Source organism: Pinus tabuliformis, chromosome 6 (genome assembly GCF_031772625.1).
Source record: "Pinus tabuliformis cultivar Carrire ecotype Pingquan chromosome 6, CPIR1, whole genome shotgun sequence".
Taxonomy (NCBI): domain Eukaryota; kingdom Viridiplantae; phylum Streptophyta; class Pinopsida; order Pinales; family Pinaceae; genus Pinus; species Pinus tabuliformis.
The window spans coordinates 411769388-411841476 of NC_142292.1; positions in this window are offsets into that span (position 1 = coordinate 411769388).

Here is a 72089-nt window from a genome sequence, read left to right on the forward strand (position 1 = left end):
ACAAAAATCATGGCAGAGTTGGTAAAAAAGTAAACACCAGGTTTTACTGCGGACATGGAGAATGTACCGCAACATCCAGAAATTTCAGGAATTAAACTTATTTGTCTGCCCCTCCATACCCTATTCTAATTTCTAGTCTTGTCATAAAAATTTTAAGTAGTTTTCTGTGTGTTGTTGAAATGTAATGCGCAGCAGCGCGAGCTCATATGAATGAAACTTTTATGCACAACAGTGCAGAGATTGAAATATAATGTTTTTGTTTGTTGAAGAAAATGAAAGGGAGCACGCAGCAGTGTGAATATAATGTTTGTTGTTGTCTGTTGAGAAATGTAAGTGAAGCGCAGCTGAGCGTGAATGAAAAAGAGGGCAAATTGCAACAGAGCGTGAATGTCCAGTTTTTTTGAAAACTTATTGGAATGGAAAAAAACTCGCAGCAGCGAATGTAAGAGGAATTTTTTAACAGGTTGAATGCAAAGATTACGCAGCAACGTAGAAGGGCGAATGTAAGTTTTTTTGTAATGTAATATGCAGCAGCATAAATGTAAGAAATTTTTACACACATCAGTGTAAAATTTCGAAACAGAGATAGGGTAATATTTTTTTGGAGCTGCCTCTGAAGCAGGCATGTTGTAATCCCTCTGTTAAGAGGAAGTTTTATTTTGTAACAGCAGTCTTGTTAATTAATACAAGTTTTTTTTTTTTGTGTTGCTGAAACTCCATCTTTAGCAAATAGTTTCTCGGCGTCAAAAACAGAGTGTTGCTGAAACTCCAGTTTCAGTGTTGCTGAAACACCGTTGCTAAAACTCAGTTGACGAAACTCTGTTGCTGAAACACCGTATCAAGTAAACAATTTTAGTTTCCGCTGTGTTAAAACAGAGCATCATTCTCTGTATGTCTATTCTGGAATAATCAGAAATTCCCAACAGAACATATTGTTACAAATTGAGGGTGGGGTTTGTTAACATATTTTGCCTTGTTAATATGATGAATATATTGCTACAAAGTTATTCAGCTTAAACGATACCAAAGAAAAGCGCGTTTTTAAACACAGATACAAAAGGTTTCTTTATAAGGTTCTCAATATGTGGTCAGATCTTTCAAAGAAAGGTGGTAGAAGAAAGTTGAAAGAATGTCGTTCTTATTAGAAGAATCAGGGCAAGTGGTGCAAACTCCTTGTACCCCGATCTATGCTTCCTTTACAGATAGAATCAATGCATAAGTTTTGTTTTTTTAAGTCAAAACCCACTTAAAACAACTTCAATGGTCAGCGTCAGTCACCAAAACCACCTTTCTTTCCAATCCCTTCTCCACATACGACGCACTTTATTTTTATTATTTTTTTTTCATAAAATTGAATTAATAAATGAGTGTTATTTTGTTTATTTTAAGAGATAAGGTGGTCTGTAGTTTTAATATTGAGAAATAGTAACATTTCCCATTAGTTTTATTTTTATTTTTCCTAAAATTGAATTAATAAATGAGTGTTAATTTATTTATTTTAAGAGATAAGGTGGTGTGTAGTTTTAATATTGAGAAATAGTTACATTTCCCATTAGTGGTAAAGGACATGTTTTGTATCCAAAAGTAATGAGTGCAGTTTATGCTTTAATTTGTGTGTTAATAGTTGGACATACTTGTGTTAGCCATACTACATTACTCTTTGAAGAATACTTAGATGATGGAGTTATTTAATTGTGCACAAACATTGCTATTGTTGTATAAATCAATATGGTGATAGTGAAAAGATTTGTCTTACATACTTAGGTTTATATATGGAGAATAGTTGATACTTAAATGGTTTTTTCGGTATATTTAATGTTGGTTTTGATTATTACTTTTGAAGATGTTAATATTGTGTTCGTATGGAATTCAAATTTGATAGATTATTTAACTTAAATGTATAAATTATAATAGTCCACACATTGTTATTTATTTTTGGGAAGTTCATATTATATAGGGTCATAAATCTTAAAAGGATACAAAATCATAATTTTTTAAAATTTTTGTTGTTTATGTCCAAAGAGATCATAAATCTAAAAAGTGATTTGAATTTATCAATCATAGTATTTAAAAATAAATTAAGGTCATATGAATTTTTCTTCAACTAACGTATACACATATGCAACTTCACCTTTAAAAAGTCACACATACTTTCAAAATGTCCTTAAAAATATATGTGTGTAAAAAATGGTGAGTTTTTATCTCGACTCGATCATTATATGTTTTTCATCCACCTGAATGCTTTCACAAAAGAAAAATTGGAGGAATGAGCTCATTGGATCATTTCTACTGAATTTGTGTATTTGGGGTATGAAATCATTTGGAAGTACATTGAGGTATAAAATGACATTTTTAGGGTTAGAGTTTGATCCTAAACCACTGAAACCCATAGAACTATTCTACATTGTCATACCTTTCCAATGCCACAAGAATTGCCATGATTGGAGTCTGTATTGAAAAATTATGTCACCGAGAACTTGAGTTTCCTATCTTGAAAACCATAATCATGTTCGCCCCTATTATTCATGCAATATGTGATTTCCATGTTATCATGATGAATAAGACTCTAAAAGTGTTAATATTGTAATTCTAGTTAAGAGTTGGAGTTAAACATAACTATTAGTAAGATATTGGGTTGTGTTATGTAGAATTTCCTATTGATTCACAAGCTCATACAATTTACTAAAGCACGAGACTAGAATGTACTTCTACTTTCAACCAGTGGAAGCCAATAGATTGAGGAAAAAAATATGAACAAGAAGAAGCCAAATCAATGGCACATAGCACAATAAGCTTTTCTCACGAAAGCCACTTCTCAAAACTCTACCTATCTATATTGCATTAAATAAAAAATATGAGTGAAGCTACTAAGCTTGTTCTCAAAATAACAATTATGCACAAGTATGCTCAACTATCTTCTTCACAAGCCCTCTCTTAGCCAACACTTAGCCAATTTACACTTCTTTCCAAGCCCCTATTTCCTTGCACAATTCCTAGGATGAATAACATTAATTTAAAAGGAATTCATGCTTCCAAAACTGTGAATCCAAACATAGGTCTTTTTGCGATTGCATGCATGTCATTTACAACTCAGTAAATCATACAATTTATTGTACATTATGCCTACACCCTAGTCTCAACTGGACCATTCTCTAAACTCACATGCATGAGTTTATCATGAGGGAAAATTTAGTTAATCGGAGTAACACTTGTGGATGCATGAGTGCACCAATTAACTGTTAGTCCTCTATTAGTTCCACAAACAGTTAGAACTAATTTAACTGACCATAACTAAGTAAATTGAGTTATCTAATTACAACTTAACTTAAACTCATACTGGACTCCTAAAATTTAGGGAGAACATATACATGACTTCCAAAAGACTTCCAACTCAAAATTCCTAGGTTAATTAAGTCAATTAAACTTAATTAACTATTTACAAGTTGTTATCAGAATATAATTCGATTTTAATTCTCAGTTTAATCCAAGGACAAATTAAAATGGAATTTCTTGTTGCCATTTCTCAACACTCCCTCTCAACAAGAAAGGGATTATCAGCTACCCCAATCCTCTCTTTGTGAAACTTGAATTTACATCTTGAAAATTCCTTTGTCAAAATGTCATCATCTTGCTCCTCCATGGGAATGTACTCTAACAACGTGATCTGCCTCAATACACAATCTCGAAGATGATGATATGAGATATCAATATGCTTGGACCTATCATGGAAACCTATATTTTTAGAGAGTTTGATACAACTCTGATTATCACAATAAATCAATGTTGCATCCATCTACTAACCAAACAGACCAAACATGATCTTCCTAATCTAGATGTGCTCACAATCTTCCTCACTTGCAACCATGTACTCACAATCCTCCTTGCAAGATTTGATGACATGTTCATCATCCGTTTGCATGAGATCATGAACATAAAGCACAATGATCAACAACTTACCTTCCGCCACTATGTGGTACAGGTTTGCATCCACTTCACTCTTCGTGAAGCCCAACCCGTCGAAGTAGTTGTCTATCCTGTTGTACCAAGCATAGGTTCTTTCTTCAACCGATACAACACTCTCTTGAGATGACACACATACGATTCATGGTCAAAGGTTTCAAAACCTTCAAGCTACTCAATGTACACCTATTCCTCAATTGAGGCACTAAGGAAGGTTGTCCTCACATCCATCTGATATATCTTCCAATTGATCTGCACTCATAGTGCTTATACATATTTGATCGATGAGTACGTTGCTATAGGAGCAAAATTCTCATCATAGTCAATCCCCTCTACCTGTGAAAAGATAGAGGCCAAAAATCCAGCCTTATGCTTCTCCACACTACCATCCTTAGCTTGTTTTACCTTGTAAGGAAAACCACAAACTTATCCATGGACTCGCGAAGGACATATCCTCGAGTCTCGGGACCACATCCAAAACACGTTACGAACTATGGAGTAATACTCCTCCACCATGGCATCAACCCAAACTAGATGCTACACTGCTTCCTCAAAGGAATATGGCTCTGTCACAACACATCTGCTCATAAGAGCCATGTATATAGTGTAGCTGTCACGTGACCTCCTCTGTGTGCGCTATGATGTGGGTGATCCCATATTCTCTATAGCATCAGACAACAATCTATTTGCCTCTCTTGTGTGCTTTCTCCCATCTCTGGAAGAATCTGCCTGAGTGGATGTCTTCACTCCTGGATCCTGTACATGTGGTTGATCCACATCAATCTGAGGCTCATGAATCTTAGGAGCTAAAATCTGCTCAACCCCATGTAGCTGAAGCTCCCTCTCAAGGGAAACTCGCATGGAATTCTCCTCATCGATTCTAACATCCTCGCAAACCAATGTCATCCAACTGGTCAACAAGTACACCCGATAGCTCTGAGATGTATCAATGCACCCCAAAAATATCCCCAACTCTATTTTCAGCTCAAGCTTATTTTGTGCATCTTTGGTCACATGGAAATATACCAATGACCCAAAACTCTTGAAGTGACCAACATCTGGCCTCTTTCTGGAATAAGCCTCCTCTTGTGTCTTCATCTCAAGAATCCTATGCAGGCTACAGTTCTAAACATTAAACGTTGTGTTGCATGCCTCAGCCCACTTGTGTACTGCGAGACCCTGATCATTTAACATCGCCCTCGTTGCCCCTAAAATTCTTCTATTATTCCTCTCAGCCACCCCATTCTAGTGAGTGTTATGGGGTGTCATCAACTCCGCTTTAATCCCTTCCGCTACACAGAAATTCTTAAACTCGTTTGCGACATACCCACCACTGTTATCACTCTGTAGACATTTAACCTTCTCTCCCTACTCTCTCTCAATGGAATTATCCCCCGGTCTCAGGACCACCTACAGAACAATGTTATGAGCTATTGAGTCATACTCCTCCACCATGGCATAAGTACTATTATTATTTTGAGAAATAATAACATATAGACTAGTTCCACTAGCTAGTGTCATGAAAGTACATTGGTTTCGATAGCATAGACACTAGGAGTAGGGGGTTTAGCACTCATACATCAAATAAACCAATAGAACTTACGTCCCTAACAAGACATTATGTAAAGAAGGAAAACTATAATATTTTTAAATATAAAATTAATTATCCAACAATTTTATATTGTTAGTAGTGTCTATGTAATTTAGTAGTAAACTTCTTAAGTAATTTTAATAAGTTCTAGCTATACATGTATATGTATATATATAAGCATATAAATATACATATACATATATACATATAAAAGATTGTTTCCCTTCAACAATATATATCAATCAATTTTCTTGACTTCAATATATCCCCGAAATAGATGTGAATAGAACATTAATGCAACAATCGATGTCATTGGTGTCACAGGAGCATTCATTTGAACATTTATTCTTATTTATAGAATCTTTAAAGTAAGGTTACTTCATAGAACAAATAGAATCAAGGAAAAAGTAGCTATGATCATCTTGTCAAATTCACATTGTCTGTATTGTCTTCCGGATACATCGCATTAGATTTTTTTCTGCGTTCAACGATGGTTCATCTTCAGGATCTGAGATAGATATTATTTGAAAGACTGTTCTCAATTTTTCTTTATATATATATGAGATGCTTAGAATTTATTTATTTATTTATTTTATTGTTATTATATTTATTTATTTATTTTTATTTTTTTTTAATCTGACTATTATGGTTATATAAATTTTATTTTAGGGTTATTTTTATTAATTTATTTTATTTATTTGATTTTAAATTGTTGTATTTCTTTTAAATTGTTATACTTGTCATATTAGTTTAAATTGTTGTTATTTAATTATTTTTATTTTAATTGCTTTTTAATTATTTACTTATTTTTTGATTATTTTTATTGTATTTATTTTAATTAATTAATTATTAATTTTAAGTGTTATAATTATTAATTTTAATCGTCATAAATATTAATTGTTATAATTATTCTATTAGTTTTCCTAAATATTGATTTTAATTGTTATAATTAGTTTTAATTGTTATAATTTAATTATTTTTATTTTAATAACTTTTAATTATTTATTTATTATTATTATTTTAATTAATTATTAATTATTCATGTTAAGTGTTATGTTTACTAATTTAAAATGTTATAAGTGTTATGTTTACTAATTTATAATGTTATAGTTGTCATATTAGTTTAAATTGTTATTATTTAACTATTTTTATTTTAATTACTTTTTAATTATTTTTTTTTTAATTTCTTAATTTTTATTTATTTATTTATTTCTTAAATTATTTTTATTGTATTTATTTCAATTAATTAATTATTAATTTTAAGTGTTATAATTATTAATTTTAATTGTCTTAAATATTAATTGTTATAATTATTCTATTAGTTTTACCTAAATATCGATTTAAATTGTTATAATTAGTTTTAATTGTTATAATTTAATTATTTTTATTTTAATTACTTTTAATTATTTAATTATTATTATTATTATTTTTAATTATTTATATAGTATTTATTTTAATTATCTAATTATTAATGTTAAGTGTTATATTTATTAATTTCAATTGTCATTGATATTAATTGTCATAATTGTTATATTAGTTTTACCTAATTATTGATTTTAATTGTTATAATTATATTTAAATCCATATTTATTTATGATTATGTTCATCGACGTTGAAATGAACTCGTCAAGAAACAACTGGGTTATTTGACAATGTGATTTCGAGTAAATTTTCTCCAACAAAAATCCAAGCCAGTACAACAAGTTCGATTAGCATGGATCCGAATGAAGGATTCCTCTTTCCCATGCACACAAAAAAAATTTCCAAAGGTAATTATCACAAAATAAATTGTATATAGAACTTGTTTCTTGATAGTTGTAGCGAGGTGACATTTTCTTGTGGTACCATGATACACAAATAGACAAAAGAGAAAATTGTTAGGATGACCTTTCTACCATGTTTTCTTCCACTTGTGCACCTCACTGCCACATTTTGCTTCTTAACTAGTCCACATGTCACTCTTTCTTAACCCACTTGGCCACCCAAAAATGCCAAATTATCATGCCACATGACACTTTCCTAGGCTTCCACGTCCTCTTATTCCACTAATGGAAATGAACCATCTCGTCTCATGTCATGTCATCAATATGAAGGAAGGGGGAAGTCCAAGCTTTAGTTTTTCAAATGTTTTCTTTATAAAATATTTTAAGATCAAGATATAAATTATTTGTTAAAATAAATTTATGAGACTAGGCATGAAAATTATCATCTTGTGGACCGTGGAACCATTAGACATCTCTTGGAAACTCCCACGGAAAAACTATTAGGACATAAATATATGATACAATAAAGAGAAGAATTTAATCAATAGGCACAAAATTTTTATGTGTCGCCAAATATTTCTTATGGATATCACTTAGAAACTCCTCCTGAAGCACTTTTGGGGTAATTTTTCCTACGGTGCCGCCTCACACAGTGTAGTTCCTTCAGAGCCTATTTCTCTTTCCATGTCACCTCTATAGGGTAGCTCACCCCACTGGTCCGTAGAAATGAAAGCTTTTGGTTAAAAACCTGAGGGATTATGTGCCTCAAGAAAGATCAGTGTAATATCTCTTGATATTATCGCGTTGTGCCATCAGTGCAATAATCGCCACCAATATGTTGCTTCGACTATCGATCCCATGTGACTAAACACTAAATTTGACCCTTAACTTGACGCAACTTTCACCAACCATATCTTTAGCTCCCAAGGCCCAAATTCAAAGTAAAGCATAGCATTAGTAATCTCTTTCCATAAACTATCCAAGTGCCACTCCCAGGAACATCACAACATATCTCTTGAGGTACAAATTACCTTAAAGCATGAGCCTCCCAACCATCATAGTTAGGAAATTTTATAGCTTTCTTTATTTAACTTGTTGTTATGATGGTTCTATAGAAGAGACTACAACTGCTATAACACCCCCCCCCATTTAACACTCCATGCATTTGTCATCCTTTCCGAGTTGACGTCAATACCAACATGATACCTAACATGCCTTGTGTTTTATTTCAATTCCTTCCTTCTCTAAGTTACTCATTATCAACTTTTTGGTTGGAGTTTCTATTGTGTTTTCCTCCTTGTGGGGGAATTCTTGAGAATAATGGTTTCCCTTTCAAATATTTCAAGGCAACTTTGAATTCCTTCTCTCTTTCTTGACCTTGTAATATTATTATTATTTTTTATAGTGTGTTCTCTAGAATTATAATTGTTATTTTAATATTGATGTTAATTAGCGCTAGGTTGTTTATGGTATCTTGGATTCATGGACTAAACTCAATGGATGCTAGAATATTAGGATGGGTGAGAGGAATTTTAAGAATATTATGGAGTTTTAGATGAGTTGTTATAAATCGATATTTATCCCATTTTTACCATCATCAAGTTAGTTGCGTAGTTGTCAACAAAAAATTATCACACTAATGGAATGATGGCTTGGCATAGGTTTCAAGAGGATTAATATTTGATCATGTAGCATTTGAAATATTATTATACAAGATCTTGGAGTAACAATGAAATCCAAACAACATAATTTTAAGTTGTCTTTATGGTCAATTATTACTTTTGATAGGGTCACATCTTTGGGAGTTTGAATAACATGAAACATGGAAGGTCATTACATGGTTTGAAGGGACTTATGTAGCATTTCCATAAAACTTATGGATATGTCATGGTTTGAAGGGACTTATGTAGAATTTCCCTAAAAAATATGTATATGTCATAGTTAATTAATTGATATGATAGGCCATGAAATATTATGGCTAGTAACCTCATTCATCAAATGGGATTACTGAGGAATACTGAAAACTAGATAGAGACCAAAAAATTAAGGTTGCAAGATGAATAACTTGTCATGAGATCATTTAACAAATCACTACTAGTGTTACTACTTGTGTATGTTTCCACCACTTGGGTTAGATATATATTGATTTTGTGGCCACTACTCAAAGAGAAACTCCCATGAAAACAAATACTTATGCTAGGCTTTTTTGTCTACATGTAGGGATTTTCAAAACAAAGGGTTGACCACTTCTCATCTGAAATCAAGACCTACAGATGTTTCCACCTTCAAATGAGTAATATGAAAGGGCACATTAGAGCCTTTCATTAATCTACCAATACTAAGAAAACCATAACAAGGGCACTTATATTGATGGAAGATATCTTAAACTAAGGCTTATTGTATTTTGAGAAGTAATAATGTATAGATTAGTTCTACTAGCTAGTGTCATGAGGATACAATGGTTCCCTAGAAAAGACATTAGGAGTAGGAGGGTTAGCACTCCTACACCCAATAAACCACTAACATATATATCTCTAATAAAATACTATGTAAAGGAGGAAAATTACAATATATTTAAATATAAAATTAATTATTTAACAATTGTATGTAGTTGAGAGTGTCACTCTAATTTCATATTAAATTACTTAGACAAGTTTCATACATGGTATCTATATATATATTTGTGGCTTCCCTACAATAATATATGTGAACCAAATTGCTTCACTTTAAGTAAATTATGGTTCCTTAATTGAGATGATAGGCCATGCAAGACTATAGCTAATCACGTCACTCATCAAATGGGATTAGTGAGAAATACTAAAAATAACAAAGTAATAGAGCCCAAAAATTCAGGTTGGGGAGATGAATAACCTAACATCATATCATTTATCACATCACTAATAGTGTAACTACTTGTATATGCTTCCCATGAAAACAAAGACCTATGCTAGGCATTTTTGTACTACATTCAGGGATACTCAAAACAAGTGGTTCGCCCATTTCTCATGTGAGACCAAGAGCTAGATATGTTTCCACCTTCAAAAGAGTAACCATGAAAGTCACATTAGATCTTTTGTTCAAAGGACCAATATTAAGAAAACCATTAAAAAGACACTTACATTGATGAACTATATCTTAAAATAAAAACTATTGTTATATTAAAAATAATAACATGTAGACTATTTCCACTATCTTGTATCATGAAAGTACAATAACTACCCTAGCAAAGACGTTAGGAGTAGGAGAGTTAGCACTCCTACACCCAGTAAACCACTAACATCTCTAACAAAACAATATGTAAGGAAGGAAAACTATAGTTTTATAGATGTAAAATTAAATTTTCAACAATTTTATATGTTTAAGAATGTCTATGTAATTTAGTATTGAACTCCTTAATCAATTTTAATACGTTTCAGCTGTGATATCATCCAAGTTGTGGATAGCCCCCCACATGAAATTAACCCATCCCTCCAATAATATATATCAATCAAATTGCTTCACTTCGGTATATCTCCGCAATAGATGTCAATAAAAGATTAATGCACCAATAGATGCCGTTGGTGTCAGCTGAGCATTCGTTTGAGCATTTCTTCCGATTTGTAGAATCTTCAAGCGTTCATTTGAGCATTTCTTCTGATTTGTAGAATCTTTACTTGATAGAACACCTGGAATCGAGGACAGGGGAGCTATGATAATCTTGTCTGATTCACGTTTTTCTCCGGATGCTGAAATGATTTCCTCAAGAAACGTTTGGGCTGTTGATCAGCAACACGATTTGGACTACATGTTTTCCGAGAACAGACGATCTGACAACAAGTCCAACTGGCATGGATCTGAATGGAGTACTCCTGTTTCCCATGCAGACACAGACGATCTTCCAAAGGTAACTATCTGTTTCTTTAGAGAAATTGTACATAGTTTCTTTGAGAACGTAGAGTTCAACCACTTAATCTAATTAAATGTTCTTCTCTGTTGTTTAGATTTTAGGGTTGACAGTGGACGAGTTGTTCTATCCTAAAGTGCCCAGGAGATTGAGTGGTAGCGGAGATTCTGGATTTCATTTATGTTATGGGGAGGTCAACAATGATTCCGGACTTCAAAGGGGATGCTCGGATGCGGAATTTGAAGATGTTGGATGGAGTGAAATTCCGGATGCTGAAATGATTTCGTCAAGAAACATCGGGGCTATTGATCAGCAACGCGATTTGGACTACTTGTTCTCCGAGAACAAACGACGTGACAAGTCCAACTGGCATGGATGGAGTGAAATTCCGGATGGTGAAATGATTTCGTCAAGAAACATTTGGGCTATTGATCAGCAACGCGATTTGGACTACATGTTCTCCGAGAACAGACGATGTGACAACAAGTCCAACAGCCATGGATGGAGTGCTCCGAATCTTTCCGATGCCGAGACGGAGGATCTTGCTAAGGTAACAACCGCAAAATAAATTGCACGTAGAAATGTGTTTCTTTATAGACGTAGAATCTGTTTCTTTATATAAATTGCACGCATCTTCTTTGAGACCATAGAATGCAGCGATTAAATCTAATTGACAGTTCTTCTCTGTTGTTTAGATACTAGGGTTGACAGAAGAGAACTTGTTCTATCTGCAAATGCCCAAGATATTGAGCGCTAGCAGAGATTGTGGATTTCATTTATGTCATTCTGGATTTCGAAGGAGCTGCTTGGATGGTGATTTTGAAGACCCTTTTGACGAGATTCAAGATCAGTTGAGTGGAACAAAAGCATGGGCAGAGCCATGCAGCGACTGTAACGACATTGAGCAAGAAATAGGTGATGGGCAGGAGTTTGAAGACACTGTCGAGTATGAAGATGATGCATCGGTCGAATTTGAAGATGCCCTCGATGAGTTTGAAGACGATGCCGGAGAGTTTCATGAGGATCACTATCAAGATTGTTACGAAGAATTTGACCGTGAGTCTGTTTAGGTTCAGAGAAACGTTAACATTGACGTGGAACAACGTCTGTTTATGTGAATTTATAATTTAGTTGGATCCGTTCGGTAATTCGTTTTAATATTTGTGACGATTATGAAATAAAAAATGTACGGGTGAATTTAGATTCAGAACCGCGATTTTAATTAATAGTGGGATGTCTTTTTAATTATCGAGAAGAACTCTTCAATTTTGATGAGAAAACGTGGGAGGTATTTCTCACAGACTATTTTAGTCTAGTTAAAATATTAATCATTCATTCATTTCATGTTTACGAGGATTGTGGAATAAAAAAATGTATGTATAAATTTAAATTCAGAACAATTTGAGAAATCTTTTTTATTATGCAACATAATAGCTCATCCTTGAGAAATGCATAACAAAAACTGATGGAGTTATATTGGATAAACAAAACCTTTACTGCACGGGTTGTTAAGTGGAAGAATAGACCACAGGCACATATTTTGCACAAACAAACTATCATGGACGAGAAGCTAGACAATATTTTCAGAGAAATCTTGCACATAAAGATTATGTTCAATAATCCAGTGGACTCATGAGTACAATTAATGAGTACTCATGACTAATGTTTCCTGTGTATTTCGTTCTAGTAGCAGGAGTGCTGTCCAAGGCTCCTCCATCCTCAACGGGATGTCCTTTCTTTTTTTGTCATTAGAATGTCTAGTTTCCCATATCAGTTTTAGTATTTAGATATACAACACTTACAATTATTATGACATATGAACTTAGGAAAACCTAATTTCCTACTTGGTAGGGCACTCTGCAGCATGTACTGTTTTTCTCCCATATTCGTGTATTCATATAAAGGTACCTAGCTTAAAAAATAAAAATAAAAACAAGTTTCGAATCACTTCGTCGCAAGCCACAATCAGTGTTGCTGGTACTTCCCCTTTTATAAGGGGAGAGTGGGGTTTGTTAACATATTTTGCGTTGTTAACATGATGATCATATTGTTACAAAGTTGACGGTGGGGTTTGTTAACATATTTTGCCTTGTTAATATGATGAATATATTGCTACAAAGTTATTCAGCTTAAACGATACCAAAGAAAAACGCGTTTTTAAACACGGATACAAAAGGTTTCTTTATAAGGTTCTCAATATATGTTCATGTCTTTCAAATAAAGGTGATAGAAGAAAGTTGAAAGAATGCCATTCTTATTAGAAGAATCATGGCGCGTGGTGCAAATTCCTTGTACCCCAATGTATGCTTCCTTTGCAGATAGGATCACTGCATAAGGTTTGTTTTTTTTTAAATCAAAACCCACTTAAAACAACTTCAATGGTCAGCGTCATTCACTAAAACCACTTTCCTTTCCAATCCCTTCTCCAAATACGGCTCACTTTATTTATTTATTTATTTTTCCTAAAATTGAATTAATAAATGAGTGTTAATTTATTTATTTTAAGAGATAAGGTGGTGTGTAGTTTTAATATTGAGAAGTAGTTACATTTCCCATACTTGTGTTAGCCATACTACATTACTCTTTGAAGATTACTTAGACGATGGAGTTATTTAATTGTGCACAAACATTGCTATTGTTGTATAAATCAATATGGTGATAGTGAAAAGATTTGTCTTACATACATAGGTTTATTTATGGAGAATAGTTGATACTTAAATGGTTTTTAGGTATGTTTAATGTTGGTTTTGATTATTACTTTTGAAGATGTTAATATTGTATTCGTATGGAATTCAAATTTGATAGATTATTTAACTTAAATGTATAAATTATAATAGTTCACACATTGTTATTTATCTTTGGGAAGTTCATATTATATAGGGTCATAAATCTTAAAAGGATACAAAATCATAATTTTTTAAAATTTTTGTTGTTTATGTCCAAAGGTATCATAAATCTAAAAAGTCATTTGAATTTATCAATCATGTTATTTAAAAATAAATTAAGGTCCTATGATTTTTTCTTAAACTAACGTATACACATATGCAACTTCACCTTTCAAAAGTCACACATAGCTTCAAAATGTCCTTAAAAATATAAATGTGTACAAAATGGTGAGTTTTTATCTCGACTCGATCATTATATTTTCTTCATCCACTTGAATGCTTTCACAAAAGAAAAATTAGAGGAACGAACTCATAGGATCATTTCTACTGAAATTTGTCTATTTGGGGTATGAAATCATTTGGAAGTACATGGAGGTATGAAATGACATTTTTAGGGTGAGGGTTTTCTCCTAAACCATTGCATCCCACAAAACTATTCTAAATTGTCATACCTTTCGAGTGCCACAAGAATCGCCATGACTGGAGTCTGTATTGAAAATTTATGTCACCTAGAAGTTGAGTTTCCTATCTTGAAAACCATAATCATGTTAGCCCCTATTATTCATGCAATATGTGATTTCCATGTTATCATGATGAATAAGACTCTAAAAGCGTTAATATTGTAATATTAGTTAAGAGTTGGAGTTAAACATAACTATTAGTAGGATATTGGGTTGTGTTATGTATAATTTCCTGTAGATTCACAAGCTCATACAATTTACTAAAGCACGCGACTAGAATGTACTTCTACTTTCAACCAGTGGAAACCAATAGATCGAGGAAATAAATATGAACAAGAACAAGACAAATCAATGGCACATAGGACAATAAGTTTTGCTCACGAAAGCCACTTCTCAAAACACTGCCTATGTATATTGCATTAAATAAAAAACATGAGTGAAGATACTAGGCTTTTTCTCAAAATAACAATTACACACAAGTATGCTCAACTATCTTCTTCACAAGCCCACTCTTAGGCAAACACTTAGCCAACTTACACTTCTTTCGAAAACTGTGAAAACAAACATAGGTCCTTTTGTGATTGCATGCATGAGATTTACAACTCAGTAAATCATACAATTTATTGTACATTATGCCTACACCCTTGTCTCAACTGGGTCTTTCTCTAAACTCACATGCATGAGTTTCTCATGAGGGAAAATTCAGTTAATCGGAGTAACACTTGTGGATGCACGAGTGCACCAATTAACTATTAGTCCTCTATTAGTTCCACGAACAATTAGAACTAATTTAACTAACCATAACTAAGTAAATTGACTTATCTAATTACAACTTAACTTAAACTCATATTTGACCCCTAAAATTTAGGGAGAACATGTACATGACATCCAAAAGACTTCCAACTCAAAATTCCTAAGCTAATTAACTCAATTAAACTCAATTAACTATTTACAAGTTGTTATGAGAATATAATTCGATTTTAATTCTCAGTTTAATCCAAGGACAAATTAAAATGGAATTTCTTGTTAGCATTTCTCAACACTCCCTCTCAACAAGAAAGGGATTATCAGCTACCCCAATCTTGTCTTTGTGATACTTCAATTTACATCTTGAAAATTCCTTTGTCAAAATGTCATTATCTTGCTCCTCCATGGGAATGTACTCTAACAACATGATCTGCCTCCATACACAATCTCTGAGATGATGATATCAGATATCAATATGCTTGGACCTATCATGGAAACCTAGATTTTTAGAGAGTTTGATACAACTTTGATTATCACAGTAAATCAATGTTGCATCCATCTACTAACCAAACAGATGAAACAAGATCTTCCTAATCTAGATGTGCTCACATGCTTCCTCACTCGCAACCATGTACTCGCAAACCTCCTTGCAAGATTTGATGAGATGTTCATCACCCGTTTCTATGAGATCATGGACATAAAGCACAATGATCAACAACTTACCTTCCACCACTATGTGGCACAGGTTTGGATCCACTTCACTCTTTGTGAAGCCCAACCCAGTGAAGTAGTTGTCTATACTGTTGTACCAAGCATATGTTCTTTCTTCAGCCAATACAATGGTCTCTTGAGATGACACACATGTGATTCATGGTCAAAGGTTTCAAAACCTTCAAGCTGCTCAATGTACACCTCTTCCTCAATTGAGGCATTAAGGAAGGTTGTCTTCACATCCATCTAATATATCTTCCAACTCATCTACGCTAATAATGCCTATGTAGATCTGATCGATGAGTACATTGCAATAGGAGCAAAGGTCTCATCATAGTTAGCCCCCTCTACCTGTGAAAAGACACGGGCCAAAAATCTAGCCTTATGCTTCTCCACACCACCATCTTCAGCTTTTTTTAGCTTGTAAAGAAAACCACAAACTTATGCATGGACTCACGAAGGAATTATCCTCGAGTCTTCAGACCACATCCAAAACAATGTTACGAACTATTGGGTAATACTCCTCTACCATTACATCAACCCAAACTGATTGCTGCACTGCTTCCTCAAAGGAATATGGCTTTGTCACAACACATCTGCTCATAAGAGCAATGTATATAGTGTACCTGTCACATGACCTCCTCTGTGTGCACTGTGATGTGGGTGATCCCATATTCTCTATAGCATCGGAGAACAATCTATTTGCCTCTTTGGTGTGCTCTCTCCCATCTTTAGAAGAATCTGCCTGAGTGGATGTCTTCACTCTTGGATCATGTACATGTAGTTGATCCACATCAATCTGAGGCTCTTGAACCTGAGGAGCTAAAAGCTCCTCAACCCCATGTAGTTGAAGCTCCCTCTCAAGGGAAACTTGCATGGACTTCTCCTCATTGATTCTGACATTCTTGCAAACCAATGTCATCCTACTGGTTGACAAGTACACTTGATAGCTTTGAGATGTATCAATGCACCCCAAAAATATCCCCAAATCCATTTTTAGCTCAAGCTTCTTTCGTGCATCTTTGGTCACATGGAACTATACCAATGACCCAAAAATCTTGAAGTGACCAACATCTGGCCTCCTTTTGGAATAAGCCTCCTCTAGTGCCTTCATCTCAAGAATCCTATGCACGATATAGTTCTGAACATAAAACATTGTGTTGCATGCCTCAGCCAACAATTTTAGTGTGAGACCCTGATCATTTAACATCACCCTCGTTGCCCCTAAAATTCTTCTATTATTCCTCTCAGCCACCCCATTCTAGTGAGCATTATGGGATGTTGTCAACTCCTCTCTAATCCCTTTTGCTGCATAGAAATTCTTAAATTTGTTTGCGACATATTCACCACTATTATCACTCCATAGACATTTAACCTTCTCTCCCTACTCTCTCTCCATGGAATTATCCTCTGGTCTTGAGACCACATACAAAACACTGTTATGAACTATGGATTCATACTCCTCGACCATGGCATCATCCCAAAACAGCTTCTACACTACTTCCTCAAAGGAAGATGGCTCTGTCATAACACATCCGCTCATAAGAGCCATGTATCTAGTGTACCCGTGCAGTGACCTCCTCTATCTACATTGTGATGTGGGTGCTCCCACATTCTCTCTAGCATCTGACAACAATCTATGCACCTCTCTCTTGTGCTTTCTCCTATTTCTAGAAGACTCTTCCTCAATGGATGTCTCCACCCTTGGATCATCTACATGTGGTTTTTGTACATTAGTTTGAGGCTTCTCAACCTTATGAGCTAAAATCTCCTCAACCACATGTAGCTAAAGCTCCCTCTCAAGGGAAACTCATATGGCCTTCTCCTCATCGAATCTAACATCCTTGCAAACCACTATTATCCTACTAGTCGGAAAGTACACTTAATAGTTGTGAGGTATATCAGTGTACCCCACAAATATCCCCAACTGTAATTTGGCCTCAAGCTTCTTTTATCCATCTTTGGTCACATGGAAATATATTTTTCACCTAAAAATCCTTAAGCCACCAACATTTAGCCTCTTTCTGGAATAAGCCTCCTCTAATATCTTCATCCCAAGAATCCTATGCGGGCTATGGTTCTAAAAATAAACCATTGGGTTTCATGGCTTAGTGCATAAGTTTTCTCAGAGACCCTGATAATGGAACATCGCCCTGGTTGTCCCTACTATGCTTCTGTTCTTTCTCTCGGCCACCCCATTCTGTTGAGGGTTATTGGGTGTCGTGAACTCCCGTTTAATCCCTTCCATTGTACAAAAGTTATTAGACTGATTTGCGACATACTCACCACCATTATCAACTCGAGAGAGATTTAACCTTCTTTCCCTACACTGTCTCCAGCAATGCTTTAAACTCACAAAACTTTATGAAGTTTTGATCCTTTTTCTCCATAAAAAATATCCAACATTTTCGAGAAAAGCTATCAACAGATATAACATAATACTTGTGTTTGGTCATGGATGTTGTCAAGAATGATCCACACACATCTGAATGGACTTCCTCTAAAATAATATCTCCTTAACTATCTCTGTCGTTCAAGTAAGACTTTGTGTATTTACCCAAAGTACACCACTTGCATGTATCAACCTTCTCTAGCATATCTTTGGGAAAAGTGGTGGAGATCTACTGCATTATCTTCAAAGCCCCATCATGAAAGTGGCACAATCATCTATGCCAAAACTCGCCAATGTCTTGTCTCTACACCATATATAATTTCGTGCTCAAGGAAGAACAACCCTCTACCTCCAACTCATAGAGATTCTTCACTTGAATCCCTCCCTTTTTTACTCGACCCATAGCTATGTGTCAAAGGAACACCTTTCCTTTTGAGAAGATCACATCATAGCCTCTATCCTCAAGCATGGTAATGGATACCAAGCTCTTCTTTAACCCGAGTGCATACATACCATTCTTCAATCTGAGTGGAGCCCCACACTCCCTCCACAAAATAACCATGCCCAATCCAATAACACTATACCTCTTGTCGTCACCCATCTCAATATGCATCTCAAGATCTTTCCCCTCCAAGTCGCTGAATAAATCCTTGTCACCAGTCATGTCGAATGAAGATCCACTTTCTAAGTACCATACACTTCCCATCACCAATGACATCATGCATGTAATGAGGGAAACGTACATTTCGAGTTGAGAAGCCAAAGCCTCAGCCTCCTTAGGACTCCATCTTGGAATTCTTGAGTGGACAATTTGTAGAAAAATGGCCCAGCTCATGACAATGCAAGCATTTCACTTTCTTCATGTCTTTCTTCTTCCCTCCATGACAATAATCCGATTTCGAATTGGAACCTTTCTCTTTCCCCTTATTTTCATTAATCTCTAAGGCACAATTCTCTACTTTTAGTATCAAACAGTGCATGAGAGTGTGTTTCCAAGGATAGAAGCAGCTAAGAGATCCAAAGAAGCATGGAAAACTCTCAAGATAGCCTATCAAGGCATGGAGAAAGTGAAGATAGCAAAACTAAGGTTACTGAGGAGAGATTTTGAGACTCTCTGCATGAAGGAGTCAGATAATATTGACTCATTCTTCACACATGTGATTGGTCTGGTCACACAGATAGGGTCTCATGGAGAGATTCTTGAAGAAATGAGGATTGTGGAGAAACTATTGAGGATCTTACCCTCAAGGTTTGATGTGATTGTCACCACCATAGAAGAGACAAAGGATCTCACAAACTTCTCAGTTGATGAACTACATGCATCATTGATAACACATGAGCATAGATTGAGTAGAAATGAAAACTAATCTCTAGAGCATGCCTTTAAGACCCAGATGTTCTTTGGAAGAGGAAGAGGTCAAGGCAGAGGAAACAAGAGTGAAAGAGGCAGAAGCCAAAACAAAGGTGGAAGAAACAGTCCAACAAATGCTCAAGGAAGAGGCAGCAATCCAAATCAGAACCAAGGCCAAGGAAGAAGCTAATAAAGTGGACAACATCATGCTCAAGGAAAAAGGTATGATAAATCCAATGTCCAATGTCACTATTGTAAAAAATATGGGCATTATGCAAATGAATGTAGGAAGAAGCAGCATGATATGAATAATAGAACTAGTGTAAATTTCACTAGAGAAAATATCAGCCAAGATAATTTGTTTTTAGCCTGTAATATGACTGAGGAAAAGAGTGAAGATGTATGGTTTCTAGACTCCGGTTGCAGTAACCATATGACAGGAAACACATCCCTGTTTTCTATGTTAGAGTAGAGTGTGAAGTCACAAGTCACACTAGGGACTGATAATAAAGTTTCTATTATGGGAAAAGGAGAAGTAAATGTCTTAACAAAGAAAGGTGAAAAGAAAACCATATCAGATGTTTATTATGTTCCTAGAATGAAATGTAACCTCTTAAGTATTGGACAACTTATTCAAAAGGGGTACAATGTTTTCTTTGTGGATGATGTATGCACCATCATGGATAAAACACCTAGCAAACAGTGTATTGCTGAAGTGAAGATGACAAGGAACAAGATGTTCCCTCTCAGAATGAAAGCAGATTTAAAAAATGGAGAAGAAATAGCAGCAGTGACACAAGAGGCTTTCCAAAGCGAACCAAAAGATGAAAATTGGTTGTGGCACTTGAGATTTGGACATCTCAACCTTGGAGGTCTTAACTTGTTGAATAGAAAAGGAATGGTAAGACGATTACCATTGATAGAGAAACCAGACAGCCTTTGTGAAGGTTGCATCTTGGGGAAACAACACAGAGAAAGCTTTCCATCTAGGAAAAGCATAAGGGCAAGAGCACCCTTAGATATTGTCCACTCAAATTTATGTGGACCGATGCAAACTCCATCACTTGCAGGCAGCCACTATATTAAAACATTTATTGATGATTTTACTAGAAAAACTTGGGTTTATTTCCTGAAGAACAAAAGTGAAGTGTTTGAAAGATTCTGTAATTTCAAAGCACTTGACGAAAACCAAAGCGGGCTGCATATAGAAGTTCTAAGAACTGATAGAGGAGGTGAGTATATCTCCAAAGAATTTCTACGTTTTTGTAGAGAAAATGGAATTCATAAGCAGTTTACCACTAGGTACACTCTGCAACAAAATGGAGTTGCCGAAAGGAAGAATAGGACAATCATGGATATGGCAAGGAATATGTTAAAGGCAAAGCATTTTCCAAATGATTATTGGGCTGAAGCTGTACACTGTGCAGCGTACATTTTGAATAGATGCCCTAAAAAAGCAGTCATGAACAGAGTGCCAGAAGAAGCATGGAGTGGGACAAAGCAAGGAGTCACCCACATGAAAGTTTTTGGATGTATGGCCTATGCACACATTCCAGATCAACTAAGGAAGAAGTTGGACAACAAAGAGGAGAAATGTATTTTCATTGGATACAGTGAGGAATCCAAAGCTTACAGGTTGTATAACCCATCCACCAAGAAGCTTCAGTTCATTGAGGAGGAAGCTTGGGATGGAAGCATAGAGAAAACAATGAATGTTAAAAACTCTTTGTCTCATGATGAAGATGATGAGGAGATGGTTGAAATACACCCCCAGATAGCAACACCAACATAAGGGTAGCAAAAGACACCCTTGAGGAGAAATGAAAGTGCTTCTCCAAGCACACCACAAGGAGGAAATTCAAGTGATTCTTCAAGCACTTCTACACCAAATGAAAGAGGTAAGAAGTTCATAAATTTAAGTGACATTTATGAACAAGAGGCAACACATGAAGGTATGAACTCTTTGTTTGCTTTATATTGTCATGTTGATGACCCTGTTCGTTTTGAAGAAGCAATTAAGGATAGAAATGGATAGAAGCTATCGATGAGGAGATCAATGCCATAGAAGGAAACAAGATATGGGATTTAGTTGAACTACCAAAAGGAAAGGAAGTCATTCGAGTTAAATGGGTCTACAAGACCAAGAGTAATGTTGAAGGAAAAATAGAAAGACACAAAGCAAGGCTGGTTGTCAAAGGATATAAGCAGTAGTATGGGAGAGACTATGAGGAAACTTTTGCACTGGTTGCTAGAATGGAAACAGTGAGAGAAATGCTGTCCATAGTAGCACAAAACAAGTAGAATGTTTACCGAATGGACGTGAAGTCAACATTCCTAAATTGAGTATAAATGGAAGAGGTTTACATTGAACAACCTCTAGGCTATGAAAAGAAAGGCCAAGAGCACAAATTGTGCAGATTGAAGAAAGCTCTTTATGGGCTGAAGCAAGCACCAAGAGCGTGGTACAGTAGGATAGATTCCTATCTACTGGAAAATGGATTTGAAAAATGTGAGGGAGAACCCACCCTCTACATCAAAGAAAAGGATGGTAAAATACTAATTGTTGTGTTATATGTTGATGATGTTATTTTCACAGGTAGTGATGATTATCTTAATGAAAATTTCAAAACATTCATGAAAGAAGAATTTGAAATGACTGACATGGGTTTGCTGAGATACTTCTTAGGAATAGGAGTAGAACAAAATGGAAATGGGATTTTTATCTCACAAGCGAAATATGTTAATGAAGTGTTGGAAAGCTTTAATATGCAGGAGAGCAAAGCAGCAATCACTCCCATAGTGATGGGATTAAAACTCAGCAAAGAGGACAACAATAAGGATTTTGATCCTAGTTTGTACAAGAGCATAGTTGTCAGCCTCATGTATTTGATTGCAACTAGGCCGGATATAATGTATGCTGTTAGTTTAATTTCCAGATTCATGGAGAGGCCAAAAGAAGCACATTGGCAGGCAGAAAAAATCATTCTCAGGTATGTTAAAGGTACTAAAAGGTTTGTCATTTTATATACTGTTTCAGAATGTTCAGATTTAATTGGATACACTGATAGTGATTGGGTTGGAAGTGCAGATGATCAGAAAAGCACATCCGGTTATGTTTTTCACATGGGTTCATGAGCCATTTCATGGGCTTCTAAAAAATAGCCCGTTGTAGCGTTATCTACAGCAGAAGCAGAATATGTGGCAGCTACAGCAGCAACATGTCAAGCAATTTGGATGAGAAAGATGTTAAGGAGTTTATGCCAAGAGCAAGCAAAAGGAACTGTGATTTTTTGTGACAATAGCTCAGCTATTGCATTATCCAAGAATGTTGTGTTTCATAAGAGAACGAAACACATTGACACAAAGTTTCATTACATCAGGGAATTAGTAAACAATGGAGAAATTTTTTTACAACACTACAGAACTCAGGAGTAGGTTGCAGATATTCTGACCAAACCATTGGGGCATAAAAGTTTTGAGTTTTTGAGGAAACATCTGGGTATGACTGATAACCCAGCAGTTGAAATTAAAGGGGAGTGTTGAAATACTAATTCCAACTGCAGCTCCCAAAACCACCAAAGTTCCCTCGCACCGCTTTTCACAAGATGGTGGTAATTTCCCGGAGGCAGCGAGCATGTACACTGGCTGACACGTGGCCACAACAGCTTTCCAAAACAACCTCTCCCCGGCACATAAAGTGCGGTAAGATGAGCCGTGCGATATCGTCTGTCAGCCGTCCGATTATTGAGGGCTAGATCAACGGTTCATTGCTGCGTGTATGACGCAGTCACTTCAGGTGTCAGGGGACCATCTCCCGCAGGTCCAATCGAATCCTTTGAAAACCGTATGACAAAGTTAATAAAAAAAATACATATCACCACATGAAGTAATTAATATAGATTCATTACGGTTGGTAAATGTAGGTGGAAAATTTATTTTTGTTTTAATTCACGGATGTAATTTTTTTTACTGCACATGTAAGATGTAATTTCATATATATGTTTTTTCTTGAAAAGTAATGTAATACGCAGGCCAAAAAGAAAAGGGAAAAACGTAGCAGCGCGCAAATGAAGGAAATTTTACACAACAATGTAATTTTTTTTTAAGCAGAGACAGAGTATTTTGTTTTGAAATGCACAACAGTGCCAAGACAGAGTAATTTCCCAGGGAGACAGTGAAGTTTTTTTTTTTTAACTTCATCTGAAGCGCTCCCGTTGTAATACCTCTGTTGGAGGAAGAATTTTGTAACAGTCAGTCTCATTAATGAACATAAATCTTTTGTGTGAGTAAAACTCCATCTTCAGAAACAATTTTAATTTTCTCTGTGTTAAGAAATGGAGCATTACTCTCTGTTCATCTTTGTTTGGAATTATCAGAAATTCCCAACAACAATGCCGTCCCTTTCTATATTTAAGACGATTATTTACGGTGGATTGTTTATGTGAATTTATAATTTAGTTTGATCCGTTCGGTAATTCGTGTTAATATTTGTGACGATTATGAAATAAAAAATTGTATGGGTGAATTTAGATTCAGAACCGTGATTTTAATTAATAGTGGGATGTCTTTAATTATCGAGAAGAACTCTTCAAATTTGATGAGAAAACATGGGAGGTATTTCTCACAGACTATTTTAGTCTAGTTAAAATATTAATCATTCATTCATTTCATGTTTATGAGGATTGTGGAATAAAAAAATGTATGTATAAATTTAAAATGAGAACTATTTGAGAAATCATTTTTATTATGCAACATAATAGCTAATCCTTGAGAAATGCATAACAAAAACTGATGGAGTTATATTGGATAAACAAAACCTTTACTGCACGGGTTGTTAAGGGGAAGAATAGACCACATGCACATATTTTGCACAAACAAACTATCATGGACGAGAAGCTAGACAATATTTTCAATGAAATCTTCCACACAAAGATTATGTTCAATAATCCAGTGGACTCATGAGTAAAATTAATGAGTAGTCATGACTAATGTTTCCTGTGTATTTTGTTCTAGTAGCAGGAGCGCTGTCCAAGGTTCCTCCATCTTCAACGGGATGTCCTTTCTTTTTTGGTCATCATCCAGATGTTTGGATTCACATATCAGTCTTTTCGTTTTTTGTCATTAGGATGTTTAGTTTCCATATCAGTTTTAGTATTTAGATATACAACACTTACAATTATTATGACATATGAACTTAGGAAAACCTAATTTCGTACCTGGCAGGGCACTGTGCAACATGTATTGTTTTTCTCCCATATTAGCATATTCATATAAAGGTACCTAGCTTAAAAAATAAAAATAAAATCACTTGGTCGCAAGCCACAATCAGTGTTGCTGGTACTTCTCCCTTTATAAGGGAGGAGTGGGGTATTTTAACATATTTTGTGTGGATAAGATGATGAACATATTGTTACAAATTTGAGGGTGGGGTTTGTCAACATATTTTTCCTTGTTAATATGATGAATATATTGCTACAAAGTTATTCAGCTTAAACGATACCAAAGAAAAGCGCGTTTTTAAACACTGATACAAAAGGTTTCTTCATAAGGATCTCAATATATGGTCAAGTCTTTCAAATAAAGGCGGTAGAATAAAGTTGAAAGAATGCTGTTCTTATTGGAAGAATCATGGCGAGTGGTGCAAACTCCTTGTACCCCGATCTATGCTTCCTTTGTAGATAGAATCAATGCATCAGTTTTGTTTTTTTAAGTCAAAACCCACTTAAAAAAAATTCAATGGTCAACGTCAGTCACCAAAACCACCTTTCTTTCCAATCCCTTCTACACATACGACGCACTTTATTTTTATTTATTTATTTTTATTTTATTTTTCATAAAATTGAATTAATAAACGAGTGTTAATTTATTTATTTTAAGAGATAAGGTGGTATGTAGTTTTAATATTGAGAAATAGTTACATTTCCCATTAGTTTTTTTTTTCTTTTTCTTTTTTTCCTAAATTTGAATTAATAAATGAGTGTTAATTTATTTATTTTAAGAGATAAGGTGGTGTGTAGATCTAATATTGATAAACATTTACATTTCCCATTAGTAGTAAAGGACACGTTTTGTATCCAAAAGAAATGAGTGCAGTTTATGCTTTAATTTGTGTGTTAATAGTTGGACATACTTGTGTTAGCCATACTACATCACTCTTTGAAGAATACCCATAGAACTATTCTACATTGTCATACCTATCCAATGCCACAAGAATTTCCATGATTGGAGTCTGTATTGAAAAATTATGTCACCGAGAAGTTGAGTTTCCTATCTTGAAAGCCATAATCATGTTCACCCCTATTATTCATGCAATATGTGATTTCCATGTTATCATGATGAATACGACTCTAAAAGTGTTAATATTGTAATTCTAGTTAAGAGTTGGAGTTAAACATAACTATTAGTAAGATATTGGGTTGTGTTATGTAGAATTTCCTGTTGATTCACAAGCTCATACAATTTACTAAAGCACGAGACTAGAATGTACTTCTACTTTCAACCAGTGGAAGCCAATAGATTGAGGAAAAAAATATGAACAAGAAGAAGACAAATCAATGGCACATAGCACAATAAGCTTTGCTCACGAAAGCCACTTCTCAAAACTTTGCCTATCTATATTGCATTAAATAAAAAATATGAGTGAAGCTACTAAGCTTGTTCTCAAAATAATAATTATGCACAAGTATTCTCAACTATCTTCTTCACAAGCCCGCTCTTAGCCAACACTTAGCCAATTTACACTTCTTTCCAAGCCCCTATTTCCTTGCACAATTCCTAGGATGAATAACATGTATTTAAAAGGAATTCATGCTTCCAAAACTTTGAATCCAAACATAGGTCATTTTGTGATTGCATGCATGACATTTACAACTCAGTAAATCATACAATTTATTTTACTTTATGCCTACACACTAGTCTCAACTGGGTCATTCTCTAAACTCACATGCTGAGTTTCTCATGAGGGAAAATTCATTTAATCGGAGTAACATTTGTGGATGCACGAGTGCACCAATTAACTGTTAGTCCTCTATTAGTTCCACAAATAATTAGAACTAATTTAACTGACCATAACTAAGTAAATTGAGTTATCTAATTACAACTTAACTTAAACTCATACTAGACTCCTAAAATTTAGGGAGAACATATACATGACTTCTAAAAGACTTCCAACTCAAAATTCCTAAGTTAATTAAGTCAATTAAACTTAATTAACTATTTACAAGTTGTTATGAGAATATAATTCGATTTTAATTCTTAGTTTAATCCAAGAACAAATTAAAATCGAATTTCTTGTTGTCATTTCTCAACACTCCCTCTCAACAAGAAAAGGATTATCAGCTACCCCAATCCTGTCTTTGTGAAACTTGAATTTACATCTTGAAAATTCTTTTGTCAAAATGTCATCATCTTGCTCCTCCATGGGAATGTACTCTAACAACATGATCTACCTCAATACACAATCTCTGAGATGATGATATCAGATATCAATATGCTTGGACCTATCATGGAAACCTAGATTTTTAGAGAGTTTGATACAACTATGATTATCACAGTAAATCAATGTTGTGTCCATCTACTAACCAAATAGACCAAACATGATCTTCCCTAATCTAGATGTGCTCACACGCTTCCTCGCTTGCAACCATGTACTCGCAATCCTCCTTGCAAGATTTGATGACATGTTCATCATCCGTTTGCATGAGATCATGAACATAAAGCACAATGATCAAAAGCTTACCTTCCGCCACTATGTGGTACAGGTTTTCATCAACTTCACTCTTCGTGAAGCCCAACCCGGTGAAGTAGTTATCTATCCTATTGTACCAAGCATAGGTTCTTTGTTCAACCGATACAGTGCTCTCTTGATATGACAAACATATGATTCATGGTCAAACGTTTCAAAACCTTCAAGCTTCTCAATGTACACCTCTTCCTCAATTGAGGCACTAAGGAAGGTTGTCCTCACATCCATTTGATATATCTTCCAACTGATCTGCACTGATAGTGCTTATATAGATCTGATTGATGAGTACGTCGCTATAGGATCAAAATTCTCATCATAGTCAATCCCCTCTACCTGTGAAAAGACACGGGCCAAAAATCTAGCCTTATGTTTCTCCACACTACCATCTTTAGCTTGTTTTACCTTGTAAAGAAAACCACAAACTTATCCATGGATTCGCAAAGGACATATCCTTGAGTCTTGGGACCACATCCAAAACACCGTTACGAACTATCGAGTAATACTCCTCCACCATGGCATCAACCCAAACTGGCTGCTGCACTACTTCCTCAAAGGAATATGGCTCTGTCACAACACATCTGCTCATAAGAGCCATGTATATAGTGTACCTATCATGTGACCTCCTTTGTGTGTGCTATGATGTGGGTGATCCCATATTCTTTATAGCATCAGACAACAATCTATTTTCCTCTTTGGCGTGCTTTCTCCCATCTCTAGAAGAATCTGCCTGAGTGGATATATTCACTCCTGGATCCTGTACATGTGGTTGATCCACATCAATCTGAGGCTCCTGAACCTTAGGAGCTAAAATCTCTTCAACCCAATGTAGCTGAAGCTCCCTCTCAAGGAAAACTCGCATGGAATTCTCCTCATCGATTCTAACATCGATTCGAACTGTTCTACATTGTCATACCTTTCCAATGCCACAAGAATCGCCATGATTGGAGTCTGTATTGAAAAGTTATGTCACCGAGAAGTTGAGTTTCCTATATTGAAAACCATAATCATGTTCGCCCCTATTATTTATGCAATATGTGGTTTCCATGTTATCATGATGAATAAGACTCTAAAAGTGTTAATATTGTAATTCTAGTTAAGAGTTGGAGTTAAGCATAACTATTAGTAAGATATTGGGTTGTGTTATGTAGAATTTCCTGTTGATTCACAAGCTCATACAATTTACAAAAGCACGAGACTAGAATGTACTTCTACTTTCAACCAGTGGAAGCCAATAGATTGAGGAAAAAAATATGAACAAGAAGAAGACAAATCAATGGCACATAGCACAATAAGATTTGCTCACGAAAGCCACTTCTCAAAACTCTGCCTATCTATATTGCATTAAATAAAAAATATGAGTGAAGCTACTAAGCTTGTTCTCAAAATAAGAATTATCCACAAGTATGCTCAACTATCTTCTTCACAAGCCCACTCTTAGCCAACACTTAGCCAATTTACACTTCTTTCCAAGCCCCTATTTCCTTGCACAATTCCTAGGATGAATAACATGTATTTAAAAGGAATTCATGCTTCCAAAACTTTGAATCCAAACATAGGTCATTTTGTGATTGCATGCATGACATTTACAACTCAGTAAATCATACAATTTATTTTACATTATGCCTACACACTAGTCTCAACTGGGTCATTCTCTAAACTCACATGCATGAGTTTCTCATGAGGGAAAATTCAGTTAATCGGAGTAACATTTGTGGATGCACGAGTGCACCAATTAACTGTTAGTCCTCTATTAGTTCCACAAATAGTTAGAACTAATTTAACTGACCATAACTAAGTAAATTGAGTTATCTAATTACAACTTAACTTAAACTCATACTAGACTCCTAAAATTTAGGGAGAACATATACATGACTTCTAAAAGACTTCCAACTCAAAATTCCTAAGTTAATTAAGTCAATTAAACTTAATTAACTATTTACAAGTTGTTATGAGAATATAATTCGATTTTAATTCTTAGTTTAATCCAAGAACAATTTAAAATCGAATTTCTTGTTGTCATTTCTCAACACTCCCTCTCAACAAGAAAAGGATTATCAGCTACCCCAATCCTGTCTTTGTGAAACTTGAATTTACATCTTGAAAATTCTTTTGTCAAAATGTCATCATCTTGCTCCTCCATGGGAATGTACTCTAACAACATGATCTACCTCAATACACAATCTCTGAGATGATGATATCAGATATCAATATGCTTGGACCTATCATGGAAACCTAGATTTTTAGAGAGTTTGATACAACTATGATTATCACAGTAAATCAATGTTGTGTCCATCTACTAACCAAATAGACCAAACATGATCTTCCCTAATCTAGATGTGCTCACACTCTTCCTCGCTTGCAACCATGTACTCGCAATCCTCCTTGCAAGATTTGATGACATGTTCATCATCCGTTTGCATGAGATCATGAACATAAAGCACAATGATCAAAAGCTTACCTTCCGCCACTATGTGGTACAGGTTTTCATCAACTTCACTCTTCGTGAAGCCCAACCCGGTGAAGTAGTTGTCTATCCTATTGTACCAAGCATAGGTTCTTTGTTCAACCGATACAATGCTCTCTTGATATGACAAACATATTATTCATGGTCAAACGTTTCAAAACCTTCAAGCTTCTCAATGTACACCTCTTCCTCAATTGAGGCACTAAGGAAGGTTGTCCTCAAATCCATTTGATATATCTTCCAACTGATCTGCACTGATAGTGCTTATATAGATCTGATTGATGAGTACGTCGCTATAGGATCAAAATTCTCATCATAGTCAATCCCCTCTACCTGTGAAAAGAAACGGGCCAAAAATCTAGCCTTATGCTTCTCCACACTACCATCTTTAGCTTGTTTTACCTTGTAAAGAAAACCACAAACTTATCCATGGACTCGCAAAGGACATATCCTTGAGTCTTGGGACCACATCCAAAACACCGTTACGAACTATGGAGTAATACTCCTCCACCATGGCATCAACCCAAACTGGCTGCTGCACTGCTTCCTCAAAGGAATATGGCTCTGTCACAACGCATCTGCTCATAAGAGCCATGTATATAGTGTACCTATCATGTGACCTCCTTTGTGTGTGCTATGATGTGGGTGATCCCATATTCTTTATAGCATCAGACAACAATCTATTTTCCTCTTTGGCGTGCTTTCTCCCATCTCTAGAAGAATCTGCCTGAGTGGATATATTCACTCCTGGATCCTGTACATGTGGTTGATCCACATCAATCTGAGGCTCCTGAACCTTAGGAGCTAAAATCTCTTCAACCCAATGTAGCTGAAGCTCCCTCTCAAGGTAAACTCGCATGGAATTCTCCTCATCGATTCTAACATCGATTCGAACTGTTCTACATTGTCATACCTTTCCAATGCCACAAGAATCGCCATGATTGGAGTCTGTATTGAAAAGTTATGTCACCGAGAAGTTGAGTTTCCTATATTGAAAACCATAATCATGTTCGCCCCTATTATTCATGCAATATGTGATTTCCATGTTATCATGATGAATAAGACTCTAAAAGTGTTAATATTGTAATTCTAGTTAAGAGTTGGAGTTAAACATAACTATTAGTAAGATATTGGGTTGTGTTATGTAGAATTTCCTGTTGATTCACAAGCTCATACAATTTAATAAATCACGCGACTAGAATGTACTTCTACTTTCAACCAGTGGAAGCCAATAGATTGAGGAAAAAAATATGAACAAGAAGAAGACAAATTAATGGCACATAGCACAATAAGCTTTTCTCACGAAAGCCACTTCTCAAAACTCTGCCTCTCTATATTGCATTAAATAAAAAATATCAGTGAAGCTACTAAGCTTGTTCTCAAAATAAGAATTATGCACAAGTATGCTCAACTATCTTCTTCACAAGCCCGCTCTTAGCCAAAACTTAGCCAATTTACAATTCTTTCCAAGCCCCTATTTCATTGCACAATTCCTAGGATGAATAACATGTATTTAAAAGGAATTCATGCTTCCAAAACTGTGAATCCAAACATAGGTCCTTTTGTGATTGCATGCATGACATTTACAACTCAGTAAATCATCCAATTTATTGTACATTATGCCTACACCCTAGTCTCAACTGGGTCATTCTCTAAACTCAAATGCATGAGTTTCTCATGAGGGAAAATTCAGTTAATCGGAGTAACACTTGTGGATGCACGAGTGCACCAATTAACTGTTAGTCCTTTATTAGTTCCACAAATAGTTAGAACTAATTTAACTGACCATAACTAAGTAAAGTGAGTTATCTTATTACAACTTAACTTAAAGTCATACTGGACTCCTAAAATTTAGGGAGAACATATACATGAATTCCAAAAGACTTCCAACTCAAAATTCCTAAGTTAATTAAGTCAATTAAACTTAATTAACTATTTACAAGTTGTTATGAGAATATAATTCGATTTTAATTCTAAGTTTAATCCAAGGACAAATTAAAATGGAATTTCTTGTTGCCATTTCTTAACACTCCCTCTCAACAATAAAGGGATTATGAACTACCCCAATCCTGTCTTTGTGAAACTTGAATTTACATCTTGAAAATTCCTTTGTCAAAATGTCATCATCTTGCTCCTCCATGGAAATGTACTCTAACAACATGATCTGCCTCAATACACAATCTCGGAGATGATAAAATCAAATATCAATATGCTTGGACCTATCATGGAAACCTAGATTTTTAGAGAGTTTGATACAACTCTAATTATCACAGTAAATCAATGTTGCGTTCATCTACTAACCAAACAGACCAAACATGATCTTCCTAATCTAGATGTGCTCACATGCTTCCTCACTTGCAACCATGTACTCGCAATCCTGCTTGCAAGATTTGATGACATTTTCATCATCCGTTTGCATGAGATCATGAACATAAAGCACAATGATCAACAACTTACCTTCTGCCACTATGTGGTACAGGTTTGCATCCACTTCACTCTTTGTGAAGCCCAACCCGGTGAAGTAGTTGTCAATCTTCTTGTACCAAGCATACGTTCTTTCTTCAACCGATACAGCGCTCTCTTGAGATGACACACATACGATTCGTGGTCAAAGGTTTGGAAACCTTCAAGCTGCTCAATGTACACCTCTTCCTCAATTGAGGCACTAAGGAAGGTTGTCCTCAAATCCATCTGATATATCTTCCAACTGATTTACAGTGATAGTGCTTATATAGATCTGATGGATGAGTACGTTACTATAGGATAAAAATTATCATCATATTCAATCCCCTCTACCTGTGAAAAGACACGGGCCAAAAATATAGCCTTATGCTTCTCCACACTACCATCTTTAGCTTGTTTTACCTTGTAAAGGAAACCACAAACTTATACATGGACTCGCGAAGGACATATCCCCGAGTCTCAGGACCACATCCAAAACACCATTATGGACTATGGAGTAATACTCCTCCACCATGGCATCAACCCAAACCGGCTGCTGCACTGCTTCCTCAAAGGAATATGGCTCTGTCACAACACATTTGCTCATAAGAGCCATGTATATAGTGTACCTTTCACATGACCTGCTCTGTGTGCACTATGATGTGGGTGATCCCATATTCTCTATAGCATCAGACAACAATCTATTTTCCTTTGGTGTGCTTTCTCCCATCTCTAGAAGAATCTGCCTGAGTGGATGTCTTCACTCCTGGATCCTGTACATGTGGTTGATCCACATCAATCTGAGGCTCCTGAACCTTAGGAGCTAAAATCTCCTCAACCCCATGTAGTTGAAGCTCCCTCTCAAGGGAAACTTGCATGGACTTCTCCTCATCAATTCTAACATCCTCGCAAACCAATGTCATCCAACTGGTCGACAAGTACACTCGATAGCTCTGAGATGTATCAATGCACCCCAAAAATATCCCCAAATTTATTTTCAGCTCAAGCTTATTTTGTGCATCTTTGGTCACATGGAAATATACCAATGACCCAAAATTTTTGAAGTGACCAACATCTGGCCTCTTTCTTGAATAAGCCTCCTCTAGTGTCTTCATCTCAAGAATCCTATGCAGACTACAGTCCTAAACATTAAACGTTGTGTTGCATGCCTCAGCCCACTAGTGTACTGCGAGAACCTGATCATTTAACATCACCCTCTTTGCCCATAAAATTCTTCTATTATTCCTCTTAGCCACCCCATTCTAGTGAGCGTTATGGGGTGTTGTCAACTCATCTTTAATCCCTTCCGCTGCACAGAAATTCTTAAACTCGTTTGCGACATACTCACCACTGTTATCACTCCGTAGACATTTAACCTTCTCTCCCTACTCTCTCTCCATGGAATTATCCTCCGGTCTCGGGACAACCTTAAAAAAAATGTTATGAACTATGGAGTCATACTCCTCCACCATGGCATAAGGACTATTATTATTTTGATAAATAATAACATATAGATTAGTTCCACTAGCTAGTGTCATGAAAGTACATCGGTTTCGATAGCATAGACACTAGGAGTAGGGGGTTTAGCACTCATACATTAAATAAATCAATAGAACTTACATCCCTAACAAGACATTATGTAAAGAAGGAAAACTATAATATTTTTAAATATAAAATTAATTATCCAACAATTTTATATTGTTAGTAGTGTCTATGGAATTTAGTAGTAAACTTCTTAAGTAATTTTAATAAGTACTAGCTATACATGTATATGTATATATCTAAGCATATAAATATACATATACATATATACATATAAAAGATTGTTTCCCTTCAACAATATATATCAATCAAATTTCTTGACTTTAATATATCCCCGAAATAGATGTGAATAGAACGTTAATGCAACAATCAATGTCATTAGTGTCACATGAGCATTCATTTGAACATTTATTCTTATTTATAGAATCTTTAAAGTAAGGGTACTTGATAGAACACATAGAATCAAGGACAAGGTAGCTATGATCATCTTGTCAGATTCACATTTTTCTCTCGACGTTGAAATGAACTTGTCAAGAAACAACTAGGTTATTTGACAATGTGATTTGGAGTAAATTTTCTCGAACAAAAATCCAAGCTACAACAAGTTTGATTAGCATGAATCCGAATGTAGGACTCCTCTTTCCCATGCACACAAAAACAATTTTCCAAAGGTAATTATCACAAAATAAATTGTATATAGAACTTGTTTCTTGATAGTTGTAGCGGGGTGACATTTTCTTGTGGTACCATGATACACAAATAGAAAAAAGAGAAAATTGTTAGGATGACCTTTCTACCATGTTTTCTTCCACTTGTGCACCTCACTGCTACATTTTTCTTCTTAACTAGTCCACATGTCACTCTTTCTCAACCCACTTGGCCACCCAAAAATGCCAAATTATCATGCCACATGACACTTTCCTGGGCTTCCACGTCCTCTTATTCCACTAATGGAAATGAACCATCTCGTCTCATGTCATGTCATCAATATGAAGGAAGGGGGAAGTCCACGCTTTAGTTTTTCAAATGTTTTCTTTATAAATATTTTAAGATCAGGATATAAATTATTTGTTAAAATAAATTTATGAGACTAGGCGTGAAAATTGTCGTCTTGTGGACCGTGGAACCATTAGACATCTATTGGAAACTCCCACGGAAAAACTATTAGGACATAAATATATGATACAATAAAGAGAAGAATTTAATCAATAGGCACAAAATTTTTATGTGTCACCAAATATTTCTTATGGATCTCAATTTGAAACTCCTCCTGAAGCACTTTTGGGGTAATTTTTCCTACTGTTCCGCCTCACACAGTGTAGTTCTTTCAGAGCCTATTTCTCTTTCCATGTCACCTCTATAGGGTAGCTAACCCCACTAGTCCCTAGAAATGAAAGCTTTTGGTTAAAAACCTGAGGGATTATGTGCCTCAAGAAAGATCAGTGTAATATCTCTTGATATTATCTCGTTGTGTCATCAGTGCATTAATCGCCACCAATATGTTGCTTCAACTATCGATCTGATGTGACTAAACACTAAATTTGACCCTTAACTTCACACAACTTTCACCAACCATATCTTTAGCTCCTAAGGGCCAAATTCAAAGAAAAGCATAGCATTAGTAATCTCTTTCCATAAACTATCCAAGTGCCACTCACAGGAACATCACAACATATCTCTTGAGGTACAAATTACCTTAAAGCATGAGCCTTCCAACCATCGTAGTTAGAAAATTTTATAGCTTTCTTTATTTAACTTGTTGTTATGATGGTTCTATAGAAGAGACTACAACTGCTATAACACCCCCCCTAAATTTAACACTCCATGCATTTGTCATCCTTTCCGAGTTGACGCCAATACCAACATGATACCTAACATGCCGTGTGCTTTATTTCAATTCCTTCCTTCTCTAAGTTACTCATTATCAACTTTTTGATTGGAGTTTCTATTGTGTTTTCCTCCTCGTGGGGGAATTCTTGAGAATAATGTTTCCCCTTTCAAATATTTCAAGGGAAACTTTGAATTCCTTCTCTCTTTCTTGACCTTGTAATATTATTATTATTTTTTATAGTGTGTTGTCTAGAATTATAATTCTTATTTTAATATTGATGTTAATTAGCGCTAGGTTGTTTATTGTATTTTGGATTCATGGACTAAACTCAATGGATGCTAGAATATTAGGATGGGCGAGAGGAATTTTAAGAATTTTATTGAGTTTTAGATGAGTTGTTATAAATTGATATTTATCCCATTTTTACCATCATCAAGTTAGTTGCATAATTGTCAACAAAAAATTATCACACTAATGGAATGATGGCTTGGCATAGGTTTCAAGAGGATTAATATTTGATCATGTAGCATTTGAAATATTATTATAGAAGATCTTGGAGTAACAATGAAATACAAACAACATAATTTTAAGTTGTCTTTGTGGTCTATTATTACTTTTGATAGGGACACATCTTTGGGAGTTTGAATGACATGAAACATGGAAGGTCATCACATGGTTTGAGGGACTTATGTAGCATTTCCATAAAACTTATGGATATCTCATGGTTTGAAGGGACTTATGTAGAATTTCCCTAAAACCTATGGATATGTCATGGTTAATTAATTGATATGATAGGCAATGAAATATTATGGCTAGTCACCTGATTCATCAAATGGGATTATTGAGGAATACTGAAAACTAGATAGAAACCAAAAAATTAAGGTTGCAAGATGAATAACTTATCACGAGATCATTTAACAAATCACTACTAGTGCTACTACTTGTGTATGTTTCCACCACTTGGGTTAGATATATATTGATTTTGTGGCCACTACTCAAAGAGAAACTCCCATGAAAACAAATACTTATGCTTGGCTTTTTTGTCTACATGTAGGGATTTTAAAAACAAGGGTTGACCACTTCTCATCTGAAATCAAGAACTAGAGATGTTTCCACCTTCAAAAGAGTAATAAGAAAGGGCACATTAGAGCCTTTCATTAATCTACCAATATTAAGAAAACCATAACAAGGACACCTATATTGATGGAAGATATCTTAAACTAAGGCTTATTTTATTTTGAGAAGTAATAATGTATAGATTAGTTCTACTAGCTAGTGTCATGACGATACAATGGTTCCCTAGAAAGGACATTAGGAGTAGGAGGGTTAGCACTCCTACACCCAATAAACCACTAACATATATATCTCTAATAAGATACTATGTAAAGGAGGAAAATTACAATATATTTAAATATAAAATTAATTATTTAACAATTGTATGTAGTTGAGAGTGTCACTCTAATTTCAGATTAAATTACTTAGACAAGTTTCATACATGATATCCATATATATATATATATATATATATATATATATATATATATATATATATATATATATATATATATATATATATATATATATATATATATATATATATATATATATATATATATATATATATATATATATATATATATATATATATATATATATATATATATATATATATATATATATATATATATATATATATATATATATATATATATATATATATACATATATATATATATATACATATATATATATATATATATATATATATATATATATATATATATATATATATATATATATATATATATATATATATATATATATATATATATATATATATATTTGTGGCTTCCCTACAATAGTATATATGAATCAAATTGCTTCACTTTAAGTAAATTTCATGGTTCCTTAATTGAGATGATAGGCCATGCAAGACTATAGCTAATCACATCACTCATCAAATGGGATTAGTGAGAAATACTAAAAATAACAAAGTAATAGAGCCCGAAAATTTAGGTTGGGGAGATGAATAACTAACATCATATCATTTATCACATCACTAATAGTGTAACTACTTGTATATGCTTTCCATGAAAACAAAGACCTATGCTAGGCATTTTTGTACTACATTCAGGGATACTCAAAACAAGTGGTTAGCCCATTTCTCATGTGAGACCAAGAGCTAGATATGTTTCCACCTTTAAAAGAGTAACCATGAAAGGCACATTAGATCTTTTGGTCAAGGGACCAATATTGAGAAAAGCATTAAAAAGACACTTACATTGATGAACTATATCTTAAAATAAAAACTATTTTTATATTAAAAATAATAACATGTAGACTAGTTCCACTATCTAGTATCATGAATGTACAATAACTACCCTAGCAAAGATGTTAGGAGTAGGAGAGTTAGCACTGCTACACCTAGTAAACCACTAACATATCTAACAAAACATTATGTAAGGAAGCAAAACTATAGTTTTATAGATGTAAAATTAAATTTTCAAATATTTTATATGGTTAAGAATGTCTATGTAATTTAGTATCGAACTCCTTAATCAATTTTAATACGTTTCAGCTGTGATATCATCCAAGTTATGGATATCCCCCCACATGAAATTAACCCATCCCTCCAATAATATATATCAATCAAATTTCTTCTCTTCGGTATATCTCCGCAATAGATGTCAATAGAATATTAATGCACCAATAGATGTCGTTGGTGTCAGCTGAGCATTCATTTGAGCATTTCTTCCGATTTGTAGATCTTCAAGTGTTCATTTGTAGAATCTTTACTTGATAGAACACCTGGAATCGAGGACAAGGGAGCTATGATAATCTTGTCTGATTTATGTTTTTCTCCTGATGCTGAAATGATTTCCTCAAGAAACGTTTGGGCTGTTGAGCAACAACACTATTTGGACTACATGTTGTCCGAGAACAGACGATGTGACAACAAGTCCAACTGGCATGGATCTGAATGGAGTACTCCTGTTTCCCATGCAGACACAGACAATCTTCCAAAGGTAACTATCTGTTTCTTTAGAGAAATTGTACATAGTTTCTTTGAGAACGTAGAGTTCAACCACTTAATCTAATTAAATGTTCTTCTCTGTTGTTTAGATTTTAGGGTTGATAGTGGACGAGTTGTTCTATCCTAAAGTGCCCAAGAGATTGAGTGGCAGCAGAGATTCTAGATTTCATTTATGTTATGGGGAGGTCAACAATGATTCCGGACTTCAAAGGGGATGCTCGGATGTGGAATTTGAAGAATGGAGTGAAATTCCGGATGCTGAAATGATTTCGTCAAGAAACATCGGGGCCATTGATCAGCAACACGACTTGGACTACATGTTGTCCGAGAACAAACGATGTGACAAGTCCAACTGGCATGGATGGAGTGAAATTGCGGATGGTGAAATGATTTCATCAAGAAACATTTGGGCTATTGATCAGCAATTCGATTTGGACTACATGTTCTCTAAGAACAGACGATGTGACAACAAGTCCAACTACCATGGATGGAGTGAAATTCCTTTCCATGTATCTGAAAGTAGTACTCTGAATCTTTCCGATGTCGAGACGGAGGATCTTGTTAAGGTAACAACCGCAAAATAAATTGCACGTAGAAATGTGTTTCTTTATAGACGTAGAATCTGTTTCTTTATATAAATTGCACACATCTTCTTTGAGACCATAGAATGCATCGATTAAATCTAATTGACAATTCTTCTCTGTTGTTTAGATACTAGGTTTGACAGAAGAGAACTTGTTCTATCTGCAAATGCCCAAGAGATTGAGCGCTAGAAGAGGTTGTGGATTTCATTTATGTCATTCTGGATTTCGAAGTAGCTGCTTGGTGTTGGGAATTTTCTGTTTAATTCCAAAACAAGAAGGAACAAAGAACAATGCTCTGTTTTAACCACATGATCGAAAATTTGTTTTCTGAAGAAGAACAGGGTTTTCCACACACATAAAAACTTTGTATTCATTAACCAGAATACTGATACAAAAGGATCTTCCTCTTAACAGAGGGATTAAACTAGGAACACTTCAGTTCCAAAAAAAACCTTCACTGTCTCTAACAAAAATTACTCTGTTTCAGCTGCAAATTTTTACACTACTGTGTGTAAAAATAAAACTTACATTTACTGCTGTAAAATTATCTTACATTCGCTTGCTGATGCATTTCATATGCAACTACAAAAAAAATAATTACCTTACAATTGCTCTACTGCGCATTCTCTTTTGTTTCAACGAACAACACAAAAATCCCATTTATGCTGCTGCGTCTATTTTTCATTACATTGCATATATGTTCTCTCAACAAAACATTTCCCTTACCTTCACACTGTTGTGTGCATTACATCCAACCTGCTGGAAAAGTTCTCCTTTTACCTTCGCTGCTGCAAGTTTCACATTTTATTTCATATGCAATGAACAACCACTTACATTTCCTTAACGAAAAAAATAACCCACGAGCTTTTACACTTCTACATATTACATTGTGTATTTTTTAACAATAAAAAAAGTGACCATACGTTTCTTTTAATTTTGCCATACTTCCGTGCATAATAAAAAAACATTAAAATTGAAACTTCTACCTACATTTACGAATCACATTAAACTTCATTAATTACTTTTACTGGCAGTCAAAATCAAAAGACTTTCACTTCACGCAATGTCATTTTCTGTAGGCCTGAACGCATCTTTGGTTTCAATCGATGGTGGACAAACTTGATTTCAATCAAACGGCTATCGCTTGCTCAATCCACATGAAATTTATGCTCTGATGAAAAACAATTTTTGTAAAACTGCTGTGCACGTGTCAGCTGGTGTACATTATCGCTACCATTTGAGGAAAAAACCACCAACTCGTGAAAAGCGGTGCGATAAAGACAAGTGGTTTTCTGGAGTAATTACACGGCAGGTGAAATTATGATTTTAACACTCCCCTTTAATTTCAACTACTGGGTTATCAGTCATACCCAAACACTTCCTCAAAAATTCAAAACTTTTCTGCCCCAAAGGCTTGGTCAGAATGTCAGCAACCTGCTCCTGAGTTCTGCAATGTTCTAAGACAATTTCTCCACTGTTTACCAATTCCTTGATGTAATGAAACCTTGTGTCAATGTGTTTCGTTCTCTTATGAAACATAGAATTCTTGGATAATGCAATAGCTGAGCTATTGTCACAAAAAATCACAGTTCCTTTTACTTGCTCTTAGCATAAGCTCCTTAACATTCTTCTCATCCAAACTGCTTGACATGTTGCTGCTGTAGTTGCCACATATTCTGCCTTTGCTGTAGACAACGCTACAATAGGCTATCTTTTAGAAGCCCATGAAATAGGTCTTGAACCCATGTGAAAAACATAACCGGATGTGCTTTTCCGATCATCTACACTTCCAGCCAAATCACTATCAGTGTATCCAACTAAATCTGAACATTCTGAAGTAGTATATAAAATGCCAAGTATTTTAGTACCTTTAACATACCTCAGAATCCTTTTTGCTGCTTGCCAATGTGCTTCTTTTGGCCTCTCCATGAATCTAGAAATAAAACTAACAACAAGCATTATACCCGGCCTAGTTGCAGTCAAATACATGAGGCTGCCAACTATGCTCTTGTACAAACTAGGATCAAAATCCTTGCTGCTGTCCTCTTTACTGAGTTTTAATCCCATCACTGTGGTAGTGATTGCTGCCTTGCTCTCTTGCATATGAAATCTTTCCAACACTCATTAACGTATTTTGCTTGTGAGATAAAAATCCCATTTCCACTTTGTTCTACTTCTATTCCTAAGAAGTATCTCAACAAACCCATGTCGGTCATTTCAAATTCTTCTTTCATGACTGTTTTTAAATTTTAATAAGATAAACATCATTACCCGTGAAAATAACATCATCAACATATAACACAACAATTAGTATTTTACCATCCTTTTCTTTGATGTAGAGGGTGGGTTCTCCCTCACACTTTTTAAAACCATTTTCTAGTAGATAGGAATCTATCCTACTGTACCATGCTCTTGGTGCTTGCTTCAACCCATAAAGAGCTTTCTTCAATCTGCACACTTTGTGCTCTTGGCCTTTCTTTTCATAGCCTAGAGATTGTTCAATGAAAACCTGTTATGCCCCTATACTACTAGTGTAACCCCTTATTATTATTAGTATAACCCACTTATTATATTGATGTACCCATGTAGTGCCCATATTGTTACTATTGTGCCCCATAGAAGCCCACTATTGTTATTACTGTGCCCTTACATTATTATTGTTATGTCGGCTCTGATTATGTTATGACCCCTTAGACTCCTATATATAGAAAGGAGGCCTTTTCATTTGTATCATCGAAAAATTGTTCATTTATGTAATGTAAAGGAGGTTGCCCCCTTGAAGAGGCTGAATTATAAGGCGTTGATCTATCTTTTCTTGAGCTGGTTTCATAACATTTGGTATCAGAGCTTTGGATTCTATGGTTTCGCTGCTCCAAACAGGTCATCATGGCATTTTCACTATAACATTTTTTTTGTGACGTTTCAAAAGTCGCAAAAAAAACCCATTTGAGAAGAAATTGTGCTGAACCTTGAGTCCGAATTTGAGAGCTTTTCGCACGATATGTTTGGAGATATGATCTGAGGAAGTTGGTCTTTTTGGAGACTCCTGAATTACATTCAAAACAGGTGACCTGGGGAAAATCGTCATAACTTTCTCTCTAGGGATCGGATTGAAATTTCATAAGAAGGTACAGAAAGAGGACGGACTGTAGTTTTTTCTATACATTTTTCAGATCCAAAGGTCGAAACAGTGACACGTGGAACTTCATACAATTTCACTCTTCGGGAAAGGTCTATAATCAAGTCATCTTGGGAGATTGTCCATAACTCTTTCTTAGAGAATCCAATTTGGATCAGACTAGTGGCATTAGAAAGAGGACACAGAGGGCTACTATAGATCACAATTTCAGAACTTAAATATCTGAAAGTACAGAGTTACAGTCGTTTCAAGGTCGAGCTCCTAAAATCAAGAAAAAACAAGATGAGGAAGTTTGATGGCAAGGATCTGGTAAATTGGATACTTCAGATGGAGCAATATTTTGATCTACATGGTGTACAACTATTACAAAAGGTATGTATTGCATCTTCATATTTAGAACCAGATCAATTTTTATGGTACGAAGGGCTTTGTTCTCGTAAACAACTTGTTACATGGTCAATTTTCATGGAGGAAATGATAGCACATTATGAGGATACAAAGAGCAACACATTCTTTAGAGCAACACCACAACAATTGGAAAGAGTAAAAGGGCTTTGTGACATAGTGGAAAACAAAATTATGGAAACCAGGAAGTGTACCCCTGACAACTATAAAGATGGAATTGTTGTTTCTCCTAGCCTTCCACAACCTACAAGGGTCACACCACAACAATTGGAAGAAAAAAGAGAAAAAGGGCTTTGTTACAATTGTGATAGCAAATGCACTAAAGGTCATAAGTGTGATGAGAAGAAATTATTTTACATAGAATATGAGGAGGAGGAAGAAAAAGATAAGGAAACATCAAAAGAAGAAGATATATGCTAGGACCCCACCCCAGAGAAAGAAGAAATGAATTAGACCATATCTTGTAAAGCATTGGCAAGAATTACCACTCCTCAAACTTTCCAGATAGAAGGACATATCAAGAAGAAAAAGGTGCAAGAAGTGAAAGATCACATCGAGAAAGAAGAAATGAATCCAACCATATCTTGTAATTCATTGTTCGAAATTACCACTCCTCAAACTATCAAGATAGAAGGACGTATCAAGAAGAAAAATGTTCAAGAAGTGAAAGATCACATCGAGCATCAAGAAATGAATCCGACCATATTTTGTAAAGTATTGGAAGAAATTAACACTCCTCGAACTCTAGAGATAGAAGGACATATCAAGAAGAAAAAGGTTCAAGCAATGAAAGATCACATCGAGCATCAACAACAAGTTCTCCAACTTTTAAAGGATAAAGCCACTTCGGTGCAAAATCAAATGAAACAACAGGTAGATCAACATCGTAGTGAAAAATGTTTTGATGTAGGTGATTGGGTATTTTTATTGCTACATCTCAAGCAAGATATTTATGAGAAGGAAATGTTGGCAATACTACATGCACTTAAAAAATGGCGACCTTACCGAATTGGAAGACTCTTCGAGGATGAGGATGTGGAAGCATTGTTTTGTGTTATTTATATTATCCAACCAGATTGGATAAATGAAGCAAGGGATGAATGGAAGAAGGACGAAGAAGTATGGCCACTTAATCAAAAGTTGCAAAAGATCCCAATTCAAACAATATTGCCAGAAATTGAAGAGGAAGGAAAAATCATATTGGAACCTGAAGTAGTCACAGAACCAAGAACCCGACAGCTACGAAATTGATCAATTTCAGAGTATCTCATCAAGTGGAAGAAATTACCCACTAAATATTCCACATGGGAGGACAAGAATTTTATACAGAAGCATCAAGAACTACTCAAGCGTTGAGGACAATGCTTTTTGAAGGAGAGGGGCATGTTAGGCCCCTATACTACTAGTGTAACCCCTTATTATTATTAGTATAACCCACTTATTATATTGATGTACCCATGTAGTGCCCATATTGTTACTATTGTGCCCCATAGAAGCCCACTATTGTTATTATTGTGCCCTTACATTATTATTGTTATGTCGGCTCTGATTATGTTATGACCCCTTAGACTCATATATATAGAAAGGAGGTCTTTTCATTTGTATCATCGAAGAATTGTTCATTTATGTAATGCAAAGGAGGTTTCCCCCTCGAAGAGGTTGAATTATAAGGCGTTGATCTATCTTTTCTATCTTTTCTTGAGCTGGTTTCATAACAAAACCTCTTCCATTAACACTCCATTTAGGAATGCTGACTTCACGTCCATTTGGTAAACTTTCCACTTATTTTGTGCTGTTGTGGACAACACCACTCTCACTGTTTCCATTCTTGCAACTGGTGCAAAAGTTTCCTCATAGTCTCTCCCATACTGCTACTTGTATCCTTTGAAAACCAGTCTTGCCTTATGTCTTTCTATTTTGCCTTCAGCATTACTCTTGGTCTTGTAGACCCATTTAACTCCAACGACTCCCTTTCCTTTTGGTAGTTCAACTAAATCCCATGTCTTGTTTCTTTCTATGGCATTGATCTCCTCATCCATAGCTTCTATCCATTTCTTATCCTTAATTGCTTCTTCGAAATGAACGGGGTCATCAACATGAAAATATAATGCAAACAAAGAATTCATACCTTCATTTGTTACCTCTTGTTCATAAATGTCACTTAAATTTATGAATTTCTTACCTCTTTCATTTGGTGTGCAAGTGCTTGAAGAAGCACTTGAATTTCCTCCTTGTGGTGTGCTTGTAGAAGCACTTTCATTTCTCCTCAAGGGTGTCCCTTGCTGTCCTTATGTTGGTGTTGCTGTTTGGGGATGTATTTCAGCCATCTCCTCATCATTTTCATCATGTGACAAAGAGGTTTTAACATTCATTTTTTTCTCTATGCTTCCATCCCAAGCTTCCTCCTCAATGAACTGAACATCTCTACTCACAATAAGCTTCTTGGTGGATGGGTTATACAACCTGTAAGCTTTGGAATCCTCACTGTATCCAATGAAAATACATTTCTCCCCTTTGTTGTCCAACTTCTTCCTTAGCTGATTTGGATTGTGTGCATAAGCCACACATCCAAAAACTTTTATGTGGGTGACTCCTTGCTTTCTCCCACTCCATGCTTCTTTTGGCACTCTGTTCATGACTGCTTTTGTAGGTCATCTCTTCAAAATGTACGCTGCACAGTGTACAACTTCAACCCAATAATCATTTTGAAAATGCTTTGCCTTTAACATACTCCTCGCCATATCCATGATTTTCCTATTCTTCCTTTCGGCAACTCCATTTTGCTGTGGAGTGTACCTAGTGGTAAACTGTTTGTGAATTCCATTTTCTCTACAAAAACGTAGAAATTCCTTGGAGATATACTCACCTCCTCTATCAGTTCTTAGAACTTTGATATGCAGTCTGCTTTGATTTTTAACAAGTGCCTTGAAATTGCAAAATCTCTCAAACACTTCACTTTTGTTCTTCAAGAAATAAACCCATGTTTTTCTAGTAAAATCATCAATGAATGTTAATATGTAGTGGCTTCCTGCAAGTGATGGAGTTTGCATCAGTCCACATAAATCTGAGTGGACAATCTCTAAGGGTGCTTTTTCCCTTATGCTTTTCCTGGATGGAAAAATTTCTCTGTGTTGTTTCCCCAAGATACAACCTTCACAAAGGTTGTCTGGTTTCTTTATCAATGATAATCCTCTTACCATTCCTTTTCTACTCAACAAATTAAGACCTCCAAAGTTGAGATGTCCAAATCTCAAGTGCCACAACCAATTTTCATCCTTTGATTCACTTTGGAAAGCCTCTTGAGTCACTGATGCTATTACTTCTTTATTTTTCAAATCTCCTTTCATTCTAAGAGGGAACATCCTGTTCCTTGTCATCTTCACTTCAACAATACATTGCTTGCTGGGTGCTCTATCCATGATGGTGCATACATCATCCACAAAGAAAACATTGTAACCCTTTTGAACAAGCTGTCCAATACTTAAGAGGTTACATTTCATTCCAGGAACATAATAAACATTTGCTATGGTTTTCTTTTCTCCTTTCTTTGTTAAAACTTTTACTTCTCCTTTTCCCATAACAGAAACTTTATTATCGGTCCCTAGTGTGACTTGTGATTTCACATTCTGATCTAACATAGAAAACATGGCTATGTTTCCTGTCATATGGTTACTGCAACCGGAGTCTAGAAACCATACATCTTCACTCTTTTCTTCAGCCATATTACAAGCTAAAAACAAATTATTTTGGCTAATATTTTCTCTAGTGAAATTTGCACTAGTTCTATTACTCATATCATGCTGCTTCTTCCTACATTCATTTGCATAATGCCCATATTTTTTTACAAATATGGACATTGGACATTGGATTCATCATACCTTTGTCCTTGAGCATGATGTTGTCCACTTTGTTGGTTGCTGCCTTGGCCTTGGTTCTGCTTTGGATTGCTGCCTCTTCCTTGACCATTTGTTGGACTGATTCTTCCACCTCTGTTTTGGCTTCTGCCTCTTCCTCTCTTGTTTCCTCTTCCTTGACCTCTTCCTCTTCCAAAGGACATCTGGGTCTTGAAGGCATGCTCTAGAGATGAGTTTTCATTTCTACTCAATCTCTGCTCATGTGTTATTAGTGATGCATGTAGTTCATCAACTGTGAAGTTTGTGAGATCCTTTGTCTCTTCTATGTTGGTGACAATCACATCGAACTTTGAGGGTAGGAACCTCAACAGTTTCTCCAAAATCCTCCTTTCTTCAAGAATCTCCCCATGAGACCTTATTTGTGTGATCAGACCAATCACATGTGTGAAGAATGAGTTAATACTATCTAACTCCTTCATGCATAGATTCTCAAAATCTCTCCTCAACAACTATAGTTTTGTTGTCTTCACTTTCTCCATGCATTGATAGGCTATCTTGAGAGTTTTCCATGCTTCTTTGGATGTATTTGCTGCTGCTATCCTTGGAAACACACTCTCATGCACTGCTTGATATAAAAATAAGAGTGCTTTAGAATCCTTCTTCTTATAGCTCTTCAACAGATCTTTCTCTGCCTGAGTCAAGTTATTAAACTCATCTTCTTCTGCTGGTTCTTCAAAACCATCTTCAACAAATTCCCATAAGTCTTGTGAGGCAAGCAAAGATTTCATAGTTATTGCACAATAGTCATAGTTTTTCCCGTTAAACTGTGGGAGCTGAGTATTAAACATACCCATGCTAGTGCTGGCTTCAACCATTCTTGCACTCTTCAAAATACTTGACTGTGTGTTTAAAAATCACTGACTGTCTTCAACAAAAAAGCTTTAGAAATACCTTGACTGAGTCTTCACTCTGCTGGAGAAGCTGCTACAGCAAGAAAACATTCCTTCATCTTCTTTGACACCTTCAAAGAGCCTGGAAAAGCTCTGGTACCACTTTTGGGAATTTTCTGTTTAATTCCAAAAAAAGAAGGAACAGAGAACAATGATTTGTTTTAAGCACATGATCAAAAATTTGTTTGCTAAACAAGAACAGAGTTTTCCACACACATAAAAACTTTGTATTAATTAACCAGAATGCTGATACAAAAGGATCTTCCTCTTAACAAAGGGATTAAACCAGGAACACTTCAGTTCCAAAAAAAACCTTCATTGTCTCTCAAAAAAAATTACTCTATTTCAACTGAAAATTTTTACACTACTGTGTGTAAAAATAAAACTTACATTTACTGCTGTAAAAATCTCTTACATTCGCTTGCTGATTCTATTTCATTTCATATGAAACTACAAAAAAAATAACTACCTTACAATTGCGCTACTGCGCATCTCTTTTGTTTCAACGAACAACACAAAAATCTCATTTACGCTGTTGCGTCTATTTTTCATTACATTGCATATATGTTCTCTCAACAAAAAATTTCCCTTACCTTCACACTGCTGTGTGCATTACATCCAACCTGCTGGAAAAGTTCTCCTTTTACCTTTGTTGCTGCAAGTTTCAAGTTTTATTTCATATGCAATGAACAACCACTTACATTTCCTTAACTAAAAAAAAAAACCACGAGCTTTTACACTTCTACATATTACATTGTGTATTTTTTAACAATAAAAAAAGTGACCATACGTTTCTTTTAATTTTGCCATACTTCCGTGCATAATAAAAAAACATTAAAATTGAAACTTCTACCTACATTTATGAATCACATTAAACTTCATTAATTACTTTTACTGGCGGTCAAAATCAAATGACTTTCACTTCATGCAATGTCATTTGCTGCAGGCCTGAACGTAGCTTTGGTTTCAATTGACGGTGGACAACCTTGATTTCAATCGAACGGCTATCGCTCGCTCAATCCACACGAACTTTATGCTCCGATGAAAAACCATTTTTGCAAAACTACTGTGCACGTGTCAGCTGCTGTACATTATCACTACCATTTGAGGAAAAAACCACCAACTCGTGAAAAGCGGTGTGATAAAGACAAGTGGTTTTCTAGAGTAATTACGCGGCAGGTGAAATTATAATTTCAACACTTGGATGGTGATTTTGAAGACCCTTTTGACGAGATTCAAGATCAGTTGAATGGAACAAAAGCATGGGGAGAGCCATTCAGTGACTGTAACGACATTGAGCAAGAAATAGGTGATGGGCACGAGTTTGAAGATACCGTTGAGTTTAAAGATGTCGTTGAGTTTCAAGACGATGTGGTCGAGTTTCATGATGATCACTATCAAGATTGTTCTGAAGAATTTGAGTGTGAGTCTGTTTAGGTTCAGAGAGACGTTAACATTGACTTGGGCGAATATTGATGATGGTCCGTTAACAACGTCGTCCATTTCTATATTTAAGACGATTATTTACGGTGGATTGTTTATGTGAATTTATAATTTAGTTGGATCCGTTCGGTAATTCGTGTTAATATTTGTGACGATTATGAAATAAAAAAATGTATGGGTGAATTGAGATTCAGAACCGCGATTTTAATTAATAGTGGGATGTCTTTTTAATTAATGAGAAGAACTCTTCAAATTTGATGAGAAAACGTGGGAGGTATTTCTCACAGACTATTTTAGTCTAGTTAAAATATTAATCATTCATTCATTTCATGTTTATGAGGATTGTGGAATAAAAAAATGTATGTATAAATTTAAATTCAGAACTATTTGAGAAATCATTTTTATTATGCAACATAATAGCTCATCCTTGAGAAATGCATAACAAAAATTGATGGAGTTATATTGGATAAACAAAACCTTTATTGCACACGTTGTTATGGGGAAGAATACACCACAGGCACATATTTTGCACAAACAAACTATCATGGACGAGAATCTAGACAATATTTTCAATGAAATCTTCCACATAAATATTATGTTCAATAATCCAGTGGACTCATGAGTACAATTAATGAGTACTCATGACTAATGTTTCCTGTGTATTTTGTTCTAGTAGCAGGAGCGCTGTCCAAGGTTCCTCCATCTTCAATGGGATGTCCTTTCCTTTTTGGTCATCATTTCGATGTTTGGATTCACATATCAGTCGTTTCTTTTTTTTTCATTAGATTGTTTAGTTTCCCATATCAGTTTAAGTATTAAGATATACAACACTTACAATTATTATCACATATGAACTTAAGGAAAACCTAATTTCGTACCTGGCAGGGCACTGTGCAGTATATATTGTTTTTCTCCCATATTAGCGGATTCATATAAAGGTACCTAGCTTAAAAAATAAAAATAAAATCACTTGTTCGCAAGCCACAATCAATGTTGTTGGTACTTCCCCTTTTATAAGGGAAGAGTGGGGTTAGTTAACATACTTTGCATGGATAACATGATGAACATATTGTTACAAAGTTGAGGGTGGGGTTTGTTAACATATTTTGCCTTGTTAATATGATGAATATATTGCTACAAAGTTATTCAGCTTAAACAATACCAAAGAAAAGCGTGTTTTTAAACACAGATACAAAAGGTTTCTTTATAAGGTTCTCAATATATAGTCAGGTCTTTCAAATAAAGGTGGTAGAAGAAAGTTGAAAGAATGTCGTTCTTATGGGAAGAATCATGGCGAGTGGTGCAAACTCCTTGTACCCCGATCTATGCTTCCTTTGCAGATAGAATCAATGCATAAGTTTTGTTTTTTTAAGTACAAACCCACTTAAAACAAATTCAATGGTCAGCGTCAGTCATCAAAACCACTTTTCTTTCCAATCCCTTCTCCACATATGGCGCACTTTATTTATTTATTTATTTATTTTCATAAAATTGAATTAATAAATGAGTGTTAATTTATTTATTTTAAGAGATAAGGTGGTGTGTAGTTTTAATATTTAGAAATAGTTACATTTCCCATTAGTTTTATTTTTTTTTCCTAAAATTGAATTAATAAATGAGTGTTAATTTATTTATTTTAAGAGATAAGGTGGTGTGTAGTTTTAATATTGAGAAATAGTTACATTTCCCATTAGTGGTAAAGGACATGTTTTGTATCCAAAAGTAATGAGTGCAGTTTAGGCTTTAATTTGTGTGTTAATAGTTGGACATACTTGTGTTAGCCATACTACATTACTCTTTGAAGAATACTTAGATGGTGGAGTTATTTAATTGTCCACAAACATTGCTATTGTTGTATAAATCAATATGGTGATAGTGAAAAGATTTGTCTTACATACTTAGGTTTATATATGGAGAATAGTTGATACATAAATGGTTTTGTAGGTATATTTAATGTTGTTTTTGATTATTAATTTTGAAGATGTTAATATTGTATTCGTATGGAATTCAAATTTGATAGATTATTTAACTTAAATGTATAAATTATAATAGTTCACACATTGTTATTTATTTTTGGGAAGTTCATATTATATAGGGTCATAAATCTTAAAAGGATACAAAATCATAATTTTTTAAAATCTTTGTTGTTTATGTCCAAAGGGATCATAAATCTAAAAAGTAATTTGAATTTATCAATCATAGTATTTAAAAATAAATTAAGGTCATATGAATTTTTCTTCAACTAACGTATACACATATGCAACTTCACCTTTAAAAAGTCACACATACTTTCAAAATGTCCTTAACAATATATGTGTAAAAAATGGTGCGTTTTTATCTCGACTCGATCGTTATATGTTTTTCATCCACCTGAATGCTTTCACAAAAGAAAAATTGGAGGAACAAGCTCATTGGATCATTTCTACTGAATTTGTCTATTTGGGGTATGAAATCATTTGGAAGTACATTGAGGGATAAAATGACATTTTTAGTGTTAGAGTTTGATCCTAAACTACTGAAACCCATAGAACTATTCTACATTGTCATACCTTTCCAACGCCACAAGAATCACCATGATTGGAGTCTGTATTGAAAAATTATGTCACCGAGAAGTTGAGTTTCCTATCTTGAAAACCATAATCATGTTCCCCCCTATTATTCATGCAATACGTGGTTTTCATGTTATCATGATGAATAAGACTCTAAAAGTGTTAATATTGTAATTCTAGTTAAGAGTTGGAGTTAAACATAACTATTAGTAAGATATTGGGTTGTGTTATGTAGAATTTCCTGTTGATTCACAAGCTCATACAATTTACTAAAGCACAAGACTAGAATGTACTTCTGCTTTCAACCAGTGGAAGCCAATAGATTGAGGAAAAAAATATGAACAAGAAGAAGACAAATCAATGGCACATAGCACAATAAGCTTTGGTCACAAAAGCCACTTCTCAAAACTCTGCCTATCTATATTGCATTAAATAAAAATATGAATGAATCTACTAAGCTTGTTCTCAAAATAACAATTATGCACATGTATCCTCAACTATCATCTTCACAAGCCTGCTCTTAGCCAACACTTAGCCAATTTACACTTCTTTACAAGCCCCTATTTCCTTGCACAATTCCTAGGATGAATAACATGTATTTAAAAGGAATTTATGCTTCCAAAACTGTGAATCCAATCATAGGTCCTTTTGTGATTGCATGCATGACATTTACAACTCAGTAAATCATACAATTTATTGTACATTATGACTACACCATAGTCTCAACTGGGTCATTCTCTAAACTCACATGCATGAGTTTCTCATGAGGGAAAATTCAGTTAATCGAAGTAACACTTGTGGATGAACGAGTGCACCAATGAACTGTTAGTCCTCTATTAGTTCCACAAACAGTTATAACTAATTTAACTGATCATAACTAAGTAAATTGAGTTATCTAATTACAACTTAACTTAAACTCATACTGGACTCCTAAAATTTAGGGAGAACATATACATGACTTCCAACTCAAAATTCGTAAGTTAATTAAGTCAATTAAACTTAATTAACTATTTACAAGTTGTTGTGGGAATATAATTCGATTTTAATTCTCAGTTTAATCCAAGGACAAATTAAAATTGAATATCTTGTTTCCATTTCTCAACACTGCATCTCAACAAGAAAGGGATCATCAGCTACCCCAATCGTGTCTTTGTGAAACTTGAATTTACATCTTGAAAATTCCTTTGTCAAAATGTCATCATCTTGCTCCTCCATGGGAATGTACTCTAACAACATGATCTGCCTCAATACACAATCTCGGAGATGATGATATCAGATATCAATATGCTTGGACCTATCATGGAAACCTAGATTTTTAGAGAGTTTGATACAACTCTGATTATCACAGTAAATCAATGTTGCGTCCATCTACTAACCAAAGAGACCAAACATGATCTTCCTAATCTAGATGTGCTCACATGCTTCCTCACTTGCAACCATGTACTCAGAATCCTCCTTGCAAGATTCGATGACATGTTCATCATCTGTTTGCATGAGATCATGAACATAAAGCACAATGATCAATAACTTACCTTCCGCCACTATGTGGTACAGGATTGCATCCACTTCACTCTTCGTGAAGCCCAACCTGGTGAAGTAGTTGTCTATCCTGTTGTACCAAGCATAGGTTCTTTCTTCAACCGATACATCGCTCTCTTGAGATGACACACATACGATTCATGGTCAAAGTTTTCAAAAACTTCAAGCTACTCAATGTACACCTCTTCCTCAATTGAGGCACTAAGGAAGGTTTTCCTCACATCCATCTGATATATATTCGAACTGATTTGCACTAATAGTGCTTATATAGACCTGATCGATGAGTACGTTGCTATAGGAGCAAAATTCTCATCATAGTCAATCCCCTCTAACTGTGAAAAGACACGGGCCAAAAATCTAGCCTTATGCTTCTCCACACAACCATCTTTAGCTTGTTTTACCTTGTAAAGAAAACAACAAACTTATCCATGGACTCGCGAAGGACATATCCTCGAGTCTCGAGACCACATAAAAAACACCGTTACGAACTATGGAGTAATACTCCTCCACCATGGCATCAACCCAAACCGGTTGCTGCACTGCTTCCTCAAAGGAATATGGCTCTGTCATAACACATCTACTCATAAGAGCCATGTATATAGTGTTCCTATCACGTGACCTCCTCTACGTGCGCTATGGTATGGGTGATCCCATGTTCTCTATAGCATCAGACAACAATCTATTTGGCTCTTTGGTGTGCTTTGTCGCATCTCTGGAAGAATCTGCCTGAGTGGATGTCTTCACTCCTGGATCTGGTACATGTGGTTGATCCACATCAATCTGCGGCTCCTGAACCTTAGGAGCTAAAATATCCTCAACCCTATGTAGCTGAAGCTCCCTCTCAATGGAAACTCGCATGAAATTCTCCTCATTGATTCTAACATCCTCGCAAACCAATGTCATCCAACTGGTCGACAAGTACACTCAATAGCTCTGAGATGTATCAATGCACCCCAAAAATATCCCCAACTATATTTTCAGCTCAAGCTTATTTTGTGCATCTTTGGTCACATGGAAATATACCAGTGACCCAAAATTCTTGAAGTGACTAACATCTCGCCTCTTTTTGGAATAAGCCTCCTCTAGTGTCTTCATCTCAAGAATGCTATGTAGGCTACATTTCTAAACATTAAATGTTGTGTTGCATGCCTTAGCCCACTAGTGTACTACGAGACCCTGATAATTTAACATCGCCCTCGTTGCCCCTAAAATTCTTTTGTTATTCCTCTCAGCCACCCCATTCTAGTGAGCGTTATGGGGTGTCATCAACTCCTCTTTAATCCCTTCCGCTGGACATAAATTCTTAAACTCGTTTGTGACATACTCACCACTATTATCACTCCATAGACATTTAACCTTATCTCCTTATTCTCTCTCCATGGAATTATCCTCCGGTCTCGGGACCACCTACAAAACAATGTTATGAACTATGGAGTCATACTCCTCCACCATGGCATAAGGACTATTATTATTTTGAGAAATAATAACATATAGACTAGTTCCACTAGCTAGTGTCATGAAAGTACATTGGTTTCGATAGCATAGACACTAGGAGTAGGTGGTTTAGCACTCATACATCAAATAAACCAATAGAACTTACATCCCTAAAAAGACATTATGTAAAGAAGGAAAACTATAATATTTTTAAATATAAAATTAATTATCCAACAATTTTATATTGTTAGTATTGTCTATGTAATTTAGTAGTAAACTTCTTAAGTAATTTTAATAAGTTCTAGCTATACACGTATGTGTATATATATAAGCATATAAATATACATATACATATATACATATAAAAGATTGTTTCCCTTCAACAGTATATATCAATCAAATTTCTTGACTTCAATATATCCCTGAAATAGATATGAATAGAACGTTAATGCAACAATCAATGTCATTGGTGTCACATGAGCATTCATTCGAACATTTATTCTTATTTATAGAATCTTTAAAGTAAGGGTACTTGATAGAACACATAGAATCAAGGACAAGGTAGCTATGATCATCTTGTCACATTCACATTTTTCTCTCGGCGTTGAAATGAACTTGTCAAGAAACAACTGGGTAATTTGACAATGTGATTTGGAGTAAATTTTCTCCAACAAAAATCCAAGCTATGACAAGTTCGATTAGGATGGTTCTGAATGTAGGACTCCTCTTTCCCATGCACACAAAAACAATTTTCCAAAGGTAATTATCACAAAATAAATTGTATATAGAACTTGTTTCTTGATAGTTGTAGCGGGGTGACATTTTCTTGTGGTACCATGATACACAAATAGACAAAAGCGAAAATTGTAAGGATGACCTTTCTACCGTGTTTTCTTCCACTTGTGCACCTCACTGCTACATTTTGCTTCTTAACTAGTCCACATGTCACTCTTTCTCAACCCACTTGGCCACCCAAAAATGCCAAATTATCATGCCACACGAAAATTTCCTAGGCTTCCACGTCCTCTTATTCCACTAATGGAAATGAACCATCTCGTCTCATGTCATGTCATCAATATGAAGGAAGGGGGAAGTCCAAGCTTTACTTTTTCAAATGTTTTCTTTATAAAATATTTTAAGATCAGGATATAAATTTATGAGACTAGGCATGAAAATTATCATCTTGTGGACCGTGGAACCATTAGACATCTCTTGGAAACTCCCACGGAAAAACTATTAGGTCATAAATATATGATACAATAAAGAGAAAAATTTAATCAATAGGCACAAAATTTTTATGTGTCGCCAGATATTTCTTATGGATCTCACTTTGAAACTCCTCCTGAAGCACTTTTGGGGTAATTTTTCCTACAGTGCCGCCTCACACAATGTAGTTCCTTCAGAGCCTATTTATCTTTCCATGTCACCTCTATAGGGTAGCTCACCCCACTAGTCCCAAGAAATGAAAGCTTTTGGTTAAAAACCTGAGGGATTATGTGCCTCAAGAAAGATCAATGTAATATCTCTTGATATTATCTCGTTGTGCCATCAGTGCATTAATCGCCACAAATATGTTGCTTCCACTATCGATCCCATGTGACTAAACACTAAATTTGACCCTTGACTTCACGCAACTTTCACCAACCATATCTTTAGCTCCCAAGGGCCAAATTCAAATTAAATCATAGAATTAGTAATCTCTTTCCATAAACTATCCAAGTGCCACTCCCAGGAACATCACATCATATCCTTTGAGGTACAAATTACCTTAAAGCATGAGCCTCCCAACCATCATAGTTAGAAAATTTTATAGCTTTCTTTATTTAACTTGTTGTTATGATGGTTCTATAGAAGAGACTACAACTGCTATAACGCCCCCCCTAAATTTAACACTCCACGCATTTGTCATCCTTTCCGAGTTGACGTCAATACTAACATGATACCTAACATGCCTTGTGTTTTATTTCAATTCCTTCCTTCTCTAAGTTACTCATTATCAACTTTTTGATTGGACTTTCTATTGTGTTTTCCTCCTTGTGGGGGAATTCTTGAGAATAATGGTTTCCCTTTAAAATATTTCAAGGCAACTTTGAATTCCTTCTCTCTTTCTTGACCTTGTAATAATATTATTATTTTTTATAGTGTGTTGTCTAGAATTATAATTCTTATTTTAATATTGATGTTAATTAGGGCTAGGTTGTTTATGGTATCTTGGATTCATGGACTAAACTCAATGGATGCTAGAATATTAGGAAGGGTGAGAGGAATTTTAAGAATATTATGGAGTTTTAGATGAGTTGTTATAAATTGATATTTATCCCATTTTTTCCATCATCAAGTTAGTTGCGTAATTGTCAACAAAAACTTATCACACTAATGGAATGATGGCTTCGCATAGGTTTCAAGAGGATTAATATTTGATCATGTAGCATTTGAAATATTATTATACAAGATCTTGGAGTAACAATGAAATCCAAACAACATAATTTTAAGTTGTCTTTGTGGTCAATTATTACTTTTGATAGGGACACATCTTTGGGAGTTTGAATAACATGAAACGTGGAAGGTCATCACTTGGTTTGAAGGGACTTATGTAGCATTTCCATAAAATTTATGGATATCTCATGGTTTGAAGGGACTTATGTAAAATTTCAATAAAACCTATGGATATGTCATGGTTAATTAATTGATATGATAGGCCATGAAATATTATGGCTAGTCACCTCATTCATCAAATGGGATTACTGAGGAATACTGAAAACTAGATAGAGACCAAAAAATTAAGGTTGCAAGAGGAATAACTTATCATGAGATCATTTAACAAATCACTACTAGTGTTACTACTTGTGTATGTTTCCACCACTTGGGTTAGATATATATTGATTTTGTGGCCACTACTCAAAGAGAAACTCCCACGAAAACAGATACTTATGTTAGAATTTTTTGTCTACATGTAGGGATTTTCAAAATAAAGGGTTGACCACTTCTCATCTGAAATCAAGACCTACAGATGTTTCCACCTTCAAAAGAGGAATAAGAAAGGGCACATTAGAGCCTTTCATTAATCTACCAATACTAAGAAAACCATAACAAGGACACTTATATTGACGGAAGATATCTTAAACTAAGGCTTATTGCATTTTGACAAGTAATAATGTATAGATTAGTTCTACTAGCTAGTGTCATGAGGATACAATGCCTAGAAAAGACATTAGGAGTAGGAGGGTTAGCACTCCTACACCCAATAAACCACTAACATATATATCTCTAATAAAATACTATGTTAAGGAGGAAAATTACAATATATTTAAAACAATTGTATGTAGTTGAGAGTGTCACCCTAATATCATATTAAATTACTTAGACAAGTTTCATACATGATATATATATATATATATATATATATATATATATATATATGTGGCTTCCCTACAATAATATATGTGAATCAAATTGCTTCACTTAAGTAAATTGCATTGTTCCTTAATTGAGATGATAGGCCATGCAAGACTATAGCTAATCACATCACTGATCAAATGGGATTAGTGAGAAATACTAAAAATAACAAAGTAATAGAGCCCAAAAATTTAGGTTGGGGAGATGAATAACCTAACATCATATCATTTATCACATCACTAATAGTGTAACTACTTGTATATGCTTCCCATGAAAACAAAGACCTATGCTAGGCATTTTTGTACTACATTCAGGGATACTCAAAACAAGTGGTTAGCCCATTTCTCATGTGAGACCAAGAGCTAGATATGTTTCCACCTTTAAAAAAGTAACCATGAAAGGCACATTAGATCTTTTGGTCAAAAGGACCAATATTGAGAAAACCATTAAAAAGACACTTAGATTGATGAACCATATCTTAAAATAAAAACTATTGTTATATTAAAAATAATAACATGTAGACTAGTTCCACTATCTAGTATCATGAAAATACAATAACGACCCTAGCAAAGCCGTTAGGAGTAGGAGAGTTAGCACTCCTAAGCCCATTAAACCACTAACATCTCTAACAAAACATTATGTAAGGAAGGAGAACTATAATTTTATAGATGTAAAATTAAATTTTCAACAACTTTATATGGTTAAGAATGTCTATGTAATTTAGTATTGAACTCCTTAATCAATTTTAATACGTTTCAGCTGTGATATCATCCAAGTTATGGATAGCCCCCCACATGAAATTAACCCATCCCTCCAATAATATATATCAATCAAATTGCTTCACTTCGGTATATCTCCGCAATAGATCTCAATAGAGGATTAATGCACCAATATATGTCGTTGGTGTCAGCTGAGCGTTCATTTGAGCATTTCTTCTGATTTGTAGAATCTTTACTTGATAGAACACCTGGAATCCAGGACAAGGAAGCTATGATAATCTTGTCTGATTCCCGTTTTTCTCCGGATGCTGAAATGATTTCCTCAAGAAACGTTTGGGCTGTTGATCAGCAACATGATTTGACAACATGTTGTCCATGAACAGACGATGTGACAACAAGTCCAACTGGCATGGATCTGAATGGAGTACTCATGTTTCCCATGCAGACACAGACGATCTTCCAAAGGTAACTATCTGTTTCTTTAGAGAAATGGTACATATTTTCTTTGAGAACGTAGAGTTCAACCACTGAATATAATTAAATGTTCTTCTCTATTGTTCATATTTTAGGGTTGACAGTGGACGAGTTGTTCTATCCTAAAGTGCCCAGGAGATTGAGTGGTAGCAGAGATTCTGGATTTCATTTATGTTATGGGGAGGTCAACAATGATTCCGGACTTCAAAGGGGATGCTCCGATGCAGAATTTGAAGATGTTGGATGGAGTGAAATTGCGGATGGTGAAATGATTTCGTCAAGAAACATTTGGGCTATTGATCAGCAACGCGATTTGGACTACATGTTCTCCGAGAACAGACGATGTGACAACAAGTCCAACTACCATGGATGGAGTGAAATTCCTTGCCATCTATCTGAAAGGAGTACTCCGAATCTTTCCGATGCCGAGACGGAGTGTCACGCCCCCAATTCTTTTTTTTCTAATTGGGTGGGTGCGGCACCACCGTGCACGACCGTTTTTCACTAATCATGCATATGGACTACGCCTTAACCACGTCTAACCAATATAAACATGCTTGAACCGTTATCTTATAAACATGTAAAAGCATTAATCTTCATAAACCATTCATGACATTTTCTTATGCAATTAAACCGAACAATGATTGCAACAACAATGTAGAATGGGAGGGGCAACTCCCGAACGAGTCTGCCCAAATAATCAATATATTATAAACCGTCAATAATACATCAATACACAAGTGTGCCGGGCAAAGTCCTCGGCCAACACTTAAATTCTTTTACAATATTGTGACAAGGCAAGAGAGCCTTAACCGTACACCAATATGCACCTTTGTACAGAAGTGAGTCCCCACACGGGCCACCCAAAATACTCATACAATAATGCGCAATACCGTATACCAATTTCTGCTCCAAACCGTGTGCTCGCTTCCCCAACCGAGACCTTATTCCACACAAGTCAATCTGAAACATGCGAAGACCTCCTTCACCTTATGTGCATAAGGCATGCACATTCCCATGTGAACCTTCACACTTTCCTTGTATCTTATGCGAAGGAATGTTGGGCGAAAGATGATGGCTTGAATGGCACCTCACCATGCCATATATATACATGTGTATCATCCTCTTTCCAAAGGACGCGTGCCTCCATAAGGCCGACTCTCCCAACAATGATAATACGCCTCCAAAGTATATGTCGGCCTGATTTAATAACCATTCTTCACCACGTGTACATATTTTTACATGTCGGCTTTATCATATACGTCCTTCCTTTTAATGGCCGTCCCATTATATAAGTCCCGTATATTATTATATTATTTCTGCACATTATATTTTAATGCGTAATGGCTTCCATAATATCATACATACGCCCCATGACATGTATAATGTTATGTCGGCCTTCATTCATTTCATATACGCCCTTCATATGTCGAAAGGGGTGCATTACCCACGTCCAATCCCCATTATGCATATAAGGCCACGTATAAAAGGTTATATTATATTTTATTCCTTTTATTATTCGCTTATTTTTACATGTTACTTCATACATGCGTATAAGCCCTCACAACATGCGTTTATGTGTTTTAATATGCTCGTTCAACACTTGGCCACATTCGGCCCAAGTGTTATTTTGTCATATCCTTCGTCGCACTACGCTTGCCGTTTTGTCGCATAGTTCGTCACATGTGCCTCGCTGTTTCGTCGCATCATTTCTGCAGCTTGTCGCATATCGGGTGGTCGCACCCGTCCATCGGGTGATGGTGCCCACGTCCGCCCGCAGAACTGCGCCCACCAGCTCGTCGTACCCATCTATGTTGTTGAACCATACCACCTACCCACAGCTTTGGTGACCGCACCTCAGCCTTGGTCCATTGTCCAAGTGTCGGAGGTTGCCCATTGTCGTGCCGGAATGCGCCCATCGTCGTGCACGGGGCGCTCGCGCCATCGTGCATGCCTGCCCAAGATCCGAGGGCTTTACATGTCGTCCCGACAACACACCATCTTAGTGACTCTTCACCAAGATCATCATCAACGGGAAGTCATCTTAATCACCATATGTCGTCCTCATGTAAACTGCTGCCATGATACTCCAACAAATGATAACACATCTCTGCGCACTACTAGTCCCCATGTTCGAACTAGTTGGGTGATCAGTCCAACCGTCATGTCCAACCCATGAGAATGCACATCCTCATATCACCATTGGTTGTTCCTAAAGCAACCTGTCACATCCCCAACTCATCAAGAATCAGCTCCCATAATCCATGCTCAGGTCCATGGAAACTCCATCCATCTCATCTGCAACATGTTGTCCACGAAGTGTTGGTGTCAATGTACTAAGTCTGCCACATCTATCCCAACACCATCATGTGTGTAAAGTAGTTGAGTCTTGGCTCAACCCACCATCATCATCATCCTTCCATCATAGCGCTCCACCAAAGTGTCTCCCAAGACTATATCTGGTTCTCGGCCATGAGAAGTCTAATCAACATCATCACGGGTCCCTCTCACCATAGCTCTTCCCCAAAGACTATCTCTGTGTTTCGGCCATGAGAAGTCCACCCAAGGGTGTGCCCTTCAACTTTTCCATGAGTCATACCGGGCACTTAGCCATGTGGCTAAAGCATGACCCAATCATCCACAACGATCATCAAGTTCCACCCTTGTCACGGGCTCTTGCACCTTCAACCATAAGGTCACAAGTAACCCCAACAAGTCCTGCACCGGTCGATAATCCTTGCTTCTCCATACAAGGCTCCATCATAGTCATCCATGGTGAGATCCTCCATAGCATAGGCAAACTGGCTTTGCCTTCCACAGCATATAGTCCATCTACCAAATGACCAAATGAAACACAAGTACCAATACTTACTTCATCATTATGCGGTCCCTTCATGTGAGTGACCTCGTCCATACATGTTGACAAACTGCACGATCCTGGGTCGACCTGATCATCCTCAAGTTCATCCTTCATCGTAGTCGAGCTTGCAACATCTTCAATCATCACGGCCTCCTCTTCCTTGATGGCACAATCTGCAACTTTACCTTGCCTCACTGTCCAACCGGGTTGAAGAAGCTCAACCTTCTTATCAAGAAGCTTCTTCTTTATCTCTTCCTCAACTTGCTTGATTTTAGTTTTCAACCGGGCTCTTTCATCAAAGAGCTCTTGAAGATCATCAAGTTCCTCGAGTTCCATATCTGCTTCAATGCTACAACACCCGGGTCCGTTCGGGCTCTGATACCATCTTTCACGCCCCCAATTCTTTTTTTTCTAATTGGGCGGGTGCGGCACCACCGTGCACGACCGTTTTTCACTAATCATGCATATGGACTACGCCTTAACCACGTCTAACCAATATAAACATGCTTGAACCGTTATCTTATAAACATGTAAAAGCATTAACCTTCATAAACCATTCATGACATTTCCTTATGCAATTAAACCGAACAATGATTGCAACAACAATGTAGAATGGGAGGGGCAACTCCCGAACGAGTCCGCCCAAATAATCAATATATTATAAAACGTCAATAATACATCAATACACAAGTGTGCGGGGCAAAGTCCTCGGCCAACACTTAAATTCTTTTACAATATTGTGACAAGGCAAGAGAGCGTTAACCGTACACCAATATGCACCTTTGTACAGAAGTGAGTCCCCACACGGGACACCCAAAATACTCATACAATAATGCGCAATACCATATACCAATTTCTTCTCCAAACCGTGTGCTCGCTTCCCCAACCGAGACCTTATTCCACACAAGTCAATCTGAAACATGCGAAGACCTCCTTCACCTTATGCGCATAAGGCATGCACATTCCCATGTGAACCTTCGCACTTTCCTTGTATCTTATGCGAAGGAATGTTGGGCGAAAGATGATGGCTTGAATGGCATCTCACCATGCCATATATATACATGCGTATCATCCTCTTTCCAAAGGACGCGTGCCTCCATAAGGCCGACTCTCCCAACAATGATAATACGCCTCCAATGTATATGTCGGCCTGATTTAATAACCATTCTTCACCACGTGTACAGATTTTTACATGTCGGCTTTATCATATACGTCCTTCCTTTTAATGGCCGTCCCATTATATAAGTCCCGTATATTATTATATTATTTCTGCACATTATATTTTAATGCGTAATGGATTCCATAATATCATACATACGCCCCATGACATGTATAAAGTTATGTCGGCCTTCATTCGTTTCATATACGCCCTTCATATGTCAAAAGGGGTGCATTACCCACGGCCAATCCCCATTATGCATATAAGGCCATGTATAAAAGGTTATATTATATTTTATTCCTTTTATTATTCGCTTATTTTTACATGTTACTTCATACATGTGTATAAGCCCTCACAACATGCGTTTATGTGTTTTAATATGCTCGTTCAACACTTGGACACATTCGGCCCAAGTGTTATTTTGTCATATCCTTCGTCGCACTACGCTTGCCGTTTTGTCGCATAGTTCGTCACATGTGCCTCGCTGTTTCGTCGCATCATTTCTGCAGCTTGTCGCATATCGAGTGGTCGCACTCGTCCATCGGGTGATCGTGCCCGCGTCCGCCCGCAGAACTGCGCCCACCAGCTCGTCGTGCCCGCCTATGTTGTTGAACCATACCGCCTACCCGCAGCTTTGGTGACCGCACCTCAGCCTCGGTCCATTGTCCAAGTTTCGGAGGTTGCCCATTGTCGTTCCGGAATGCGCCCATCGTCGTGCACGGGGCGCTCGCGCCATCGTGCACGCCTGCCCAAGATTCGAGGGCTTTACATGGAGGATCTTGCTAAGGTAACAACCACAAAATAAATTGAAGATACCGATGAGTTTGAATATGCCGTTGAGTTTCAGGACGATGCGGTCGAGTTTCATAACGATCACTATCAAGATTGTTCTGAAGAATTTGAGTGTGAGTCTGTTTAGGTTCAGAGAGACGTTAGGCGAATATTGATGATGGTCTGAAACCTGAATATGGAACAACGTCGTCAATTTCTATATTTAAGATGATTATTTACGGTGGATTGTTTATGTGAATTTATAATTTAGTTGGATCCGTTCGGTAATTCGTGTTAATATTTGTGACGATTATGAAATAAAAAAATGTATGGCTGAATTTAGATTCAGAACCGATTTTAATTATTAGTGGGATGTCTTTTTAATTATCGAGAAGAACTCTTCAAATTTGATGAGAAAACGTGGGAGGTATTTCTCACAGACTATTTTAGTCTAGTTAAAATATTAATCATTCATTCATTTCATGTTTATGAGGATTGCGGAATAAAGAAATGTATGTATAAATTTAAATTCAGAACTATTTGAGAAATCATTTTTTTTATGCAACATAATAGCTCATCCTTGAGAAATGCATAACAAAAACTGATAGAGTTATATTGGATAAATAAAACCTTTACTGCACGGGTTGTTATGGGGAAGAATAGACCATAGGCACATATTTTGCACAAACAAGCTATTGTGGACGAGAAGCTAGACAATATTTTCAGTGAAATCTTCCACATAAAGATTATGTTCAATAATCCCGTGGACTCATGAGTACAATTAATGAGTACTCATCACTAATGTTTCCTGTGTATTTTGTTCTAGTAGCAGGAGCGCTGTCCAAAGTTCCTCCATCTTCAATGGGATGTCCTTTCTTTTTTGGTCATCATCGGGATGTTTGGATTCACATATCAGTATTTTCTTTTTTTGTCATTAGAATGTTTAGTTTCCCCTATCAGTTTTGGTATTTAGATATACAACACTTACAGTTATTATGACATAGATATACAACACTTACAGTTATTATGACATATGAACTTAGGCAAACCTAATTTCGTACCTGGCAGGGCACTGTGCAGCATGTATTGTTTTTCTCCCATATTAGCGTATTCATATAAAGGTACCTAGCTTAAAAAATAAAAAATAAAATCACTTGGTCACAAGCCATAATCAGTGTTGCTGGTACTTCCCCTTTTATAAGGGAAGAGTGGCTTTGTTAACATATTTTGCGTGGATAACATGATGAACATATTGTTACAAAGTTGAGGGTGGGGTTTGTTAACATATTTTGCGTTGTTAATATGCATTACTACACCAAGAGAACTTTTGAGACATTTTTTTTTGTCTCAAAAAACATTTTTTTTGTCTCAAAAAAAGTCTTTTGTCTCAAAAACTCATTTTTTATTTTACATTAAAAATTATTATTAATTGATTTGTCTCAAATATAAGGTTTAAGACAAAAATAGGTTGAGACAAAAATATTTTAAGACAAAACTTTATGTTTAAGACAAAAATAGTTTAAGACAAAAGTAGTTTGAGACAAAAATTTAAAGACAAAAATAGTTTAAGACAAAATTATTTTAAGACAAAAACAATTTAAGACAAAATTATTTTAAGACAAAAACAATTTAAGACAAAATTAGTTTAAGACAAAACTTTATATTTAAGACAAAATCATTTTGAGACAAATATTTTAAGACAAAACCTTATATTTAATACAATGATCACTTTAGATCAAACCTATGCTTATGCTTTTATCTTTACATAGAATGTGTCATCTTTGGGCATGGGGGTAATCAGTCTGTGCCCAATAGTACGCCATATGCAACCAATGGAAATACATTCAAGTGAGATTTCATAGGCATGCCACTAGGCTCAAATACACACGACCTTACCCAATGAAAAATTTTCCTTTTTGTTCTAGTTACTAACTGAACCAACCATGGATCTTCATTCAATTCCCTAAGTAGATTTCATATACCAACAATATTTAGGTTGACATAACTATAACTAGAACCTAGATCAACTAAAATGGAAATAACTTGGTCATGCAACTTACCTTCCCTCTTAATAATGGATTTCTACTGGTCTGCTTAGTAGTTGTCCACTACTACATAAACTCTTGGCATGTTTTGAGCTCTATCCCCTATTGTCCAAGCTTCTTGAGCACTATAGATCTTTGGGCCAACATTTTTTTGATGTGGATAATCCCTTCTTCTATGATGTTCACCAGAAATCCAACATTTTAGTGGCTCTCATCCCTCAAACTTGGTCTACTCTAGTGCTAGTTGTTGCACATTTTCCTTAATAACAACGTTATATTTTTTGTTGAAATTGGTTTACACGGGTTGGTTGCTTACCTTCCCCATATTTTGAGTTTTTCTTCGGCTAATTTCTCTTATTTCTGGCATTGTCCTTTTCCTACCATTTTCCCTCGATCTCTGGCCTACATTTTTCTTGCTCATAATAGTGCTTCAGCGTTTTTATGGCATCCTTCAAATTTAGTGGTTCCAGAAACTTAATTTTATCTTTGAATGCCACATGAAAGCCACTAATGAACCTTTGAATCTTTGCTTTCTCATGATTGAGATATGGTACATACCTCAATAGCCATAGGAACTTCGTGATGTATTCCTCATCTAATAATGGCCCCATCTTGAGTTCATAGAACTCCTTTTCATTTCCATCATAATAGTGTTCAGAAAGATATTTCTTTGTGAATAACTTTTCAAATTTTGTCCAAGTCAACTCCCTCTCAACAATCACTCTAACATTCTTCAGATCTTCCCACCATATATTTGTTTTTCCCTTCAAGTTGTAGGTGGCAACTCTAGCTTTCATATTTTTAGAATAGTTATGTATTCTAAAAAACTTCTTCATGCCCAACAACCAAGATTTTTCATCCTCTACCTTCATCATATCCCCATCAAATGTGAGTGGCTTGGCTTTATTAAACTCCTTAGGTGTGTAATCATTTTCTTTTCTTCCTGGATGATAATGATGATGGTGATGATTACAACAATGATAGTTCCTCCTAGTAGTAGAACTAGATGGTTTTTTAGCATGATGCACATCAATGTTGGCTCCTCCTCTTGGGTTGCTCATTGGTGCATCTCCCTTCAAGGTGTCCTAGCTTTCAGGCTTAATCCTCTTCCTAGAACTTCCACCATCTGCCTCATTGGTATACTCCTCTCATCTCTGAGAGCTCCTTCTATCTCTATAACTTACCCTCATCTCGGATTGCCTCTACCTCTGCAAATCTAAAAGACTTTTCATAATGACTACATTTATCTTAGCTTACTTCTCTTTAGCTCTCACTAGCCTCTTATTATCTTCCTTGAAGCTTATAAATTTAGCCCTTAGGCTTCTTAGGGTATCCATCCAATCTAAAGAGTGAATCCTTGCCCCTTGGTTAACTGATATTTCCTCTTCATTGACCCTGACCTCTTCACTTCCATAATGAGACTACTAAGAACTATACTGGACCATTCGAGTCCTCATTTCTACTTTGGCTTTGTCTTATGCTACTTATGATGTTTTTTCAATCACACATGCTATTAGACAATCAAAATAGATAAATAAATACATAGTTATGGCCATGAATTTGATGCTCATGGAGTTGCCATGGTAATCCCTGTTGTAACAAGGAAACCAAATTAACATACCCGTGATGTTCAATATCTCACATGCATCAATTACAATTCAAGTAATTTAAGTTGTTAGTGCATAATCATTAAAATAAATAACCAATTATATATAGGTTCCTACCCTTATAGAGTTTCCATAACAATATACCTACAACAAAATAACCATATTAGCACATAACTATACCAATTTACCATCTAAAGTTTGCAGGCCAGCCAAATTCATAATTTATTACAACTAGAAATATGTTTAGTCATGTTGATTGCTAAACTTTTTGTTGTTCCAACATGTCACATAGTGAATAATTCCCATTTAGGTATGTTATTAATTTATTTAGACTATCTTTTAACACCTAACATCTCGCTTAGGTAATTTCTAAAAATCATCACTTGCTCATAATGATCCAGTCCAAGTGTTGAACCTGGATGTTCCAATACCACTTATGCAACCCCATCCTACCCTTTTCTCCAATGGAACGAGTTGTTACTGAAAATCCAACCCCTCTGGTTCAACTAGAGGAGTGGGATATTGGTTTGATAGTATTCATTATTTTATTTTTGCATAGGAAAATGGGTGTGTGTGTGTGTGTATTTATTTAAACATTTATTTATCAACATATAAATAATATTTATGATTGTCACATCACCTTTCACATCACGTCACTATTCACTACCAACTATCTCCCCGCTAATTTGACGGTTCTTGTTCATCGATGCCTTGTTCCATGTGTTGTGTCGATGCAACTTGAACAACCAATAATTCTAGTAGGGATCAGTGCAATCAGGGTTCAAGCTCATGGCTCTACCCCCCACATTGAGCAGCCCTCGTCTCCTCTATCAGATCCAATGGATCAAGAGAATTGTTCCACCCCCACTTCCCTTCCCGGTGATGTCACAAGGGAGGGGTGTCGTAACATGTGGTTTGTGGGCCTTATCTTCGCCCACCCTGCCATTGATTGGTCCATGAGGGATGGTCTAGGGTGCCTGTTTTGGTAAACTCACCCTTCCCTTTCCCAATCATAATATGGTGTGATATGAGCGTACTAATTAGAATCCTCCACGTCTAGGTCTTTCCTCTTACCAAGGGAATCAAAATGTCTAATTAATTTATATGTTGCTCCACTTTGTTGCAATTCTCTGCGCCAACCTGGCCCTTTAAGCATGGGTTCATTTTTTCATTTGTTTCATAGGTTCTGCAATTTAGGACATCCACACCAACATTTTTTCATGGCCTCTATGGGTCATTATCCCTTACTAGTTCTACCCCTCCTGAGCTTACGATCAAACTTATCTTCCAAAGCCCACTGAAGTTGTAAAATACCAAAAGGGGCTTGAGGAGATCAACACTCCTCAATGATCTATGGGCCAAGGCATACCCTCAGGGTTGTAATTCCATAACTAGAAGCACTATGAAGCTTGGCGAAGACCTCCATGACTATTGAAAATGCAAGGCTACAAGAGCCTCTAATCTAACGTCGAAATTTAATATGTTTTAAAGAGGATGACATCCTTGGCATCAACTCATGCCTCATAAACGCATGTACATCCATTTATATGTATGCAAAGACCATGTCAACAATTTGTCTTCAATGTAACTGTTATTCTGTAATAAAAGGATTCGTATACTAAATATTATGATGGTAGAATTTGGTTCTTATGAGAAATTTATATGCCTTTACTATGTGCACCATTTTATTGTTTATTATGTGATAATCTGGTTCAGTTGTATAGGTACTATTTCCAGTTCTTTAACCTTTTTCTTAGCAGGTTAATTAGTCATGTTTAGAAATGGTACTATCACATATTTGAAAGGTATAATAATTTAAATTAGAGAAGAAGTATACCATGTTCAGCACAATCATGAGTACCATTCAGTCTAGAACACAATACATATTCATTTCTCATATACATGTGATTTCAATCCAACAGTGTAACACATGATTAATGGCGTTGCAATGCATAAGAGCACTTAGCTCATGATGCTTTGGGAAATTGAGTTTGGGATGAGGACTCCCAATCCAATTATAGCTAAGGTCACTTGCAACTATCATCCTTGAGCCAGATTTTAGAGAATGAGGGGCTTGGTTCAAGGATAAAACACCAACTTTCAGTTGAAACAGGGACTCTAGAGGACCTCCCTCCTACACCCACCAACCACTCAGCAATCAAATGGAAACACAGGGATTTGAAATGCCCAATACCTTCACTCAAAACATACCAAGGGAATATTGAGAGTAAATATCCACCCTTAAACAAAACATAGTGATTCCACTCACTTAAGGGAATCCAGAGCCCAATGTAAATCAATAGCAGGAAGTTTTGAGAGTCTCTCCATCTAGGAATCGAAGGACACAATCCTCCATCTACACCAATGAGGGAATCCAGAGAAAGTCATCTCCATCCTATGGCTTTACAGGGACTCGAGAGGCATTGTTCCTCACCAAGGACAACCACCTGTTCACCAATATTTCAAACCAAAAACATAGTTTATTTCCATTCCTCCCTCTACATGTTCAATTTTGAATCTTATATGTTGAATGAGTGAGTGGATAATTATGTCTCTTCCTAATTGAATGAGAGAGGGTGTATCTAAAAAATGAGATTGAACCCCTCTCATTTATCTGTTATCTTCTCTTCTGTGTTGGGATTGATTTTTTTCATTGCTACTAGCAGAAACAACTTCATTAATTTAGTTCTTCTTTCCTTGTAAATGTTTGTCAAGGAAACATGGTCTGCATACCTCCTTCCAACCCAAATTAATTTCTTGACTAGTCCATTAAGGCTCACCAGCTATCTGTTTAATGAGTGTACCAAAAATAATTTAGATTTCTGCACAAGAAACGCATTGACATCCCAAGAAAGCAACCCCCTCTCAGCTCTTTAATCTATGTCCTTTACTCAGATCCCTTTTTAATATTTAATTTTTGTAAACATGTATACAATGTCTTTTACGAGAGAACCATGGTTGGGGATGTCACAGGGTTTTCGAGAAAAATACTTTCAAATATGAAAGGATGATTCTTAGGGGTGGATTTTATGTATAACTCTATACATATTAGTTAATGATCTGACCCTACGTGTTAGGGTCCAACCCTAACCCATTTATTTATGTAATAAACCCAATAGGGTCGAGTCATAGTCATAGTTAGTTAAAGAGTCAATAAAGCCCGTATTAATAATTGTAAGTGGTTAACCCTCATTTAAGAAAGGGACCACAGTTAGTTGCAAACAGGCCATAATTAATAAATAAAGTGGTTAACCCATGTTATGCAAAGGACCACTAGTCATTAGGTTGTTGAATGCCATTTAGCTATAAATAGTCGTAGTTATAAGGGAAAGATCATCGAGTCTTATTTTGTAATCGAGCTATGCTCTGTTGGAGGTTTCCCCCTCGAAGAGGCAAGTGAACATTGCTTTTATCTCTGCATAATAACATACTTGCTATATTTCTCATTTTATTATGTGTTCTGGGTTGTATTTCTTTTCATATTTGGTATTCTGGAATTTCTCACAGGTCAAGAGCATAACAAGCGGTATCAGAGCACTTTCTAGGTTCGCGGTACCTCCATTTTTGCAAAAAAAAAAAAAAAAAAATAGCCCAGAGACATGTTCTGGCATCTTTAAACCATGGGATTTGTCGTTGAACACATAAACATGTGGATTTGGGGAGGCATGCACGCAGGAAATACAAGAGGTGGCCACGCTTGTTGGACTCCCTTGTAACCCCTGTGAGTACCCCTTCGAGTAGTACTACATTAGATAGAACCACGCATGGACTACACTTCCACGTACCCTTTGGTATATCGAAAGCCCCCTAGGCTCAATTGAGACCTGGCCTTAGATAAGCCATCAGTTGTCTTGCTGCTACAGTACAGTGAGAACAATAATTGAGGAGATTACTTATGCGTACAATAACGTATTTAGGTAGTTTGGCTAAGGGTACAGTTGATCCTCCTTAGTTAATTCCCTAAAATATTGGGCCGAGTATTATTGTTGGAACCTTATGTATATTTCTATCTATAGCACCTGACAATCCTTTGTGACCATAGTTCCCTCAGCTCTCTGAAGATCGCCCATTATCTTATATGCCAGTTCAGATCCACCAGTTGAGGTTCTACCATAGCAGTACAATTCAGATCTAGGTGCTCCCCAAGATTCTTACAAGATATTTAGCCCATAAGATTCAGGACAAGGAGTTGATCACAGTGGTTCCATTCACTAGTCAGCCTCATTTTTCGGGCGGTCCCAAATTTTTTCGGAGTGACTTCAAGTGACCAAGATTTGTGTATGGTAGAAACCAGAGCTCAAGTCATGGCCAATTAGAAGATCATGTGCCTTGAATCAAGGTTGGATTCGTTCAAGGAACC